This window comes from Manis javanica, chromosome 2 (genome assembly GCF_040802235.1).
Source record: "Manis javanica isolate MJ-LG chromosome 2, MJ_LKY, whole genome shotgun sequence".
In the NCBI taxonomy this organism is placed as follows: domain Eukaryota; kingdom Metazoa; phylum Chordata; class Mammalia; order Pholidota; family Manidae; genus Manis; species Manis javanica.
Window position 1 is genome coordinate 12,111,070 of NC_133157.1, and position 50,769 is coordinate 12,161,838.

The following is a 50,769-nucleotide window of genomic DNA, read 5'->3' on the forward strand; positions in this document are numbered from 1 at the left end:
GCCAGATATGTCTTGGACTCCTTTCTTCTCGGGCACAATTCCAAGTTCAAACTTTTCTTAGACATGATTCTAGCTGGTACTCACACTATTTTTTGACTTAATTTTTAAATGACTTCATACTTACAAAAAAGTTGTAAGGATAATAGTATGAAATCCTGTATCCCCTCTTCCTCACTGCATGACAGCTAACGTTTTACCATATTTGCTTTAGTGTGTGTGTGTGTGTGTGTGTGTGTGTGTGCGTGAATTCTAGATTCAGACTATACATCTCAGTAGGCACACCACCGCGCACATTATCAGAAGGCACATGATTTAGTTCACATGTCAGAAGCTCTTCATGCTTCAGCAGGGAGAGAAGTTAGGAGAATGTTTATTACTCACACAAAGGACACCTCGGGGAGAGCTGGGTGGTCTGAGTTGGGTTCATAAAAGCAGAGGGATTGGCTTTTGGAGTTTGTAGTGCTTAAAAGGTGGGATAGAGTAAAGGTTTCTTCAGGAGAAAGAGACCGTGTGCTGTGCTACCTGAGTGATTTCGCCTTACTGTCTTTCCACGTGTTGCAATAAGGACCTGTAAGGAGACAAAAGCCCCCTTGGCCAGCCAGCAGATAACCTAAGGCTAGGCGCTATCAGCAGCCATGGCTGCCAGGGAGCATTGCCCGTCATTCAGGGCTCTGAGGGTTGTGGCAACTTGGATATTATTGTGCACAATTCCTCATTGACATCAATGATTTCATTTGTCGTGTAATGTTGTGGCCTCCACGGCAGCACCAGTGGCCCCCAACTGGTCAGCAGAATAAGGGCAACTGAGTAATTGGATTGAATGAGGGCCTGCGGGTGAGAATAATGTTGGTGAACTTTGTTTAGGGGCAAGAACTCAAAATGCAGAGTATAAATCAAATTATGAGAAAAAGCCTGAGTTGGAAGAATAAATTAGCGTAGGAGTGAGGGATACTTAGCCAAAAAAAAAAAATCCTTCATGGACTAAAAGCTCACACTTAGCATTTCGCCTGGGCAGTCAAGAGCCAATATGCTGCCAGGGAGCATTTGGATGAGGACGAAGTACGGGGCTGCTCCGGACAGCTGGGGTTAGTGTCTAAGGGCAAGGCCGGGAGACCCTCCAGGGTTTAGGTTCAGAAATGAGGCCCACCAGAGAGGGAGAGAGGGTGGGCTGTGTTAATCTGAAGGCTTCTTTGAGACCAGTTGGATAGGCTCAACATGGCCTGGCAGTTGAGGGGGTTCTCTAAGGCACACCCCAAGATTCCTATGCTCTAAAACATGGCTTTCACTCAGGATGGCTTACATAAAATTATTGTGTAATGCATCCTTCGATAACAGCGGTATTATCAGAGAGCCGGGCTAGAAGTGCAGAGTCCGGGGGAGGAGCTTGAGGTGCAGAGGTGGAAGGAGAGGGGAAAGTAGCCTGTGATGGTTGGGGTGGGGGTGGGGGTGGTGAAGAAGGGAGAGAAGAGCAGGAGGGCTTAGAGGGTGAAGGGAGCTCTGACAGAGACGCGCAGAGGGCTGCAGATCACAGAGACCTCCACCTGGGTGAGTCCAGTGGGTGGATCAAGGTCAGCATCACAGGTGAGGGCAGCTGGGGGTCTGACCTCATTTTAAGGGATGGATCCAGCTAAAGGGCTGACATCATCATACTGCACGGGCCCAACTGTGGGTCAGCTGCTACATGCAGGGATGAATTCAGCTGAGTCTGATGTCATCAATAGTGTTAAGTCCAGACGTAGGTGTGATGACAGCCTCAGGCAGGGCCCAGCTGCAGATCTCATTAATGTCATATGATGTCATCTGGAGGCCCTTCAGGCTGTCATGATGTTGGCTGAGGTTATGGATCTCACTGAGTGTGTAACAATCTTTGAGGCATAAAGTCTCACTGCTCAGGGAGGTGCAGAAATGTATAAAAGCAGCTGGAAAATGACACACCCCTTGATACAGGAAAGTTGCTGCTATATTGGCATGATGTTGGAGATAAAATAGTTCTAAAGGCGCTTGTTGTTTGCATCCCAACCTTAGGTTTCCCATTCCCCTTTCAATTATGCTTTGACATGTGTTTTGAAAGATGAGGTCTGGACATAGGGACATTAAATCAAGAGACTTAACACTGCGGCATGAATAAGCATCCTGTGTGATGTGGCTGCCTTGTGAGTTTAGAATGACCAATAGGAACTGCTTTCAACTCTGTAGAAAATTTACCAGCAACATGGAACTGCAATTATGGCATCAGCTAATGACTGGGTATGGCTGTGGTGCTGAACAGCCCAAATAATTGTGGGAGGCAGCATGGCTGAAATATAACCCAGAGGCTGTCATATTGCTAGGTGGGGTCCACCCAACAGCTTGCAGTGTTCTAGTCCAAAGCTATTATCCAAAGTGGTTGTTCCCAGGCTATTAAAATCATGAAGTCTAAGTAACAGCATCTGTACTATGTGGTGCTATGACCTTTGACACTTGGGGATGCTGGCTAAAAGGGGGTAGTCTGGACTAGTTGATACCCCCTTTCCAGATGTCTTTGGCTGAGGGGAGCATGCCTTTATTAAAGGAAGTTGCATTTGGATAAGACCAATTTTACTATTTCTTGGCCTCTCTGTGATCCACACTGTTGCAGGTGTAGGTTGGAACAGTGAACTCCACTTTCTGAGTGAGGTTATGATTGGCATTATTAATGAAATAAGAATGAAATAAGCGAGCCTGAAAATTTTGGCAGAGCTTGCAACCTAAGCATATTATCAGAGTGGCAGAACAGCTATAGCGTCTCGCCATGGACATATGTGAGTGGTTCATAACTCACAGTCTGTCCTCAGTCTGGCTTCCATCCCAATTGTAATGGGGATAGAATGAGAAAGGGGAGTTAATGGGGGAATGCCTTGTTCAAAACTGTCTTCACAAATTCTGCCATGCTAGATATCACTACAGAGAGCAAGGATAGGTGATTAGAGTGTTTTATTTCATTTTGATATAAAGTAGAGAGGCTCAAGGGTCAGAACTTAGTATAAAGAGGGCCATTAACACCAGGCATACCCATTTAGAAGCCTATATATTATTTTGTAATTGTTAGTAAGCAGGTCATTGTGGTGTTTTCTGAAACCGGCAGCCAGAGGCCAGTAGGGAAGGAGAAGTCCATTGAATGCCTTGTTCAAGAGCCCAGTGTGGTGCAGTTTGAGTCCAGTTAGTGTCTTGGTCATTATCAGCATTGTTTGGAACTGCAGAAGGAGTGCTTTAGGGATGCCCTATACAGTAGGTTGTGCTGTCAATGTCTGGGGGGCTGGGTAAGATGCCAGGGTAGAAATCTATCAAGTCAAGGCATTATAAGTTGGCACTAGCAGTTTGGTGCCAGTGGCCCAATAAAATCTACTTCCCAGTACACTGTGGAATCTGCAGGGATGTCCCTCCAGTGGTTGTATAGCTGGTGATGGGTCTTTTCACACAGGCGCATGTGTTTGTTGCTGTTGGAGCCACGACAGAGGAAAAGGATTTCTCTTTGCCATGCAGCCCAAGACTGAAGTCCAGAGGCTCCTCTGTGACCTGGCGTTTCAGAGGCCCATTGAAAGGAAAGAAATGGAAAGAAATGGAAGGAAAGAAACAGAAAGAAATGGAAAGGAAAGAAATGGAATCCAGACTGTCATTTGAGAAAGTTTGGCCTTGGGCTCTAAAATTTGTGCATATCTATCAGCTTAGTGTCGTATTGGTCCTCAGTCGTCTGAGTCTAGGTGTGTGCAGAGACAGGTGTGATCTTAATTTGTTCCTTTGATATTTGAAAGGCAAGGAATTCCCAGAGTTCTTTACCAAAAAAGGGCAACCCTGAATAAGAAATTATTGTTCCCACTGGCTAGACCCAATGACCAGACTAGAGGCAATGACCAGCTGCTGCAGATGTGTAACCGGGGCCGGTTGTCTCAGAGCAACCTCTAATTCCAAGATGGCTGCCTGGGTTTTTGCCGCTTGTACTGACCCTTGGGTCCCATCCTTGCTCCGGGATATGCCAGTTGAGGAGTGACATGGCATCCCTCATGCAGCTCCATCCTGTGTGGTTATGGCACTACCGCTCAGACATATATGAACTTCCTTTGTTGTTTATTTAGTTGAGTCCGAGGGGCTCCTCTGGTGGCCAGAGGATCCAGGAGACATGTGACCTCCTCTGGCATGACACCTGGCAAGGGACTTAGGACAACAGAGGTGACCTCTTATTGGTGGAATATGCCGGAAGGCTCAGGTTGGCTGGATCATAGGCGGTTCTATGTTTATCTAACAGAGGAAGAACCAAACCGTTTGCCACTGTGGCCGCACCACTTGCATTCTCACCCGCATGGTATGAGGGTTCCAACTTCTCCATGCTGCCAATACCTCATATTTTCCATTGAAAAAAAATCATGTCCATCCTAGTGGATATGTAATGTAGTTTTGATTTGCATTTTCCTAAAGGCTCTTATTGGGCATCTTTTCTATTTTAGTAAAATGTCTATTCAACTTATATCAGGTTCATTTGTCTTGTAATTCTGTCAAGTTTTGCTTCATATATTTCAAGGTCTGTTATTAGATGCATATGTTGATAATGTTACATCTTTATGGTTAACATTTTAATCAATATAAAATAGTCTTCTTGGTCTTTTGCAATGGTTTTTGACTTAAAGTCCATTTTGTCTGATATTAGCATAGCTTCCCTAGTTATTTTTCAGTTACGATTTGATGGAGTATCTATTTCCATCTTTTAATTTTCAACTCCTTTGTATCTTTGTATTTAACATGAGTGCCTCATAAACAGTATATAGATGGATCACCCTTTTTTTAAAAATCCATTTTGCCTTTTAATCTCTGCCTTTTAATCAGGATTATAATCCATTTCCATTTTAGATAATTATCATTTACCTTATCAATAAGGAAGTCCTCACTTCTGCCATTTTCCTATTTGGTTTTCTCATGCTATTTATATTTTTAATTGGTAAACTTTCTAATAGTGCCTCCTTTGTTGTTTAATGTAGTGTATATTTTAGTTTGTGTATATATTTTAAATATTTTTCTCAGTGGTTACTTTGGAGATTCTAATTGTCATCTTAAACTTAAAACAATGTAGTTTGAGTTAGTACCACATACACTTCAATATCTATTGCACTGCTCTTATCTATTGCCATCCCTCCCTTTTTGTATTGTATTGTCACAAATGACATCTTTATAGATTGTGTGTCCACTAACATAGATTTATGGTTACTGTTTTATAAAATTGTTTTTTAATCATATTGAAAACAAAGAGGACTTACAAACCAAAAATGCAATAATACTGGCTTTTATATTTAACTATGTAGTTATGTTCATCAGTGAGGTTTATCTTCATATGGCTTTGAATTACTGTCTATTATCTCTCATTTCAGCCTAAAGGACTTCCTTTAGCATTTCTATAGGGCAGGACTGCTTAAAGAAACACCCTAACCTTTTTCTTATTTGAAAATTTCTTAATTTCTCCTTCATCTTTGAAATTTATTTGTTTGTTTGTTTGTTTGTTTATGTCAGCTAGAGAATTCGTGGTTGACATTTTTTTCTCTAAGAATTTTAGCTTTATCATCCCATTGCCTTATGGACTCCATGTTTTCTGATGAAAAATCAGCTGTTATTCTTATTAAAGCCCATTTGTACATGACGGCCAGCTTCTCTCTCGCTGCCTTCAAGACTCTTCGTATTCAACAGTTTGATTGTAATCGGTCTCAGTGTGGGTCTCTAAACATTTACCCACCTGGAGATCTTTGAGATTTTTGAATGTGTAGATTTATGACTTTTATCAAATTTGGGGAGTTTTTAAAATCATTACGTTTCCAACTACTCTTTCTACCTATTTTTCTCTCTTCTCTCCTTCTTAGACTCCTAACATGCATATGCTGGTATGTTTTGTGGTGTCCTACGGGTCTCTCCAGCTCTTTTCATTTGTTTTTCACTCTTTTCTCTTTCTGTTCCTCAGACTGGATGATTTCATTTGACCTCTCTTCAAGTTTGCTGATTTTTTTCTTCTGCCTGCTTAAGTCCTGTTGAACCCTTTTAGTGTATTTATTATCTATCATCTCAAATGTTGGGCTTTTCATCCCCAGCCTTTCTATTTAGTTCCTTTTTAAACTCTATCAGATTTTAGATATTCTCTATTTGTTGACATATTACTTCCCTGCATTCCTTGAGTTCTTCAAATATATTGAAAGACAGTTGATTTAAGCTCTTTATCTAGTAACACCAACGTTTATACTTTACTTAGGGATAGTTTCTATTAATTAGTTTTTTCCTGTGAATGCATTTTTGTTTCCTTGCATGCATTTTAAATTATTGGTCCTCTGGTTTCATACTCTGTGTTGTGTTACTTCTTGTTTGGCTTTTGAGATAGTTGCATTATTATCCTGTACATTCACATTCCCCAAGGAGTATTGGGTATTCTTTCTGGCAATGTGCAGATGGAATGGATAAAAATCCCTGTCAATCCTGGGAATTTAAGAAGGTAGGAGGAGCCCTAAGAGGGAAAGCTGCCTTTATCACGAACAACAGTTATTTTCTCCTGTTTTTTAGCATTCCATTTACCAACATTTTCTGACATATCTTTACCTTCAAACCACAAGGATAAAACAGAAATGATTTGAAAGAAGTCTCCTTATAGTAATACTTAAACCCTGGGTATTCGGTGGGGAGATTGAAGAGGGAATGACTTAGACTAGTCACTCAACATCTACTTTCCTCAATTTCATTATCCCGAAGGACTTTGGTGTAGAAGTCTAAACTTCTGTCAACCATTCATACATCAGGGGAAGAGTGTAATTACCCAAGCAGAGTCAGAGGGAGGCAAGAGCAGACTTGAATTTATCTTTTTCCCAATATCCTTTCATAGAAAAGCAATAGAACTCCTCCATAATCAAAGTCTCAACCTAGCTTTCTGCTGCCACATCACTTCCATCTCATTATGTTCTTTCTTATCCCCATGAGTTTCTCCTGTTTGGATATTCTTGTGATTTCCTAATTTTTTTTTTTTTTGCTCAACTGTTTCTCAAAGATTATTTTGGTAGATGGAAGCTAGCAGTTCAAGCTAATCACCCTCTTAGCAAGAATTTGAAATCCCTAAAGCTCATCCAAGTCAAACAATCCACCCCAAGGTAGCAGAGCCAGGAAATCATGTGGCCAGATTTGGAATCAGAGTGTGTTGTGCTCCAGTTCCTGTTCTAACTCCCTTCTGCCACAGTTTCCAGCTTTCCCAGGAGATACCCCAGAGCAACCACTGCACTAAGAATAGAAATCCACAAACATCCCTGGGGACAAAACTTATCAAATGCGAAGCCACCAGCTGTGCTCTGCATTCCCTCCTCCCCTGCTCCTCGGGAGCCAAAGCATGAAGCTAGAGCAATTACTTCATGTTTGTCTCTGAGGACCAGCCAGGAAAGTCATACTCCAGAGGCCCAGAACCTGGAAACCCTTCTGTGACAACATGCACAAAGCACATCTAATACTGTCACTCAACCTGGGTGGCTGCTCTCAGCTGGCGCAGTGCAGCCTGCAGCCCCGGGTCCCCTCACCCTTCTCATTTACCAGAAGCCAAGAAGAGCCTGAAGCATGGTCCTGTGAGATCAAGAGGGAGAGCCCGGGAGCAGGGTGGGCTCCTCCAGTGGTAAATGTTATTTGGGCCAGATGAATATGGGGAGAGCTGCAAGGGGAGGGGTATATTTTCTCTCCGAAAACGCCTGTGTCCTGTCTCTCAGCTCATCCGGAGTTAAGCAGCGGGAGCTACTTCCTTGGAGAGTGAGTCACCTGTCTGCCACCTACAGAAGAAAAGGTTAAACTCGGAGGTGGTCGTGATGCAGGGTGTTCAAGGGCATGGGAATGGGCCTCAGAATCCCAACTGTATTTACTGTTTTCTTTGTGACTTTCTGAAATTGACTTTGTATCACTGAGCCTTGTATTATCCTTTTGTGATACGCAGGTAAGAAAGCATGCTCCTCGCAGAGCCTTCAGTTAGGTGTTGCAGTGCACAGTGCTTTGGGTTCAACGAATGGCAGCTCTTAATGTCTATGTGCTGCATAGCAAGGTGGAAGGAACCTGGAGCTTACCTCCCCAACCAGTACCTGTCACTCTGCTTTCGTGTTCTAATACCATTGTCTGCTTGCTTTCCCTCCCTAAGTGGATCAAGGAGTAGGGAAGAGTTAGGGGTGATCCAGGAGGGAGGGTATAGGGACCTGATATAGTCATGTCTACTGAGTAGAAGATGACTATCACTGAGGGCCACAAGTATACCTGTTTCTACAAATTTCCTATACCTCTTTTTTGCCCTTTCTAGAACGAGTGGTGTCATGGACCAAAGCAACCAGTCCAGTATCACTGAATTTCTCCTCTTGGGTCTTTCTGAGAGGCCAGAGCAGCAGCCTTTCCTACTTGGCACCTTCTTGGGCATGTACCTGGTCACCGTGTTGGGGAACCTGCTCATCATTCTGGCCATCGGCTCTGACCCTCACCTCCACACCCCCATGTACTTCTTCCTGGCGAACCTCTCTTTTGCTGATGCCTGTTTCTCTTCCACCACAGTCCCCAAGATGCTGGTGAACATGCAGACACATAGTCAGACCATACCATATGGGGGGTGTTTGGCCCAGATGCACTTTTTCATGACGTTTGGGGCACTGGATGACTTCCTCTTGGGGGTGATGGCCTATGACCGCTATGTGGCCATCTGCAGGCCTCTTCACTACTCCACACTCATGAGTCCTGTTGTGTGCGTGCTCCTTCTCGTGACGTGCTGGGTCCTCACCAACCTCGCTGCCCTCTTACACACTCTGCTTATGGCAAGGCTTTCTTTCTGTGCAGGCAACACCATCCGGCACTTCTTCTGTGATGTGGTCCCTCTGCTGCAGCTCTCCTGCTCAGACACCAGCACCAACCAGGTAGCCCTGTTCACTGTGGGCTCTCTGATACTCACTGCCCCACTCTCCCTGATCATCTTGTCCTATGCACACATCATCTCCACCATCCTCAGGGTCCCAGCTGCTTCTGGCAGGCAAAAGGCCTTCTCCACTTGTGGGTCCCACCTCACTGTTGTGTTCCTGTTTTATGGCGCAGCCATCGGTGTCTATCTGTGTCCTCCTTCATCACACTCAGCGGGTAAGGACAGGGTTGCAGCTGTATTTTACACTGTGGTGACTCCAATGCTGAACCCCTTCATTTACAGCCTCAGGAACAATGACATGAAGACAGCACTGAGGAAGCTTTTTGTAATTCATACATTGCCTTCTCAAGGGCTTTAATCCCATACCCATATTTTGAAGCTATTCTCTAGCCAATCCATGTGTTTATGAAGTAGTATCATCCCCTATCATATTTGCTTAGGTTTTATTGGAAAAGTGATCCAGACTCATTCACTTAAACCTCAAAAGCTGATATTGTGTGTGGTCAGTGTATTTCATAAAGGACTTGTACTGTCTTGTAAATATAAATATCTCACTCGTGTTAGGGTGATCCTAGCTAAACAGGTGCAAGCTCAATTAGAACTTCTTTTGCTTTCTGTTATTCTAAGCTGTGAATACTTTTAACAGACAATCAATCAGAATTTTTTCATTGCTCCCATTTGCCAGGTACAGTGTCAGCCACACCTTTCCATGTGATACATAGTTGCACATATATTAACCATAGTGCAGGTCCAATCATGATGGCTTGTCCTTAAGTCATACTATTTATTTCATTCCATGTTTTTAACTCTCTAAATATATTATGCCATTTAGTTCCCCAATTATAACTATCTTGGGTTAGGTACTATGATTATCACGTTGTACAGATGGGAACTAGAGCTAGTAAATGGGAAGGGAAAGTTGAGATTTGTTTCTTGTCCGACTCTGGAGTCCAAACTCTCACAGGTTGTAGAATCCTGCCTCTCAGTGCTAATGTTTGTACTGAAAGACATTCGTATTAAGTTAATACACATGTGCTGATGCTTATACATGTTCAATTTAGTGTTAATGAAGTCAGATGGTCATAGTTGCCATAATAAATTTTGGAGCACAGAAGAAAGGAAAATAATCTGCCCGAATGTGCTCAGGTGCAGTTTTACCCACAAAGTGACATTTTATTGAGCCTTAAAATCTGAACTCACTTAAACTGGTGCAGAAAGAGTGAAGGTTCCATAGGGAAAGGCATTCACCATGAGAGGTCATGCTAGTGTTTGGAGCCATCCCAGCCCAATCCTGGAAATGTTTCATTTCCTAGTGGTTATCTCTCTGAATGTGGATCTTACCTTTTCTTTCCCAGTTCCATTTCCATAAAGCATTTTAATCAATACTGTTCTTTGTGGCTCTCTCTCCCAATTTTCTGTTGCCAGTGCTTTTGGATTCTGGCTGCAGATTAATGCTTTTGAATCTTGGAGTTCCAGAACTCTTTAGAGAAAAGACTCTAGCATCTTTCATAAGAACAGAAAAAAGCAGGTTGTCCTAGTACAACCAAATGTGAGAATACTGATAAAGGATTTCCTTCCTGGCAGCCAAAGGACAGATGAAATAGGTATGATGATATCTAGCTCATTATTTATGCTATTGAGACAAAAATCAGTGTAGGATAGAGCATGTTGGCAGCATCAAGAAATCCCTAAGTACTTAATCATGGTTTAATCCTTTTATACCTAATTCAATGTTTTATTCTTGCTCTGCTGTAATACTCTACCTCTCCGTAAAAGTCCTTCAGGACCTGCTGCATACTATGCACAGTTCTATCCCTGGATAATGTTTAGTTCACATTTAGGCATTATTTTAAATTATACTAACACCGTTATCAGAGTGAGGCATTCATCACTTCCAAAGAGTCGGTTTATATTCTTATTTTTTGCTTCTACCCACATTCAAAAAAGATAAGCAAGTGGATTGCTTAACACTCTGCCCCCTGGAAGGATTTCCCATCACCGCTGCCCTTTGAGTCACCCTTGGGTGGGATTGTGCATGGCAGAATATATTCTTGGCAGTATCCATCCATCCATTTTCAGCTCAGCACAACGGGTCATGATTTAATCCGTAACCCAGGTTCAGGTGTGTTTCACCCCAACAAGCCAACAGTGTGAGCTGAATGAAAGGAAGATGAAACCGAGGTGGAGAACATGCGGATCTGGGCTGCCCATCCCTTTCATTCCTTGGACCTGCTCCAGCCTAGTCCCAAACAGAGCATTTCCGTTGTTTAATGGCTTGCTCTGTACCTTACATCTGGCTGAAGCTGAGTGACGGATTATGATTTTTTATTGTAAAAGCAACCATCAGCTTTCTGTATACTATTTTAAAATTTTTTGTTATATAATTAAAGCAGTTCCCTCTGTGACTTCCCATTTATCTCAGCCCTAGAAACATGGTCTATTAGCCATTTCAACAGGTCCCTTTAGGAGATCTGGCTTGTTGCACAATTCAGTATTAAGTATTTTCATTCACATGACTTCTGTTGGCTAAATGCTGCCACCTGGGTCTCTGATACCCCAGAATAATCTTATCCCTGTTGATTCCAGGCAGTCAAGCTCTATGTTAACATTTTCTATCAATTCTGCCCCAGGGAGGAGGACCCCATAGTCCACTTTTCAGTGATTCTGTGGTCCTCTTCACTAATGTCCTTTGTCACTGGAGTGAAGGGAGTGTCTTCTGCCCCTTGCTGGGGATCATAGTTAGCCGCAGTCTCTCTAGAGTCAGATAATAAATGCATAAATGCATGCTACTACAGCAACATCCCTGATATTCTGACCCCTTTCTCAGTGCCTTGCCAACGTGTTCTAGCATCTGCATGCCCCTGACCCTAGGCCACCATTATTTCCACCCCTATCACTGATCGCAGCAGTGTACGAGAACTCACACTGGGGTTCCTGTCTCCCAAGTCACATGAGAGAGCTCCCGTGTCAAACATCCCAGCCTGACCTTCAAGACGTCCTTGTCCAGCACCTGAGGGTACACCTCCATTTGTGTTCCTGCACCCCGTCGGAACATGAACCACATCCTGCGCCCCTCTGATGATTAGTGTAGCCAGGCCTGCTACTGCCTGTTGGGTCTATGCTGAAATCTGCTCCAGGTTATTGGTCTAGAGAGAATGAGGGAGGCAGGCATTTTTAAGGCCAACACATTGTGTGCGTCATCCACCTTAGAGGAGAGCTTTATCAGTTTTCAAGTGGGTCACAACAAGTCTCCCTAAACTTAGTGTTTAGGAAACAACAACCATTTACTTAGTTTACATTTCTATGGGTTAGCATTTTAGATTCCAGTCGGCTGGGCAATTGGTTTAGCCGATTTTTGGGTAGGCTCACCGACGTGTCTGCAATCAACAGGCCATCAACCTCGGAGCTCTACTGGAGATTGAGGAGCACTAGGCACGAGACAGGCTGGCCTATGCTTGTTCACATGTTGCCAGAGTTCTAAGAACAACAAGAACACAAGCATTTTTCAAGTTCTTCCTTGTGTCCGATTTGTTGTTTCCCTACCGCCAAAAGCAAGACTGAAAGCCAATGCATATTCTACGGGTGCAAATTGCACTTCTTGATGGGAGGAGTTACAAACTCACATTGCAAGGATGTGGAATCAGAGAGAGAAGGAAGTTGTAGCCAAATGCTAAATCTACCATAAAACTATTTCGTGGTAATCAGGCAGTGGGTCCTTGCTCTTCTCTGTCAAGGGGATGCGGAATGCTTCCAACCACCCTCAGGACTTAAATGATTCTAAAGATCAAAGCACTCTATCCACGTGTCCCAGTAACATCTCATTTCCACCCTTCCCCTGTCAGAACACCAAATTCAGAATAGGAGACCTACTAGGGCTTTGCTCCCCAAACTCATATGGTCAAAATCTGGACCTTGTCAAGATGTGCCATGCTTCGGCTGTTTCTTTAAATGCGTATGTGAAGCCAGCCATTTAGATGGCTTCAGTGGACAGCTGGCTGACCTGAGTCTGCCATTGTCCTTCAGTCTAGGAAAGGGAACAAAATCGAACTAAATTCAAACTGCCTCTTTTTTCAAGTGGCAGAGGCACTGCTTAATGTGATGCTTTTCCTTCCATCTCTACCTATTTCCAATCCACCACAATGGGGAGTCTTACTGATAATGAAGGTACACACACTAGGTGTTAACCCTGCCCCACTCACCAACACCAGTATGGTCCTCATTACCATCTTAACAGCAACGAATCAATGTCTCGTCAGTGTATTTAAAGTGATAAATTTCCCTTTAAGCATTGGCTCAACTGAAGCATATTAACTTCAAAGTGCTGTCTTTTCAATATCTTGCTGTCAAAGCATTGTTTTAATTCCCTTGTGATTTATTCTTCGACTCATACTCATACGGTTTTGAGAAGAGTGGTGGTTAATCTTAAGATATTTGTCACTTTCCCACATATTTTATAGGTATTGATTTCTTTATTTCTTCCTTTTCTTTTCTTTTACATTTGTGTGTTATGAACTCATTTTAGGCTTGCAAATTTTGCAAAAAATGGTAAAAAGCATTTTCATATACCTTATAACCAGCCTCCTCCATTACCACAGTGCAGTTACTCAAATTGAGGAGCTAGTATTGATAAAATTCTATTAAATAATCAGCAGATTTCATTTAAATTTTGTCACTTGTCCCAGCAATGTCCCTTTTCAGGATCTAATCTGGGATTTCCCATTGCGTTTCTCTTACGATTTTCTTCAATTGTGCATAATTCCTCTGTCTGTCTCCTTCATGACTTTGACACTTGGAAGAACACTGGACAGCTACTTCATAGAAAATTCTTCTGTTTGCTGTTAGGTGTTTCCTCAGGATTGAACTCCGCTTATGCCATCTTGACATATCACAAAAGTGAAATCTTATCCTTCCTACTAAGTCATGTTAGGAAGTAAATAGTGTTGGTGTGTTTTATTACTGGTGATGTGTGTTTTTGCTTTGGTTAAAATGTTATTTGCCTTTATTTCTGACACACATTGCAAATATCTTCCTCCAGTTTTTCAGTTATCTTTTACTTGGTTTATAGTGTTTCACTGCCAGGAAAAGTTTTAAATTTTTGAAAGTCATCCATTTTTATGGCTACTTGATTTTGAATGAAAGCTGTTCTCACCACTGAAGCTAGAGATTTATTTTGTTGCCTTCTAATACTTGGAGGCCAGATGGCTACCCATTTGTCCCAGTACACTTATTAAACAGTGTCTCTTTGTACCAGCCATTTAAGTTCTATCTTCATCATGCACTAAGTTAACATTTCTGGATATTTTGTTCTATTCTAGTCACTTGTCTATTTGTTTATTCATTCACCAGTCCCTCACTTTTTTAATCACAGTATTTAAAGACACACTTTCCATCTTCAAGCAGATAACATATGGTCCTGAACAGATAAATATTAATGAATTTTACAGGAGAGTGAGATAAATGCTTTACAGAGAAGTTTGCAAAGGTCTGTAGGGTACATACAGGAAAGAATAATTAACTCCCTCTGGGTAGATGAATCCAGGAGGACCTCCCTCAGAAGGTAACATTTGTGATGGGTCTTAAATGAGGGTAGGCGGCTGCAAAACAAAAAACAGGAGAAGTTTTTCAAGGCAGGAGGAACACATAGATTTATATCAAGAAAGGAAAATGGGAAGCTACTGCTCTGTAGGCAAGGGAAATGGGGATCTAATGTTCCTGATCTCAAGAGTCCCCAGTCATTTCCTTAACATAGTTTACATTGTATGCAGACTGGGAACTGCCACTTACAATGGTCCCTGGTCATTAATTCCTTAGTCAGTGTTTGCTTATGATTCAGTTGATCCTCAAACACTAGAGAGCAAGTAGGGGCAGTGAAGTCTATGTTTGGCTAGACTTTAGGCAGCAGGAAAAGTCAAGGATTTTCTGCTGTTATTGTCGCCCTGGCTGGACCCACTGACGGGCACAAGGAGTAGCAGAAAATTGCAGTTGCACACCCCGTGAAAGGGGAAGATGGTCGGAGCCATGACATAGCCTCAGTATTGAGACATTTCCCCAATAACTTTTCAGAGCTGGAGGCTGATTTCCTGTTGGCGAAGTTTCATTCACTAGCACAAAAGTTAGGATAGACATGTCACCTTGTGTATTTCAAATGGCAAAACTCAAGCTTCTCTGAGAGGTCATGGAAGGGAAGAGAAGGGCAGAATAAGGAAGGGAAAAGAAGTGAGAAGAAAAGAGAAGAGCAGAGAAAATAGAGTGTGATTTGTGTTTTAAGCAGAACTTAAAGATTGCAGCATTATGTGTCAGACTCTGTGCTAAGCACTTCACATGTAATCTTTTTGATTTCTCACAACCTTAGATGATAGTTACTGTAGTTCCTATTACTTTTCACTTGTTTATATTTGGAAACTGATACCCAGAGAGGTTGATAAATTGCTGAAAGTCACAGGGAATAAAATGGTAGAACCGGTATATTAACCTAGGTATTTCTGGCTCCAATGTAAGTATTATTTTCACTTTAAAAAGTATTTTAGAATTCCGAGTTTGTCATTGACATCTCAGGGTCACAATTATATAGGGAAGAAATCGACAGAGTGTAGCCCAAGTCCCAAAATTTCTCCTGTAGGTCATTGAAAAATCCTCTGCTGGTCGTTAGGCTATCCCTTCAGCAGCATCCCTGGGGAAGATGCCGTGATGAAATTGACACAATTGTATTTTAAAATAGATCTAAACACAGACCGTTGTCATTGTGCTGAAGAATGATGGTTCAGCAAAAGAAACTCGGTGAGAATCCCAAATAACGTGGTGCAAGTGCCCTCATCTCTGACCACGTGGCTTGAGTCACAGGTCATTTCAGAATATCTAACTGGAGACGTCAGCTCAGGCAGAGGGAGTGTTCCCTTGGGGAAGCATCAGAGTCTCTGAGGCTGTTCACGTGTCCATCCTCGAGCTTATTTGCCTCCCTGATCTTCAAATCTGCTCATATTGAGAGTTGTGGATTGGAACTATGCATGCGAACAATGTGGAGGAAGCACGAAAGAGAAAACTGGTGCTTGAGAGGAATGCATGGGTTCCTGTCTGTAGGCATGGTGTGACCCTTAAGGCTCCGCTTTTTGGAATGAGCCATCTGGGTTCGAAGTCTGGCTCTGCCTCTTGTTAGCTGTGTCCTTCGAGCAAATAATTTAGCCTCTTTTGAGTCTGTATTTTCTCTTCTGTAAATGAAAATATTTACCTCAAGGTGATGAGAAAATACTCTGAAAGTTCTCAAATCCCTCCCCCTCTTAGCAGGTGTGGTGAGAAGCCAAGAAAGCCAAGGAAGCAGGGTTTCTGTTGTGGCTTCAAGAATGTAAAGAAACCACAAGGTGCTTGGGTGCCTGGGATTGAAATAATGTAACAATGTATTCCCCCCCACCAGGACTCAGTGGTATGGAACGGCTTGTTAATCATAGTCAGGGAAGCCCATTAGTTTATAATACGGTATCTGGCTAACTTTTACAGGAAAATTAAATTATAACTAATATCCTGAATACATCTATAGTGACCAAATAGCTCCTACTGCAACAGTTTCTGGGTGCCGACTCCCCCCTAGCTTTGTAGTAAATGTAGAAAAGTAACAGCCCTGCTCAACTCAGGGCTCAGACCTTTGGAGCACTCTGCTCTGTGCCCGCCAGCGTAAAATAAACCTCTGCCTTCCAAGACCTCCAAGTGCCGCTTGGTTCTTCCTCAGGGATCCAGTCCAGGTTTTCCAGTTTTCCGTAACAAAGGAAATACGTTGAATATTGCTGAAGACAATGAAGATCGAAGAATAAGTGGAACAAGTGAATTTACATATACATATGTATTTTTCTCTTCTTCTAATCCTTCCAGAAACATCATGGTAGAGAATATTGTAATACCTCCTTTTAGGAGTCAGGAAACTGTGCCTCAACGAGGCTACTTTATTTGTCACAGATTGGAAAGTTAGCAAGTGTCAGATGCAAGATTTGGATGTAGGCACAGAAGCTGATTTCCCCTGAGTTCCCGGAGTGATACCCTTGGTGTCACGGGCACGGCAGTGCCCTTCCACTCAGGAGCCTCCCCAAGGCGCTCTTCACGTCTTTGTTCCTCAGGCTGTAGATGAAAGGGTTCAGCATGGGGGTGACCACTGCATACATCACGGCTGCAATCCTGTCCTTGCCGGCCGAGTCGGCAGCAGAGGGAATGAAGTACACCCCGATAGCAGACACAGAGAACAAGCAAACTGCTGAGAGGTGGGAGCCACAGGTGGAGAAGGCCTTCCACCTCCCACTCGCTGATGGGACTCTCACAATGGCAGCCACAATGCAGATGTAGGAAATGATGATCAGCAAGGGGATCAAGATGGTTAAAGCCCCTCCCCAGAATCTCAGCACACAGCGGTTGGCATAAGTACTGGAACAAGAGAGCTTCAACAGGGGGAGAAGTTCACAAAAGAAGTGGGGGATGATGTTCTGAGTGCAGAAGGATAACCGAGCCAGGAGGAGGGTGTGGGTCAGAGAGTAGGAATGAGCGAGAATCAGGGGCATGGCCACCAGCAGCACACAGCGTCTGGGCCTCATGACCAAGGTGTAGTGAAGCGGGTGGCAGACGGCCACAAACCGGTCGTATGCCATCACTGCCAGGAGGAAAACGTCCAGACCAATGAACCCCAGGAAGAAGTAGATCTGAGACAGGCATCCAGTGTAGGAGACCGTGTGCCTGTGGGCCTGGATGTTCAGCAGCATCCTGGGGACCGTGGCAGATGACAAGCACAGGTCGGTGAGGGAGAAGTTGGCCAGGAAGAAGTACATGGGGGTGTGGAGGCGTGGGTCAGAGCCGATGGCCAGGATGATGGCAACATTCCCTACCACGGTGGTCAGGTACATGCTTAGGAAGGTGCCAAAGAGGAGGGGCTGCTGTTTCTGCTGCTCAGACAGGCCCAGGAGGAGGAATTCAGAGACACCGAGGCTGTGATTTGCTGGTTTCATGTCTCTGGTGTAACTAACAAATAAAATGGAGGGTGATGCTTCCAAACCTTTTCTGGCCGTAACGTTGTCTAGATGGAAAAACAAAGGCACAAAATAAAGATGGAATCAGAATATTAATAGCTGTGCGTTATCTCACTGAAACCTGAAAGAGCTCTATGAGACAGTTATTACTATGACCGTTTTATTAAGGAACAGAGCTGCCTAGAAAGAGAGAGAGGAAAAGTTTAAATCCGACAACTCTGAATTTAGAGTCTGTGATCTTAACCTCTTTTACCTATATGGCTCTCATTCATTTATTCACACCATATTCAGTGAGCACGTGCTGGGTGTCAGTCCCCGTCTAAGCCCCCAAGAAACAATGGTAACAAACGCAACAAGGTTCCTGACCTCGTGTAGATCATATTATAGTCAGAGGAGTCGTGTAACAGACAAATGAACAAGAAAATAGGTGCTAAAATGAAAACAAAGTATAGTGATGACTAGCAGATTACTTTAAACTTTGCAGTCAGCAAAGAATTTGCTATGGAGGAATGCGTATGAAGGTGCCAGCCAAGGGAAGAATTGGGTGGAAGCGTGTTTCAGACACAGGGAACAGTAAGTGCAAAATGGGGATGAGCACACGTATTTGGAGAGATAGAAGGAGGGCAAGTGTGGCTCAAGTATGACTAGCAAAGGAGAGTGGCGCAGAGGAGCTGAGGAGGTGTGGGGATCAGGTGTGGCTGTGGGGTACAGATTCCCAGTAGGGTCAGAGACCTGGAGGCCTGGGGGTGTGGGTGTTGAAACAGAGAAGGCCCTGATCTACAGGCAGAAAGTCATTCAGCTTCTGTGGGAAGGAGAAGTATAAGTGCGACAGCGCAAACAGGGAGGCCAGTAAGGAAACACTTGGCGTCCCAGGGCGGTAGCTGAGGGAGAGAGTGAAGTGGATGGGTTGGAACTATGTTCCAGAGAGTTTAGTATCTTGCTTAAGGAACCATAGGGGTGGATCTGGGCTCTAGAGAAAAAGGCTTTTCATTCCTCTGTCTGCACCCTTAAAGGTACAAATAGAAAAATTCTCTGAAATAAATGGGAAAAAATTAAAGTAATTTCCTTTCTCAAGGGGGGCTGTTTAAAAATCATATAGCTAGATTTTATTGTATGTACCTGTGGGTAAAATTGTAATATTTCCAGAATATCTCTCCTGGCTTTGGTACATCTGCATATAAACAGGCGCTCAGAGGTGTAAAGGAGTAGGCTTTAGTGCATTGGCATCTTTCATCTCCATATCAGTGGGTAATTACGTGGGCAACAGAGGGCTTATCTGTACCAGAGAGGTGAGGGGGAGGGCCGGTGGTTGCTGCTGGAGCAAGGAGAGAGGGATGGGGCGGACGGCAGTTTTGTAAGACCCTTTTTTACCCCAAAGAGCGTTTTGCGGTCAACTTCTTTGGTCACACTGAATCCATAGTGAACTTGCCCAGGCTGAAACCCATTATCAAGACAGTACCTCAATATAAAAAAATTTAAAAATTTTAAAAATTACATAGTTAAAAGAAACGGTGAAATGATCTCTAGACTATTTCTCAAATGGCAGAATCCCTGAAATGTCCTTGAAATAGAAGAAGACTGAGGGGAGAGGTGCCAGAGATATGGGTAACTCTTGAGTTATTCCCAGAAGGGGAGAGAATGAAAAAGGCAAAGTCTTCAAGGGCCATTTGCAGAAGTGTAGATAGAAAAACCATTTACTGTGCTTACTATGTGCCAATGACTTCTACCCTTGAATCCATGTAATTTGTATACTAAGTATACTTCCCTTATATTTTCAGATCAGGCAGCAGAGAGCTCAGACAGGCTAAGTGACAAGCCTAAGATCACATAGCTAATAAGAGGACAGATCGATATTCAGATTATGATCTCTCCTCTACCAAACCTAGAAATTAGTCCGTTATGCAGCAACACTTTCTAAGATAGGCAGACCTCTATTTTCGCATGGGTGCTAACGATACTTGTCAACTACTTTAGGAATATAACCAGGTGGAGTAGATCCATCCTGTAGAATGCCTCCACAGTGGGTGTAGGGAGCCATGCATGCTTCCATTTTTATCTATTTAAATATTTATTGACTTCCTATCTTATTCTAGGAATGCCTATGGGTACTAGGTATTAAGGTTATTCTAAACAGACACAGCCCCTGTACTTACAGGCTAACTGGGGAGACTGACAAACAATTAACAGAGTAAGTTAAATATACTTGGGGGCCAGAAGTAGTAATTAACTATATCAGGAGTAGGCGGAAGAAGAGTAAGGGTATTAACCTTCTAGCATCTGTGAGGATGCCAAGGTGGTAAAGGGTCTAGCAGGCACAGGAAGACCGGTGTGGCTGGAGAATAGTGGGCAAGATGAGGACTTGCTTAAAATATGACCCAGGTGGTTGAACCACAGAATCAGCTGAATGAACTGAGCCAATCGGGCTGTTTTTCCATAGCTTTCATGACCAGTGATATAGAGAGGTTAGCCTGTTACTTTGGGGCTCTGAAGCTATAACTGGTGTAGAAATTGATGTTCCTGTGGTTGAGGAAAGAGGCAGCATTCCGGCCACCACAGCCTTATGTAAAGCTTTGTTACAGAGCAACAGAAACTGAGATTTACCTGCAGAGAGGACACTGGAGGGAACATGGAGAAAACTGCAGAAAGACCTTTTGGTCTTCCAGTTTCGTTTCATTCTCTTGAGTCTTTTTTGACCCCAGAACAAGAGGCAGAGTGACTAGTGCTCAAGAGAGTCAACTCTGGGGTAGGACAGACCTGGGCGTCAATCTGTCTCTCTGACATCTCCTAGCTCTGGGTAATCACAAAACAGCTCGGTGGTCACAAGGGCTGAAGATAGCAAGTACTGACTCTTAGCAGCCTGCCAGCCCCGGGCTAACGGTGTTTTGCTTACCTGATTATGTTTTCACCATCTTACAAGATGAACTCTGTTTCTCAGGTAAAGAAGCTGGACTGTAAGAAGGTGAAGCAATCTGTCCCAAACGAGGCTGCTGGTAAGTAGTAAAGCTCAGACTTGAACTCTGGCTTGTCTGATTCAGCACTTACCCAAGTGATCTCAACCAATCTCAGGTGATTGCAACCTGAACAATTTCCCCTTGGGCAATGGCAAATTCCCATTGGCTTCTTTGCCCTGTGGAATGGGAATGAAATCTGGTGTCATAGGCCACTGTGGAGTAGATGTCTAGAGTCACAATAAATGGTACTGAGAGGGCCTGGCGGGGCCCATGCTGGGAATATTTACTAAGTTTGGAGGCCCCAATGTTCTCATTAGTGGAAATTTACTACCTCTCTCTGAATCTGTAAAGTTGACGGGAGGGACACTGCTGTTTGCAAGTGGGATCCCTGTTCCCCTTTCAGGCTCTCAGTGAGTGCTCCCCTCTTCCCTCACCTTGGGAGGCACTGCTCTGAGCTTGCTACTGCCACCCTATTTGCGTCAATTAGTGACTCAAGGAAAAACTTGGGTAAAAGATTCAGGCATCTGTTTCCTCATCTGAGCTTGACATTGTTTCAGCCCAAGTATCTTGGCCACAGTCTAATCCTTCTGCGTGTTATTTTCAGAAAGTGCAACTAGGGTGTGTTTTATAGAACAGGAATTCTTAAATATATCTGTTTTGTCTGATTTGTTTTATTTGTGAGATTCACTAATATTTAGTGTATATTTGGTTTATACATTCTCATTCTGTTTAGAATTCCATTATATAAACTGACTGCAATCTTAATCCACTTTAATGTAGATGGGCACTCATTTTTTTCCAGTTTGGGACTATTATAAATAAGGCTTCTGGGGCTATTCTTGTAAATACATTTTGATAAGCATGTATATGTAGTTCTCTGGAGCACATACCTGGAAACAGAAATACCGGGCCAAGGGGAATACCTTAAATGGCTATCCAGGGGGCTTATACCAATAGACACCTATTTATAGCATAAGGGGGTTTTAGTTGCTTTATATCCTCAGCAAAACTCAGATTGATTTCAAATGTTGGCCATCCTGGTGGCTGTATCTCATTGTATCTCATTGTGGTTTTAAATTGTATTCTTTGCCATCAACTGAATTTGAACACCTTTTAATATGTTTATTGTTCATTTGGATATCATCTAGTGTGGAGTATCTACTCAAATCACTTGCTTATTTTTCTATTGCACTTTCTCCATTGTTTCTTATGGATTTGAAGACTCTTCTATGTTCTGGATTTGATTTCTTTGTTGAATATGGATGGATAGATGAGTGGGTGGATGGATGGATGGATGGATGGATGAATAGAATCTTCTACTCTCTGAATTACCTTTTCACTATCTAAATGATATATTTTGATGAACAGATCATAAATTTAATGTAGTCCCATTTATCTATTTATTCCTCTATGATTAGTACTTTTTGTGCTTTGTTTTAACCTGACCAAATGTATCAAGGTATTTTCCTCTGTTATTTCCATAAATTTTTTAGTTTTTTACCTTTTGTATTTAGATCTGTAATCCTCCTGGAGGTAATTTTTGTTTATGGTGTGAATTATAATTAATTTTTCTTCTGTGTAGATATTCAGAGGCCCCAACACCACTTGTTAAAAAGATCAACCTTTCCTCACTACATTACAGTATATATGTCACATATATCTATATATGTGTATAGCTATTTTGTATACAAATCTCTGTGTGAAGTTTTTATTTCTCTTAGGTAAATACCTAGGTGTGGAATTGCTGGGTTAAGTGTTTGGCTAACTTCATGAGGAACTGACAAACTATTTTCCAAAATGGCTCTCTACCCTGTGCATTCCTACCAGCCATGTGTGAGAGTTCCCATTTCTAATATCCTCACTACCATTAGGTAGGTCAGTCATGTGAATTTTAGTCAGTCTGATGGATTTGTCATGGTCTTTCATTGTGGTTTTTGTTTCCATTTATCTAATTGCTGATGATGCTGAGTGTCTTTGTACATGCTGAGTTGCTATATATCTTCTTTGGTACAATATCTTTTAATTCTTTTGCACATACTTTTAAAAATCATTGGGTTGCTTGTCTTCTGTATGTATTCTGAATTCAAGTCTTTATTAGAGATATGTTTTACAAATATTTTCTGCCAGTTGGAGGCTTGCCTTTCTATTTTATTAAGAGTTTCTTTTGAAGAACAGGTACATTTTATTTTTATGAAGTCCAAATTATACACTTTCCTAGCCTTTTATGTTCTTCTTAAGAAATTTTTGCCTATGCTATGTTTATCAAGATTTTGTCCAATGTTTTCTTCTGATTGCTTTACAGTTATAGTGATGACACATATGACCCATTTCAAATTAGATTTTACATGTGGTACAGTATAAGAGTCTATGATCCTTTGCCCATTGAATTGCCTGGTGCATTTGTAAAATGTTAATTGACTGTATGTGCATTGGTCTATTTCAGGATTATGCATTCTGTTCCATTGAGCTGTCTTCCTATCCTCATGCAATTATTAATTATCTTCATTTGTATGGATTTATAAAAAGTTTTTAAATTAGAATAAATCTGCCAGTTTTGTTTTCCATTTTTAAGTTGTTTTGTCTCTTCTGATTCCTTTTCATGTCTATGTAAAATTAAGAAATAGCTTCTACAAGTAGTCTGTTGATATTTTGTCTTTGATTGCATTGAATCTATGATCAATATGGGGAGAACAGGCACCTTTATAATATTGAGTCATCCAATTCATGATCAAGGTATATCTATTTTACTTAGGTCCTTTTAATTTCACTCATGGATGTTTTGCAGTTTTTAATGTACTTGGATTGCATGTATTTTGTCATATTTACCCATACATATTTCTCTGTTTTTATACTGTTATAAGCTATGTAATAATATATCCATTAGCAGTCAGTCCTTATTCTCTGGGCTTGGGAGAACCACCAATTTATCTTCTCTCCCTGTGGATTTTCCAATTCTGGACATTTCACATAAATGGAATAATTTAACATGAAGTTCTTTTGTACTGACTTTAATTTTGTTTAATGTCTTCAAGATCTATCCATGTTGTAGTGTGAATTAGAACTTCATTCCTTTTTATTGCTCAATAATATTCCATTGCGTGAAGGTACCACAATTTGTTTATTTATTCATCAGTTGACAGACATTTGAATTGTTTCTACTTTTTGGCTGTTGTGAATAATGCTGCTATGAACATGATTGTGCAAGTTTATATGTGGACATAGGTTTTCAGTTCTTTTGGATATATACCTAAGAGTGGAATTGCTGGGTCATATGGTAAACCTATGTTTAATCTCTGAGAAACTGCAAACTGTTTTCTGAAGTTCCTGTACCATTTCACATTTCCACCAGCAATGGGTTGGGGTTCTAATTTCTCCACATTCTCACCAACCCTTGTTATTGTCTGTCTTTTTTTGTTATTTTCGTCATCCTAATGGATACAGAATGATATCTCCTGGTGGCTTTGATTTGCATTTCCTTAATGACTAATGGATGCTGAGTATCTATTCATATGCTTATTATCAGCACACTTAGAACATGATCATTAGCTTGGCCATGGAAACCTTTACCCTTTTTCTGGGAATTACTTTCACGTATTTTCCTTGAGCTCTCTTGGCATTTTATGATATTCAGCATCAATCGCTTTGCCCTGAACCATCCAGATTGTACTCAGTATCTTAGCGCTGGTGTTCTTCTGCCTTGACCCTAGGCAAATTTAAATCACTGTATATCAGACATATCAACTTAGAGGAAGAGAAAAGTTATTATTCAGTGGTTTTATTGACAAATGCTTGAGAAATAATCAGTTGGCATCCCGCATCCATCCTGACCTCATTCTAGGGTATCTTCCTATACTCCAGAGGAAAGAGAAAGGAATACTTTTCCCAGACTCCTTTGCAGTTCAGGTCCTCAATATGAATTAGGTACTGTTGAATAAATGCACTTCAGTGAAATTTGGAATGGTTAAATGAGATGGAGGGCATCCTGGCTTTTTTGCCTTTTCTACTGTCCGATGTATTCATGGAGCGTTTTTTCTGCAGCAGAATTTCCGTGTCTGGTCAGTAGGTACATAGATGCTGAGAGGCAGTTGCATTGGGAGTAGCTGCCAGGGCCCCTTTTCTGTATCCAGTCATCAGGTTAGTGGGAATTAAGAGGTAATTTTGATGTTGATCGCTGACCCTAGGTTACAGCCGCGCTGATATGCTGTTGAATTCAATAGCCTCAATACAACCTCCTGACTCTCTTCCTTCCAACTGCGTAAGAGAAAGAAGTACTCCATGTTGGTCAGATTATTATTGTTCTTAAAGTTAATTCTTGGAGACTCACACCAGAGCCTGTGATTGTACAACACTTTCAATGACTTTGTAAGCACCCAATTCCCTGAATTAACTTCATTTCTTCTTAAAATATCAATGGTGGTTCAATTTTCCTTACCTAGAACCTTGATTAATACAATAGGTAATGAAATGTAGACTCAGTCCTGGAATAACTATGACACTAGGCCCATTATGCTCATGTGAACAAAAACTCCGTCCAGTCCCAAATGAAAACAACACAACTAATGTGTAATACCAAAAGAAGAACCTTTTATTCTGGAATATTTGTCTTTAAGAAGTCCTCTGCCTCTCTCTCATAGCAGAATACAGACTGTTAGCGATTTATGATGATGCAACCTATGATGGTTTGACCTATGACGGTTTGACTTATGATTTTTGACTTTACCATAATGTGAAAACATTCTGTAGAAGCTGTGCCTTGAGTTTTGAATTTTAATCTTTTCCCAGGCTAGGAGTACTCTTTCATGATGCTGGGAGGTGGCAGCAAGCTGCAGCTGCCAATCAGCCACATGATCACGGGTGTAAACAACTAAACAACTGATATGCTTACACTTACTCTGTAGCCACATTTTTCACTTTCAGTATGTTATTCAATACATTCCATGGGATATAATAAAGAAAACTTTATTATAAAATAGGCTTTGTGTTGGATGATTTTACCAAATGTTAGGCTAATGTAACTGTTCTGAGCAGCTGTGATGTTCAGTATTAGGTGTATTAAATACACATTTTACTTAGTGTATTTTCAGCTTAGAATAGTTTTATCAGGATATAACCCCCTTGTATGTTGATAAGATCATAAGTCGAAGAGCCTCATCAAGTATCTATTTGTTGATAGCATGAAATACTCTAGCAATTCTCTCTTAAATAAAAAGATTGACTTTATTTCCAAGCAAACTCCAGATAACCAAAGTATAGGTATTGGCTAAAGAAAGTTGATATAAAACTTTTAAATATATTTAAATTTTTGATTCTCAAAGTAATATTTTAATGTAGAAAATGTGGAAAACACAAGTTGAAAATGGGTGTTGAAGTAATAAAATAACAATCATACATAATTCCACCATCTTGGTTAGCCACTGTTCCTATTTTGGTATATTTCACTCAAATTTTTTAGCTAAGTGTTAAGAATGATGACCAATGAATTCAGTAATAATGAATTTCTGGTTAACATTACTTTGTGTTAAAAGTACATTACAAATGATTGGAAAGCCCACACAATAGTCCATCATAGCAACAGCATAATTTAATTAACCAAGCCCCAGTGACTGTAAGTTGGGTGGTTTCTGTTTCTCTTAAGAGTAGTATCATTTTACATAAGTTCTTGACAATATGTTTTTTAATATTTCCTTGATCAAACTCCTGGAAATGAAAGCATAGGCATAAGATGCAAATATTTTTAAGGTTCATAATATATATTATCAACTTCCTGGAAATCTATGACAATTTCAATTCCCAGGAGCAGTAGCATTTGAAAATATCTGCCTTACCTGCCTCTCTACAGCATCAATTATTGTCATTAAAAAACCCAATTATATCTAACAGTATTTTAAAATATAGATTTGAATGGTATTATTTCCAAAAAGTCTTTACATTGTGATTTTGTAATATGTAAGGACTGTTTGTATTCTCAGGATTTTACTAGTTGTAATTAGTTAGCTATATCCCACAGAATATAGTCGGATTCTTAGATATTACATAAAGCCTCTGAATTTTCATTTACAAAGAAATAATTTCCCCAGTTAAAACATATAAAAGTTTGATTATTGATTTTTGAATGTCAAATGAAGCGCATATTACTTCTGAAAAAAATAGTGCACCAGTGACCTTTTTATTTAAGGGTTTCTTATTTAGAATGCTCTTCTTTTCCAACTCATTCCCTCTTCCTAAATAATGTATCCCTTTTCCTCCCTAAGTCTTACAAGGGGCAAACATGGTTGAGAACATGAGAAAAGGGGAAACGAATGAGGTATGACCTACTATATTCAGCTATATTCCTGCACCTAAGATGCTCCAGAAATAGCTCCAGAAATATTCTATCCATTTGAGATTCATTTGATTAAAAAAATTTACCTTTGAAAGTGCAAATGTCCTGTGGAAGAATTCACAAAACCAGGGCATGTTTTTTAAGGGATACAATCACATTTAGCCAAGTGGTCCATGAATGGGAGTTTTGATTGGTATCCCTAGGATAGTCTATTGATAGAGTGCAGAGAACAGAATAAATAGACAACAAAAGTATGGTTTACCTGGGTACATGGGGGATAAAATGGTGATAACAAGACATAAGAAATTAGTTCAGAAAGAGAGGGATATAACTGCAAACACAAAACTCGCTTTTCTTGGCCTTTGCCTTGGTCCTAGAAATTGCAGTCGTAGATTACTGTGGTCAAGGTCACGTCAACTGATTCAAGGCCAGGATGGTCTAGTCTGGTTTCCCTCATTGTCCCATTATTCCCTCTCCTTCTATCCAAGAAGAAGGGAAGAAGGGACAAAGAAGAAAGGGCAGAATGGCCCAAGGGAAATGCATGCTTGCAATCTCCTTCCTTTAAAATCTTTCTTTGCAAACCAGATCTGTTGGACAATACACCGCACGCCATGTCCTCCTTTTTTAAAAGTTTGATCCATAATGAACTTACCTTAAAACTCTGAAGAGCTCTATTTACATGAGTCTCTATCTCTCCGGAGTGACTTGCTAGCCATTGGAACATTTTTTGTGCCAACCCCCAAATTTCATTTCCTGGTTCAAAAAATATCTAAATGTTTCAAGACACGTAGATATAAAAAAAGAAAATAACCTGTAATCCCACTGCAAAAAGATAACCACTATTTGGCTTTATGATGTCTTAGAAAACCAATTTCAAGCAGACTACTCTATTCATCAAATTATTGCCCTAAAACCTCTAGCACACTTGATTTAGCATTTTGTATTTTAGGGACTATTTTATGAAGGAACCCAGAGAATTAATCATGTATTTAGTACACACAGTAGGCACACATAAATATGACTCTATTTCACCTACCCATTACAATAATAGGAGTGTTTTAAGTTAAAGAAATGAAATATTAAGGAAATAACCTAAAATATATGTTCATTTAATTCCTATCTTCTATCCTATCATTCAAATTGTGTCATGTTCTCTACAATGCAGTATAGTAGTAACACAATTGGTATTGGAATCAAATCTACCCGGCTTGGGGAAGTTATTAAGTATTCTGAATCATTATTTCACAGTTCTACCTCAAAGAACCAATATGAAGAACAATAAGGAACATCATAGGTGCTCAATAAATGTTCATATTCTCATCCCTTCCCCTTGTCCCACTGCCCCCAAATTACTTGGCTCCAGAACATACATCTGGGGTTCACTTAGTTCATTCTAATGATTCCTAATGGCTAATATTCTGGTTTCACACATGGGGGGGGTGGGGATTGGTGGCCTGCTCTTAATACGGTTGCTTCACTGGGATCAGGAGAGGGACTGAGGCAGAACATCTCATTCTACAGCTGAGCAAAGGAGTGAAGATACCGTTTTTGTTATACCCCTAAGTGAGAGTCACCAGGTAACCTTCCTTTAGCATCATCCTGAGAGTGGTGGAATCTGAGACAGGCAGGAGAGCAGGGGTTGATCAGGATACCAGAGCCAGGCACCCCTGTCATGGTAAGGAGAATGTTTTCCCACAGCCCAAGAGTTTACCCAAGGCCAGCTTCATGTCTCTGTTCCTCAAGCTGTAGATGAATGGGTTCAGCATTGGAATAACCACCATATAGAGAACGGCAGCCCTACTTTCCCTCTCTGCAGAATGAGTCGATGGGGGAAGTAAATACACGCCCATAAGAGACCCATAGAAGAGCACGACCGCTGTGAGGTGGGAACCACAGGTAGAGAAGGCCTTCCACCGCCCTCCAGGAGAGGAGATGCCAAGCACAGCCCAGGAAATGCGGATGTAGGAGAGGATGATCATCATGAAGGGGGCGGTGAGGAACGTCAGGCCCATGGCGATGATCATCAGCTCGTTCATGCGGGTGTCTGAGCAGGCAAGCTTCAGCAGAGCCCTGGGATCGCAGTAGAAGTGGGGGATGGCCTTGCGGGCACAGAAGGCCACACGGGTCAGCAGCAGTGTGTGCATCAGGGCGGGACAGTTGGTTAGCAGCCAGCAAGTGCCCAGCATTTGTGCACAGAGTTGGGGACTCATGGCTGTGCTGTAATGGAGTGGCTGGCAGATGGCCACATAGCGGTCATATGCCATCACAGCCAGGAGGAAGTTGTCAAGGCCACCAAACATAAGGAGGAAATACAGCTGTGCAAGGCACGCGGGATAGGAGATGGTCTGGCTCCGCGTATGAATGTTGGCCAGCATTTTGGGGATTGAGGCAGAGGTGAAACAGGCATCAGTTAATGATAAGTTGGCCAGGAAGAAGTACATGGGGGTGTGGAGGTGGGGGTCAGAGCTGATGACCAGGATGATGAGCAGGTTCCCCAACACGGTGACCAGGTACATGCCCAGGAAGGTGCCAAATAGGAAAGGCTGCTGCTCTGGCTGCTCAGAGAGGCCCAGGAGGAGGAAGTCTGAAACGGCAGTTTGGTTCCCTCTCCTTGGTTTTCCCATTCCTTATAGTTCTTGTTATCTGTACAGAAACCTCCCCACCCCCCATGTGTCAGTATCTAATCATTAGATCAATTCACAGACACGTATCTGTGTGGCCAGAACTGTACTGGGGAAAAAAAGGGAGAATAAATGGAGAATGTAAGAATGTAATGAATGGGGAAATGTAAGAAAATATCCATGGGACAGTCAGAGACAGGCAAGATAATAGCCATTCAAATATGAATTGTGCTTCCTATGCTAGAGCAGGGTTCGGAGACAAAAGATCCACTTGACCAGAGGAGTCACGTGCAGGGCTATTGGAGAAGGTGGAAACTGAGCATATCCCTGAAAGCATGATTGGAAAAGTCATTTATGCTTACCAGTAGAAAAGGAGATGCATGATCTCCATTACGCCCTTTACCTGGTCACGTGCACACATGCGCGCGCGCGCACACACACACACACACACAACAGGACAAGATAGCTTCCCCAGTCCCTAGAACTTCACCACACCCATTCAGCTCCAGTCCCTATGCTCTTCCCTAAGGGATAGAATGTGTGGGCTGAGGCCAGCAAGTGTCTGTGATGTCCCGTTCTCTCCACCCATTATTAGGACCTCTGGTTCACAAACAAGAGAAGGGCCACCCCCACCCCTCCATCACCCTCTCCTGTATTCTGCCCTCTTCCCCTTTGCTCCTCTGCACCTGTATTCACTCTGCAAACTGACATTTCAGTCGTCCTGGCCTCCCGGACATCATCACGATCAGTACCTATTTGTAGAGGCTTGCTGAACGCCAGACACCTTGATGGCATTGTTTTGTTCATCACGAGCCTCTGATGAAGGCATTATTATCCTCATCCACTTTGCAGATCTTAAAACTGAGTCTCAGGATATTTGATGTACTCAAGGTCAGATAGCTAGTAGATGGGATTCCCCTGCAGGCGTCAGACTCCAGAGCCTGGGCCTTCGCCCCTGCACCTGTGCTTTGTCTCTCTGATAGTTATGTTTTGTCAGAGGAAGGAAAAATGAAAGGTATTGGGCTCTGGTTCTCTGGGCTTGAAAGTAGCCTCTCTGTTCTTCTAGGATTTAGAGCCAACTTGTGTGAGATTATTTCATACTGGCCTTGTAGAAAGCATCATCTGAGAAGCTTCTGTAAATATTTTACTGCTCCAATTGCTCCTTGGTTCACAAAGAGGCTTTTGATCAGAGGCAGAGACCCAGATCATCATTCCCAGAAACTTTTGCCTAGTTGTTGGGCCAGGAAGGGAGGTGTGTGTGTGTGTGTGTGTGTGTGTGTGTGTGTGTGTGTCCTACCCCTTCCAGATTCTCACCTGTCAGAATATGGATCAGTGTTAGGCATCTTCCAATTCTCCAGTTCTCTCCTCTGGATGGAGAGTTTCCCGTGAGGAGCTGTCTGGGACCTTCCTGATCCAATCTGTACAGTTGGGGTCTAGTGAGTCCAGGTTCATTAGAACACTTGGAGTGTAAGACACATTTTCAGAGTCATAAAAGGCTTGAGTCAGGAGCCTTTCTTAGGGTTTTAAAAGTTCTCAGAACACCATGTCCCAAAGTGCTCATTAGAGCCAACCTTACTGTCTGTATGCAGCCTGTTCTCCAGCCACTCTGGCTGGGTCCTGGGGGAACCAAGGGCATCTCTTTCCCAGGGCTGACGCTCTCAGGTGTGGGTCTCAGGAGTGATTCTGAAGCCTCTTGCTGGGATGGAGGGCCCTTGGTTTGACCAGCAGGCCTTCTGGGAATGGCTGCCTACACACTGGACAATTTAATGCTTTTTCTGCACCCTAGGTGAAACTGCATTGTGGAAGACACTAAAACTATAAATTGTAATATGACCATTTCTGCAGCTGGTGTCTCTAAACAGAGTAATCCTAATAAGAAGGAATGCCATCAAGTTCTGAAGTCTCAGATGAGGCACCTGCATAAAGCACACTGGCCATACTGCCAGATACACAGCAGCTGCTAAAAATGCTATATTTTCTGTATCTTATCACTACTAGCTAGTACTCATTGAACATTTTCATCACATGACTTCAAGAAATATTTACAAAAAGCTTAAGATATAGGAACTATTATTATCCCCATTTTACAGATGAGAAAGCTGAAGCCCAGTGAGGAGAATGATTTGACCAAGATCGGAACAACTGCTAAATGGAGGGGGTGGAATTCCAAGCTATGTGAGCATGACCCTAGGTCCCAGCTCTTCACCACTATACATTGTCCCAGTGTCATTGCTGGTTTTAATCACTAATGATTTCATAGGTATAAAATAATCTCATTGTTCTAACTTGTATATCTTACTAGTAAGATTGATTATTTATTTCATCTGATTTTTAACCACAGGTACTATTCCTCAAATTATCCTGTTAGCGTATTTGTCCTTTTTTCTATTGACTGTGCTTTTTTCAATGGACAATAAAGGCAATAAAATTAAATGAAAACATTTTATTGTGGGGTTTTCCTGTCCTTGCCATTCCAATATGTAAAGAAGTTTTAAAAAATTATTTTTGTAGTCAAAATTGACAGATAAGTGGCTCTGTGATTTTTTCCATTACTTTCATCCTGAAACGTCCTTTCCATGTCATAGGTCATGGAAATGCCATTTGGTTATTTAAAGAATCTATCTTTTAATTTTACTTTACTTTTGATTTTTCACATAGCTAGTCTTATTGGTACCATTTTTTAATAACTCATGCCTCTTCCATTTGTTTGTTAGGTCCTAGCACCTAAACCTGGCCTTTCCACATCATCTGGACTGCTCACAGCATGGCAGCAGGGCGCTAAAAGGGATTTCTCGGCATTCCCCAGAGTAAACATTCTGAGAGGTCGAGGAGGAGGCTGCATGGTGTTCATAAACCTAGCTCTGGTGATCCTAGAATCTCACTTTCTCTGACTTCTGTAGGTCAGCAAGTCTCTCAGGCCAGGCCGGGGACTAAGGGGAGGAAGTTGAGCTCCATCCCTCCATAGAACAGCAAAGAATTTTTGGTTGTTTTTAATTTACCTTAGCTTGCAATGAACTCTTCTCACATTGAAAATAGACTCACTCCTTCCCCAAAGCCTCAGAAGCTCATCCTATTGCAACCTCAAGTCACTGTCCAAGATTCTCATCATCTAAATGAGGTCCAGGTGAGAATGTGTTTCCTTAGCTGCACTTCCCTGGGTATTTTTCCTGTCAATCGGTAGACCTGGGAATGTAAAAGACCAGTTATTCCCTTCCCTGTTCCACACACATACCCGAAGTGGTGGTGATACAGACATGCAATAACTGTCTCTGGCGGGGAGGGTAGGACAGGGGGTGGGTAGAAAACACATCATTGTGTTTCATTTATTCTCGTTGCTGTTAATATCCACTGAAGGATATGCAATCATTCATCTATTTTGCCGATGGCCATTTAGATGATTTCCAGTTTGGTATTTTACAAAGAGTGATGATATAAACATTAGTATACATGTCTCTGAGAGGACATATATACATATTTTAGTGGAATATATGCTTAGTGGTAGGATTTGGGGGTGCTAGGCTTTCTATGGGTTCAGCTTTAGTTTTGAATGATGACTGACAGCCACAGAAGATGTGAGAATTCTGGTTGTTCCTATTCCATTAACCCTTGGTAGAGTGTCTTTCATTTTAGCTATTCTGGTAGATGTGTATGGTAACACATTGTAGTCTAAATTTATATTGTCCTGATGACTAATGAAGTTGAAAACATTTTCATATGCTGACTAAAATATATATTTTATGATACATTTTTTCAAGTCTATTAGGTTTTTCTTGATTTGAAAAAGGTCTTATATATATATACTTTATAAGTATTTTTGATGTGTATATGTGGCAAGTATCTCCTCCCTGGATATTCGGAAGGTTAACTTTTCTCTCTCTTATTGGTGTCTTTTGATAAATGGAAGTTCTTAATTTTAATATAGTCCAATTTATTTTTCCCCTACGGCTGTGCTGTTTAAGCCCAAAGAGGTATTTACATGCTTCTTAATTATGAAAAGATATTCTCTTATGTTAATCTGAATTTTTATTTTTTTATTTTTTATTTATATATAAATCTGATTAGAATTGATTTCTTATATACAGCATAAAGTCAGGGTCAATTTATGTATTTTTTCCATTTGGATATCCAGTTAGCTCAGATGATTTATTGAAAAGATTATTTGTTCTTTGCAGTACTGACATGTCACATTTATAATTCAGGTGATCATTTATCTGTGAGTGTATTTCTAGACTTTATTCTGTTCCACTATATAATTTGTCTGCCTGTGCCTAATACCACACTGTTTTTTTATTTACTATAATTTTATAGTAAGTCTTGATAATCTGGCTGCATAAGTCCTCTAAATTTGTTATTTCCTTCAAGGGTGACTTGCCTATGCTTGGTATTTGTGTTTTTATAATGAACTTTAGAATTTGCTTTTCTATTTCCACAAACACACACACACACACAAAACCTGCTGGGACTCTGAATGTGATCTCATTAACAGATAGGCAAGAATATCAATGGTGTTGGGAAAATTGTACAGCTACATGCAAAGGAATGAAACTGGATCACTGTCTTATGCTATTCACAAAAATGAACTGAAAATGAAATAAAGATCTTAAAATAAGACCTGAAATCATAAAACTAATAGAAGAAAATATTGGTAGTAAATTCTTAAACATTAGCAATAGTAATTTTTTTCTGGGTATGTCTCCCCAGGCAGGGGAAACAAAAGCAAAAATAAACAAGTGGGACTACATCAAACTAGAAAGCTTCTGTACAGCAAAGGAAATCAAAACAAAAAGGCAACCTACTGAATGGGAGAAGAAATTTTCAAATGATGTATCTGGTAAGGGGGTAATATTCAAAATAGATAAAGAATTCTTTATGGAAGCAACCTGGGTGTCCATTTATAGGTAATAGATAAAGAAGAGTGGCATATATACATACATACATACACACCATGGAATATTACTCAGCCATAACAAAAGAATGAAACCTTGCCATTTGCAACAGCATGGATGAACCTAGAGGGTATCAAGCTAAGTGAAATAAGTTAATGATTTCACTTATATGTGGAATCTAAAAAACAAAAGGAACAAATAAAACATAAATAGACTCTTAAACACGGAGAACAGACTGCTGGTTACCATACGGGAGGGCGATAGGAAAATGGGTGAAGTAGTGAAGGGGATAAAGAGGTACAAATTTTCAATTATAAATAACTAAGTCATGAGGATGAAAGTACAACATAGAGAACATAGCCAATAATGTGATTTATTTGAATGGTGACAATAACTACACTTACTATGGTGAGCATTTAGTAATGCATATAAATTGTCAAATATGAGGATAAGATTAAAGATGGAAGTGTGAGAGATGAGACAAAGACCTCCTCCCAAAACCACATATAATATGAAAATATAATTAAAACAACTAATCCTGAAAGAGCAACCAGAAAGAAGGCTGCGTCAGACTGCATACACCTGGAGAAAAGAACAGACTTCACGGAACAGTATTAACATGCCAAAGCTATGATCTGGCGGGACCCAAGCCCTTCCCCCACCCCAGCTCACCAGCTGAGGGAAGAGAAATGGAGCGGGCAGGGAGTGGAGGCCTAGGACTGCTGAAAACCTAGCCCTGGAGATCTGATCTGGGAGCATGAACCTACATTGCATGGTGCTCTGGAGATTAGTGGGGTTGGAAAGCTAACACAAGCGGAATACTTGAAGAGACTGAGATTCTACCCACTTGTGGGAAACAGAGATCCACATCTGGCTGCTCTGGGACAAAAGAAAGGTGGGCAGTCTGAGAGACTTCCTAACAGCAAGAGGGTTGCTAAAGAAGCAAGGATTGCACAGAGCTTACCACAGAGGAGAAAGGACATGTGGGCAAAATTGTCTGGGCACACTCTGCCCAGCAGGGTGGGAACTTTCAGGAGCTTCAGGCGCTCCATCCCCCTGGGTGGCTACACAGCTCCAAGGTCCCCCACCATGATACACAGCCTGCTGCACCTTCCTTTCGGCCAGCCCGCACCAGCTCACAAACTGGTAGCCCCTGCCCTGGAGTCAAGCCAACCAAAGGGAAGCCCTGCCTACAATAGGTATAAATGGAAAACATAGAGGCTTACATCTGTGTGTTCAGCCCACTGGTTCTGGCAGTAGAGAGAGGCATAGCAGCCAGGAAGCAGGAAACAGCACTTGACTCCCCCAAGGCACCAGCGCCGCTCCCCTGTGATCCCTGACATCACTCCAGGGGCTGAGCAGCTCTAGAGAGTAGAGCTTCTGGGCACTAGAGGGTGCCACATACAAATATGAAATGTCAAAGAACCTAGTTGAAACCAAAATCCCACAAACACCAGAACAAGGGTCAAGTGAAACTGAACTCATCAATCTTCCTGAAAGAGATCTCCAAATAAAAATAATAAATATGCTCATGGAGGTACAGAAAAATATTCAAGAGCTCAGGAAAGAATTCTGGATAGAGATTCAGTGATTACAGAATACAATATCAGAAATGAAACATGCAATGGAGGGATTCAAAAGCAGATTGGATATAGTGGAGGAGACGGTAAATGTAATTGAAATTAGAGAAGAGGAATACAAAGAAACTGAGGCGCAGAGAGAAAAAAGGATCTCTAGGAATGAAAGAATATTGAGATAACTGTGCAACAAATCCAAATAGAACAATATTCGCATTATAGGGGTACCAGAAGAAGAAGAGAGAGATAAAGGGATAGAAAGTGTCTTTGAGGAGGTAATTGCTGAAAACTTCCCCAATCTGGGGAAGGAGACTCCCAGGCCATGGAGGCACACAAATCTTCCAACACAAGGGACCCAAGGAAGACAACACCAAGATATATAATAATTAAAATGGCAAAGATCAAGGACAAGGACAGAGTATTAAAGGCAGCCAGAGAGAGAAAAAAGATCACATACAAAGGACAACCCACCAAGCTATCACCAGACTTCTCAATAGAAACCTTACAGGCCAGAAGAGAATGGCATGATATATTTAATGCAATGAAACAGGAGGGCCTCTAACCAAGAATACTGTACCCGGTAAGATTACCATTTAAATTTGAAGGAGGGATTACACAATTTCCAGGTAAGCAAAAGCTGAGAGAATTTGCCTCCCACAAACCAACTCTACATTATATTTTGGAGGGACTGCTATAGATGGAAGTGTTCCTAGGGCTAAATAGCTGCCACCATGGGAAATAAAACCACAGTAAAGAAAGTAGAATAATTAATTATTAAGCAGATGCAAAATGAAATCATCTACCCCCAAAGTCAGTTAAGGGATAGACAAAAAGTACATAATATGATACCTAATACGTAAAGAATGGAGGAGGAAGAAAAAGGAGGGGAAAAAAGGAGCCTTTAAATTGTGTTTGTAATACCATACTAAGTGAGTTACGTTAGACTCTTAGATAGTAAGGAAATTAACCTTGAACTGTTGGTAACCATGAATCTAAAGCCTGCAATGGCAATAAGCACATACCTATGGATAATCACCCTAAATGTAAGTGGTCTGAATGCACCAAGCAAAAGGTATAGAGTCACTGAATGGAAAAAAAAAAAGACTCGTCTATATGCCACCTACAAGAGACTCACTTCAAACCCAAAGACATACACAGAGTAAAAGTGAAGGGATGGAAAAAGATATTTCATGCAACTAATAGGGGGAAACAAGCAGGAGTTGCACTACTTGTATCAGACAAAATAGACTTCAAAACAAAGAAAGTAACAAGAAACAAAGAAGGACATTACATAATGATAAAGGGTTCAGGCCAACAAGAGGATATAACCATTATAAATATCTATGCACCCAACACAGGAGCACCAACATATATGAAACAAATACTAACAGAATTAAAGGGTGAAATAAAATACAGTGCATTCATTTCAGGAGACTTCAACACTCCACTCACTCCAAAGGACATATCAGCCACACAGAAAATAAGAAAGGGGACAGAGGTACTGAACAACACATTAGAACAGATGGACCTAATAGACATTGACAGAACAGTCCACCCAAAAGCAGCAGAATACAGATTCTTCTCAAGTGCACATGGAACATTTTCAAGAATAGATCATATACTAGGCCACAGAAAGAGCCTCAGTAAATTCAAAAAGATTGAAATTGTACCAACCAGCTTCTCAGACAACAAGGGTATGAAACTAGAAATAAATTACACAAAGAAAATGAAAAATCCCACAAACACATAGAGGCTTCACAACATGCTCTTAAATAACCAATGGATCAATGACCAAATAAAAACAGAGATCAAGCAATATATGGAGACAAATGACAACAATAATTCAACACCGCAAAATTTGTGGGTTGCAGCAAAGGCGGTGCTAAGAGGGAATATATTGCAATACAGGCCTACCTCAAGAAAGAAGAACAATCCCATATGAACAGTCTAAACTCACAATTAATGAAACTACAAAAAGAAGAATAAATGAGGCCCAAAGTCAATAAAATGAGAGATATAATAAAGATTAGAGCAGGAATAAATAAAATCAAGAAGAATAAAACAATAAAAGAATCTATGAAAGCAGGAGCTAGTTCTTTGAGAAAATAAAGAAAATAGATAAACCCCTAGACAGACTTAAAAGAAAAAGAGAGTCTAAACACATAAACAAAATCATAAATGAGAAAGGGCAAACCACAGAAATACAAAGAACTATTGGAGAATACTATGATAAAGTCTATGCTGACAAACTGGATAACCTAGAATAAAAGGACAACTTTCTAAAAAAATACAACCTTTCAAAACTGACCCAGGAAGAAACAGAAAATCTGAACAGAAAAATTACCAGCACAAAATTGAACTGATAATCAAGAAACTACCTAAGACAAAATCCCTAAACCAGATGGCTTCACCACTGAATTTATCAAACATTAAGTGAAGACCTAATCCCATCCTCCTTAAAGTTTTCCAAAAAGTAGAATAGGAGGGAATACTTCCAAATGCATTCTATGAGGCCATCATCACTCTAATACCAAAACTAGGCAAAGACACCACAAAAAAAAGAAAATTACAGACCAATATCCCTGATGAACAGAGATGCAAAAATACTCAACAAAATATTAGCAAACCAAAGTCAAAAATACATCAAAAAGATCATCCATCATGATCAAGTAGGATTTATTCCAGGGATGCAAGGATGGTACAACATTTGAAAATCCATCAGCATCATCTACAACATCAACAAAAAGAAGGATGAAAACCACATGATCATCTCCATAGATGCTGAAAAAGCATTCAACAAAATTCAGCATGCATTCATGATAAAAACTCTCAACAAAATGGGCATAGAGGGCAAGTACCTCAACATAATAAAGGCCATATATGACAATGCCACAGCAAACATCATACTTAACAGTGAGAAGCTGAAAGTTTTTCCTTTAAGATCGGGAACAAGACAAAGTTGCCCACTTTCACCACTGTTATTCAACATAGTACTGGAGGTCCTAGCCACAGCAATCAGACAACACAAAGAAATAAAAGGCATCCAGATTGGTAAGGAAGAAGTCAAACTGTCACTGTTTGCAGATGACATGACATTGTACATAAAAAACCCTAAAGAATCCACTCCAAAACTACTAGAACTAATATCTGAATACAGCAAAGTTGCAGGATACAAAATTAATATACAGTAAGCCATGAAACCCATAAAACTCTTAGAAAAAAACATAGGCAAAAATCTCTTGGACATAAACATGAGTGACTTCTTCATGAACATATCTTCCCAGGCAAGGGAAACAAAAGCAAAAATGAACAACTGGGACTATATCAAACTGAAAAGCTTCTGTACAGCAAAAGACACCATCAATAGAACAAAAAGGCATCCTACAGTTTGGGAGAATATATTCATAAATGACATATCTGATAAGTGGTTGACATCCAAAATATATAAAGAGCTCATGCACCTCAACAAACAAAAAGCAAATAATCCAATCAAAAAATGTCAGAGGAACTGGACAGTTCTCCAAAGAAGAAATTCAGATGACCAACAGACACATGAAAAGATGCTCGACATCACTAGTCATCAGAGAAATGCGAATTAAAACCACAATGAGATATCACCTCACAACAGTAAGGATTGCCACCATCCAAAAGACAAACAACAACAAATGTTGGCGAGGATGTGGAGAAAGGGGAACCCTTCTACACTGATGGTGGGAATATAAATTAGTTCAACCACTGTGGAAAGCTGTATGGAGATTTCTCAAAAAATTCAAAATAGAAATACCATTTGACCCAGGAATTCCACTCTGAGGAATTTACCCTAAGAATGCAGCATCCCAGTTTGAAAAAGACATATGCACCCCTATCGCAGCACTATTTACAACAGCCAAGAAATGGAAGCAACCTAAGTGTCCGTCAGTAGATGAATGGATAAAGAAGAGGTGGTACATATACACAATGGAATATTATTCAGCCATAAGAAGAAAATAAATCCTACCAGTTGCAACAACATGGATGAAGCTAAAGGGTATTATGCTCAGTGAAATAAGCCAGGCAGAGAAAGACAAGTATCAAATGATTTCACTCATCAATGGAGTATAAGAGCAAAGAAAAAAACTGAAGGAGCAAAACAGCAGCAGAATCACAGAACCCAAGAATGGACTAAGGGAGGGATAAGGGGTGGGGAAGAAATGGGGCATTATGATTAGCATGCATAATTTGGGGGGTAGCACGCAGAAGGCTGTACAGCATGGAGAGGACAGGTAGTGATTCTGCAGCATCTTACTACGCTGATGGACAGTGACTGCAGTGGAGTATGTGAGGGGAACTTGGTGATGGGGGGAGTCCAGCAAACATAATGTTCCTCATGTAATTGTAGATTAATGATACCAAAACAAATTAATACACAGAAATCTGTTGCATTCCTGTATACTAATAATGAACTAGTAGAAAGAGAAATCAGGAAAACACTTCCATTCACAACTGCATCAAAAAGAATAAAATACTTAGGAATAAACCTAACCAAGGAAGTGAAAGACCTATACCCTGAAAACTACAAGGCACTAATGAGAGAAATTAAAGATGATACCAATAAATGGAAATACATCCTATGCTCATGGATAGGAATAATTAATATTGTCAAAATGGCCATCCAGCCTAAAGCAATCTACAGATTCACTGCAATCCCTATCAAAATACCAAAAGCATTCTTCAATAAACTACAGCAAATAGTACGAAAATTCATATGGAACCGCAAAAGACCCCAAATAGTCAAAGCAATCCTGAGAAGGAAGAATAAAGCAGGCAGGATCAAGCTCCCTGACTTCAAACTCTACTACAAAGCCACTGTAACCAAGACAATTTGGTACTGGCACAAGAACAAACCCAATAACCAATAGAACAGAGACTAAAGAGCCCAGATATAAACCCAAGCATGGGTAGTCAATTAATAATATATGATAAAGGAGCCATGGATATGCAATGGGGAAATGACAGCCTCTTCCACAACTGGTGTTGGCAAAACTGGACAGCTACATGCAAGAGAATGAAACTGGATTACTGTCTAACCCCATACACAAAAGTGAACTCCAAATGGATCAAAGACCTGAATGTAAGTCATAGAACCATAAAACTCTTAGAAAAGAACCTAGGCAAAAGTCTCTTGAATATAAACATGAGCAACTTTTTCCTGAACGCATCTCCTCGGGCAAGGGAAACAAAAGCAAAAATGAACAATGGGACTCCATCAAGCTAAAAAGCTTCTGTACAGCAAAGGACACCATCAGCAGAAGAAAACAGCATCCTACAGTATGCGAGAATATATTTGTAAACAACATATCCAACAAGGGGTTAACATCCAAAATATATAAAGAACTCACACACCTCAACACACAAAAAGCAAATAACCCAAGTAAAAAATGGGCAGAGGATATAAAGAGACAATTCTCCAAAGAATAAATTCAGATGGCCAACAGGCACATGAAAAGATGCTCCACATTGCTTGTCATCAGAGAAATGCAAATTAAAACCACAATGAGATATCATCTCACACCAGTTAGGATGGCCAGCATTGAAAAGACTAAAAACAACAAATGCTGCCGAGGATGTGGAGAAAGGGGAACCCTTCAACACTGCTGGTGGAAATGTAAACTAGTTCAACCATTGTGGAAAGCAATATGGAGGTTCCTCAAAAAACTCAAAATAGAAATACCATTTGACCCAGGAATTCCACTTCTAGGAATTTACCCCAAGAATACAACTTCTCAGATTCAAAAAGACATATGCACCCCTATGTTTGTTGCAGCACTATTTATAGTAGCCAAGATATGGAAGCAACCTAAGTGTCCATCAGTAGATGAATGGTTAAAGAATATGTGGTACATAGACACAATGGGATACTATTCAGCCATAAGAAGAAAATAAATCCTACCATTTGCAACAACATGGATGGATCTGGAGGTTATTACGCTCAGTGAAATAAGCCAGGCAGAGAAAGACAAGTACCAAATGATTTCCCTCATTTGTGGAGTATAACAATGAAGCAAAACTGAAGGAACAAAACAGCAGCAGGTCCACAGATTCCAAGAGGGAACTAGCAGTTACCAAAGGGGAGGAGTTGGGGAGGGTGGATGGGGAGGGAGGGAGAAGGGTTTTGAAGGGTATTATGATTAGTGCACATGGTGTTGGGGGGATCATGGGGAAGACAGTGTAGCACAGAGAAGACAGGTAGTGACTCTGTGGCATCTTACTACACTCATGGACAGTGACTGCAGTGGGGTATGGGAGGGGACTCAATGTTATGGGTGAATGTAGTGACCATATTGTTTTTCATGTGAAACCTTCATAAGAGTGTATATCAATAATACCTTAATAAAAAAATGTTTTTAATTGTCAAATCACTATTTTGTACTTATACAACCCATATATGTGTGTGTATATATATATGAAGCCAATATAATATTGTGCATCAACTATATTTCAATAACATTTTTAAAAGATGCGATACATATATACAAAGGAATACTATTCAGTCATAATAATGAAATCCTGCCTCTTACACCTTGAAGGCATTATGTCCATTGAAATAAGTCATACAGAAAATGGCAAGTACTGTATGATCTCACTTATATGTGGAATTGAAAAAAAATACCCAAACTCATAGACAAAGAGGTTAGATTTATGGTTACCAGAAGCAGGGGATGGGAGTGGGGAAATTGGATAAAGGTGGTCAAAACATGCAAACTTCCAGTTGTAAGATAAACAAGTACTGGGGGTGTAATGTACAGCATAATGACTATTGTTAACACTGCTATATAGTGTATTTGAAAGTTGTTGAGAGTAGATCCTAACTGTAAACCCTAACTGTTTTCATCACAAGAAAAAAATCATTTGGGACTAATTGTATGACATGACGGATGTTAACTAAATTTACTATGTAGTTATTTCACAAAATATGTAAGTCATGTCATTATGCTGTATACCTCAAATGTCTTAAACAGTGCCATATGCCAATTCTATCTCAATAAAACTGGGGGGAAATATTACTGAATTAAGGAAGAAAGATCAGACTCAACTTTGCTGAAACAAAAGGCAGGGGGAATTGAGTGCTGGGATGAGCCAGCAGAAAAGCTTGGGGGACGTTAGGGAGGCTGCTCACCATGATCAGGTCATCCGCCTCTGCTAGGTGGCACCCAGTGGAGTCAGGCTCCTGCCCTCGCATGGAGAGGGGGACATAGGTGATGATTATATTGCAAAGGGGTGGCTCCCAAATCCGTGGAAGGACAGTCCAAGGATGTAAAATGGGCAAGAGCTGGAGAGACTTTTATCTCACAGAGGCCGAGAAAAAAATTACCATTATAAGTTTTCTAAAGTAAAGCCCCAAGAAATTATAGGTCAGGGGGCCCATAGCAAGAAGTTATCTAAACGTTAGTCAACTTGAGGACAATATTAAGAACACCTTGATCTCCACTCCCTCATCCATGATTCCAAATACCAAAATTGTGTTACTATCGTTTGCTCTCTATTCTTTTTCCTTGCAGATTTTATGTTTGTTTTAATCACTCTAGTTTTAGTGGGAATTTAGGAGGGAGTGAAACTAGATACATGACTTTCATATAATATCTTTACTCAGAAGCAAGAAAATTCTTTAAGAAAGATACAGTCATATACCTCTAAATTATTTGTAGGTGTGAGTATTAGCAGCTTCCAGATTTCTTTAAAGGAGGAACTTAGGGACAGGAATCTTGCTGCAAGGAGACAGATTTATTTACATAGAAGGTGCATTTTTGCCATGGACTGTGGTTACAAATTGATACAAGTAACATAACCCCTTAATGCTACCACTTAACACAGCGAAGGAAGTAAAGCTCCCAAGTTGTTTTAACAAAGCTACTACCATGCTAATTTGGTATCTTACAAGAGATACAGAGAGGAAATTGGGCAATTGTGAGTGTTAGCTCTAACAAGCCTCCAGGGAACTCTGTCCCATGACTCCCTATCTATAAATGCCCAAAGTAGGCCCTGTTCAGCCCCCTCCTGGTATTATTAGCCTGATGAACCAGCTTCCTGTTTCTGTGTCTCTCAGTTCAGTTTTCAAAACACAGATATAAAATAATTCCAAATTCCCAAAGACCTAGTTCAGTGGGATCAGAGTACCCAGAGCATCTTGAATTCTCAGTGTAGACCCTCTTCTTTCTGGTCTCTGTTTCATCTGATGACAGCTCCAACCTACCCTTCATATCTGGCCTTACCTCGGCTTTTCGATCCCCTGTTGCTCTCTTGGGCTCCTCATCTGGAACCCTAGTCTTCCTCTCTCCCCTTTCTGCCCTAAACTTGTTTTTAACGTCAGTATAGCAGTTTGACTTTTGCTTCTGGCTATCTGCCATCTGCATCCATTATTCTTGATCTTGAACCCTGATTCTAGATAATTCCATCACAAAGGTTGTCAGGAAGAATCTGAGCCCTTCCCTCCTTCCTCCCAAATTAGGGACACCTACAGTGCCTTCTTCTCAGGGTAGCAGTAAGAAGAGAAACTTGAGACAGTTGCAGGCTAGCAGGTCCTGCTTCTGGAATACTCTCTGCATCATGTCCAAGCCAGCTCTGACCTTTTGACAGACGCAGTAGATGGAGACGCACTGGAGGTAAGCAAGGGGACCTCATTGCCCTGGGATGCTGGAGGTTGCCCCAAGATTCTGGAAGCACTCGTTGTTTTTAGGGTCTGCAGAGTTTTCTGAGGCTGTAGACAGGATGAAGAATGAGAAACCCCAGAAAGGACAAATCAAAGGATAGGACAAGAGATATTGGCACAATGCCCTTGGGTAGAGAAGAAGAGGACAAAAAATAAGAAGCTGGGCTTGCAATGAAGAGCTCTGGGCCATTTACGGAGGACTTGGGGGACTTTTGGATGTTAACTGGTGGGTGCCGTAGACTGGGGAGCCTTTATAGGAATAGTCTGGTCAAGGCATTATAGGCCCACAGAGATAATGAACGAGATGCAGCTCTGCCCTACAGCACGTGCAGTCTCTGGAAGCCTCAGCGGGAACAGACTTACTTACTAAAGGCAGGAACCGGATGTCAGGGGGACCCAGAGTTGTCTGCCAGCTCTGCATTACCCTCCTCGTGACGAGATACACAATTGGTTGACTCTTAAGAGATTCTCTTACCTCCAGGATGTGGTTATTAGAATGTCAGAGGAGTCTAATCTTTGTGAGGCCTCGTATTTCCCATCAAGCGATGGAGAAGGGGAGAAAATCCCAGCTGTCGGAAGAAGTGATACAGCCCTGAGACACACTCACGTGAGTGTAGAGTTCAGGGGCAGATAAACACGCAGTAGCTCTCAGACATCACTCCTGTTTAGGTCTGAAGTATTAACTTCAAAATGTGAACAGCGCTTCAGTAAATCGTTTATTGATTTAGAGGTAAGTTTTTCTTTAGGTGTGGACTTTGAATAGACATGGGGAATAGGAACATATTTAGGATCTGTAAGAGATTGATAACAAAAAGTAATGAAAAGGGGAAGGATAGCTGAGCTCACACACAGGGCACTGGCCTGAGGGCCTGGACGCTGTGCCGCCTCTTCATCCATATCTCGTTCTAACCCACCCTGTCCACTTTGTGAGCCTTAGCTTGTTCATCTGTGAATCAGGTGGAGATGAACTCATCGAATTTTTCTTAATCCCTATTGAGACTGAGCATCAAAATACCTGAGGAGAGTGTATTTTTAGTCTTAGTTTTTAAACACAGACACCCAGACTATATTCTAGAGAATTTAACTCAGTAGGTCTGAGGATTCTGTGTTTCTAACAAGTGTCTCCCTTGTTTGTGATGTTTGGGGACCTCGGGCCAGAAGACGCTCTGCTTCTGTCTAGTGCTTAAACTTCTTGGTTCTTCTATAAAAGACAAGTATGCAAGATAGGAAGGGCAAGTGAGGCCGAAGATATCAAACTGGGAATACTGAGAATATAAATGTGGTGATAGAAAACCTTTGTGTGTTGATTGGTGATACAGTCTCAGGTGTCCAGTGCTATGGGTTTGAATCCTGTCTCAAATATTTATGAGCTGTAGGTCCTTGTGCAAATGACTCAAAACATCTTTGGCCTCCGTTTTCTTCTCTGTACAATGGGAAGAGTAATGACCTCTGCTTCCAAGTGTTGTTTAAGGATTAAAGGAGACAACTTGAATGAAGGGCTTAGCAGAGAGCCTGACACATAACCCATGGCTAGTAAATGTAGCTACAGGATGATGATGAGGTCAAGGACAAAAACTCAAACACAGGGAAAAAATGCAGAACTCTGTATTTCATGTTTCAGAAGAAATGATAAGGAAATAAAGACTCATGAGTTTTTCATAGGCCCTTTGCTCTGTATGAGATACTGTGAGAGTTTTAAAAAGAATTTTGTATGGATTCAGAGACTACCAAGAGAACGTAAGAATCAGCCCTCCTCAGCCTATTCCCCTGTCCTTGCTACTGCAGTTATGAACCTGATACGGGTCTGTAGCCCTGGTAAGGCTCGGTCATGCCAGCACTAAACATGCCCAGAGCCTCCTTGGAAGAGTGTCTTTGGCATAAAGATTGGCCAGAGGGAAAGAGAGAGGAAAAGAAAAATCCGTAAGATTCCTAAGAAGAAGAAAGAGGAAGGAAATGGGATCAGATTAGAGGAAAAGCCAGGATTGGGGATGGTAATTTAAAGGGAGATTTGGGAGCTGGAAGATTTGGGGGTCAGCACATGTAAAGTTCTAGGAGAAATCTAGCATTCTACCTGTGCTTACAGCTCCCAGATGCTGCAGAGTCATGGAAAACCAATCCAGCATCTCTGAATTTTTCCTCCGAGGAGTATCTGCATTACCAGAGCAACAACAGTTGTTCTTCAGAATTTTCCTGTGTATGTACCTTGTCACCTTGACTGGGAACCTGCTCATCATCCTGGCCATCAGCTCTGACCCACAGCTCCACACCCCCATGTACTTCTTTTTGGCCAACCTTTCTTTCGTTGACATGGGTTTAATATCCTCCACAGTTCCCAAGATGCTGGTAAACGTGCACACTGAGCATCACACCATCTCCTACGCTGGGTGCCTTGCACAGATGTATTTCTTTCTGATGTTTGGTGATCTGGACAGCTTCTTCCTAGCTGTGATGGCCTATGACCGCTACGTGGCCATTTGCCACCCTCTCCACTACCCCACAGTCATGAGCCCCCGCGTCTGCATCCTGCTGCTTGCCCTGTGCTGGGCCCTCACCCATATTGTTGCCCTGACTCACACGCTACTCGTGGCTCGGTTATCCTTCTGTGTTGTCGGGGAAATTGCTCACTTCTTCTGTGACATAACGCCTGTCCTAAAGCTGTCATGCTCTGACACCCACGTCAACGAGCTGATTGTGTTTGCCTTAGGAGGCACTGTCCTCATCGTCCCCTTTATTTGCATTGTCGTCTCCTACTTCCACATTGTAGGGGCCATCCTGAGGGTCCAAACTCCTGGCGGTAGGGGCAAGGCCTTTTCCACCTGCAGTTCTCACGTCTGTGTTGTCTGTGTGTTCTACGGGACCCTCTTCAGTGCCTACCTGTGTCCCCCCTCTGCTGCCTCTGCAGAGAAGGACATTGTGGCAGCTGTGATGTACACCGTGGTCACCCCCATGTTGAACCCCTTTATCTACAGCCTCAGGAACAAGGACATGAAGGGGGCCATTAATAGGCTCCTCAGCAGCAGAACTTTGTTCCTCTTAGATAGAGTGATAGCAACTTCTAATGAAAAGACATAGGCATGTGTCAGACAAACATACCTTCAGCTTCGGGTCTGCCACACACTAGCCATGAGATTGTAGTCCTGTTACCTAACCTCTCCAAACCTTAGCCTTCTCATCTATAAAAAAAGATGTTTTGGAGGATTAACTGAGATAAACCAAAATGCATCTGGTAGAGTGGCTAGTCATGCTAGGTTTGCAATAAATGACTGCTATTATTATTATTATTATTGTTGGTGTCACTTTCATCCCTCCCCAACTCAAAAAGTCTAAAAAATCTTTTCTCTGAGATTCATTCATTCAACAAATATATATCAGACATGTACTATGTTCTACGAGCTGTAAAAGTGCTGGGGATGTAGCAGTGAGCAACACAAAGTCCCAGCTTTTGTGACCCTTTCATTCTAGGTTATTAATTTGCCAACCACAAAACGTTGGGGGGCATCGGTCCTGTTTAGAGTGATAAATAGAGGTTAAGACAAAAGAAATGGAGGACGGAGCCTACATTTCAGGAAATGCAGAGTAAGCAGAGAGGTCCCCATCAGGAGATTGAAATTCAGCGTTTAGATTTGCATGTGGTTGCCTCGCTTCCCATGGATTGCCAAGATTTCTCCAGGAAGGATATGAGAGCACCTTGTGCTGCCTCTTCTCCCGTTAGGAATGTTCAGTCCTCATTGTTACTGCAACCCTCTTTCCTTATTCACCTTCAGATCTAAAAGGGGCACCCACAGCTTTAATTAGTTGCAGAAATAGGGAAAAAATTATGCTTATAGGCATATATGTTATCTTCTGCCTCCAAAAATCTTAGCTCTATTAAAAATATTATTCTTAAAATAAAAGGGCTATAGAATTTTGATTCCTTTCATCTTGTGTGACAAAGTGTCCACTGCTGCCTAGATGCCCCTCCCCATCGCATTTGTTTCTCATGCCCAATCTGCCTTAAAATGTTTCATTATCCCTATGATTACGGAGCATCTTTCATGGGATCGAACTGTCCCAGGCTTCAGCAGTTGTTGAGGACAGATGTGGATCATTTTGAGTGGCACGCCTCGAGTTAGTACTCAAGAGTTCATTGTTTTAATGACCTGGGGTGGGACTTCTGTGCTTCTCTCTAAATGTCCTCTCCAGATGCACTCTCTGAGTCCCTGGATGGGGTGAAGAGGGCCTGCTCATAGAATCGGAGCTGGAGCTGGAGCTGGTGCACCCCTGGGATCTGTCCACCCTCCCCTCACCCTGTTGACATGTTATTCCACAGACTATGGGCCACACACAGTGTCCTCTGAGCCACTGGCCTCTAGCTTTCTTTTGTCCTTTGAACTGGTGAGAAAATACCCTCAAACTCTCATGATCAGCTTTTTCAGGAGAGGATGCCCTGGCAAAGTTCTGAGGCCCCTGATGACACAGCTGATGAGATGTGACACCTCTGGAGACACCCTCACACTCTCCCTGCAGCCCATGTCCCCTCTGAGATCCTCAACCTGCCACTCAAACTGGCCCAGCCAACCCCACCTTCTTTACATGGCAGCTTCCCTAGTTTCTCCATCCTGACACTTAGGGAATCTTAATCCATTAAGAGCATGGGTCGTGTCTGAACCCTGTTTAGGGCTGGATTGAAGTTCTTTCCCACAGCCATCGAGCAAACTAGGTGAGCCTGGGTGTCCATTTTGGTTTCCCCCAGCTTGGCTGTGCGGCGGTCAGCAATTAGTCACCGGGCACACACAGGGACACTGTTGCCTATCACAGTTGAGTAGGTAGCCAACATTCTTAGGTCCCACCTGGCCAAAATAGCTATCACTATATTGAAAGCTCCAAACTAGCTCCTCCCTTGATACATGCTAGTACACCCATTCCCAGGCCCTATACTCAAACTTCTATTCCTGTAAGGTGACCCATTTCAGATAGGGTTAATGTGATGTTGACATTCAAATGATTCATACTGGAGCACAAATTATTTATAAGTCTTTGCATTTTGATAGGGTGATGTGACTAGGATGTGCTTTTAATTGGGATTGGTTGGGGTGGGTGATGACGATTGCTGGTGCCCCTTGCCCTCTTAGGGTGTTTGCCTTCCTCTTGTTTGGAACACTTTTTTAAAAAGCAGGTGATCATAAATTTGTTTCCTCAGTTCCTCAAGATTTTTAGAAATTGTAATGCAGCTAATACACAATATTATATTGGTTTCAGGTATACAGCATAGTGATTTGACCATTATATACATTACTAAATGCTCACCACAATAAGCATAGTTAGCATCTGACAGCATACAAAGACATTACAATATTATTGACTATATTCCCTGTGCTGTACTTTCATCCCCCTGACTAGTTATTTTTTAACTAGAAGTTTGCACCTCCTTATCTTCTTCAGCCATCATCTCACCCATCCCCTCTCCCTCGCCCCTATGGCAACCCCAAGTTTGTTCTGTATTTATGAATCTATTTCTGTTTTGTTTGCTTGTTCATTGTTTTATTTATTTTTTAGATTCCACATGTAAATCAAATCATCTGACTTATTTCACCAAGCATAATACCTCCTAGGTCCATCCGTGTTGTTGAAAATGACAGAATTGCAAATTAAGTCTTCTCCCCACACACACAAAAATCATATAAAACGTTAACTGTTTGAAGGTGATGGATATATTAACTAGCTTGACTATTGTGGTCATTTCACAGTATCAACATATCAAAACATCAAGTTGTTCACTCTAAGTATATACAATGTTTATACACCAATTATGCCTCAATAAAGCTGTTCAATAAAAAGAACTAAAA

General features: G+C 41.4%; 4 protein-coding genes across 4 annotated transcripts; 2 read left to right on the forward strand and 2 right to left on the reverse strand.

Moving 5' to 3' along the window:
• Nucleotides 1-8,297: 8,297 nt before the first annotated feature.
• LOC108387416 (olfactory receptor 1N2-like) lies at nt 8,298-9,260 on the forward strand. The gene has a single exon (XM_017645673.3). It carries the CDS (start codon nt 8,313-8,315, stop codon nt 9,258-9,260), a length of 948 nt encoding a protein of 315 aa, XP_017501162.3. The 5' UTR covers nt 8,298-8,312.
• Nucleotides 9,261-16,935: 7,675 nt separating this feature from the next.
• Nucleotides 16,936-17,880, reverse strand: LOC140844958 (olfactory receptor 1f45-like). Its single transcript, XM_073218138.1, has one exon. It carries the CDS (start codon nt 17,878-17,880, stop codon nt 16,936-16,938), a length of 945 nt encoding a protein of 314 aa, XP_073074239.1.
• A 10,964-nt stretch (nt 17,881-28,844) lies between these two features.
• LOC108387418 (olfactory receptor 1N2) lies at nt 28,845-29,804 on the reverse strand. Its single transcript, XM_017645675.3, has one exon. The coding sequence runs from the start codon at nt 29,796-29,798 to the stop codon at nt 28,845-28,847; it is 954 nt and encodes a 317-aa protein (XP_017501164.3). The 5' UTR covers nt 29,799-29,804.
• A 17,243-nt stretch (nt 29,805-47,047) lies between these two features.
• On the forward strand, nt 47,048-48,016 carry LOC108405087 (olfactory receptor 1N1). The gene has a single exon (XM_017673042.3). The coding sequence runs from the start codon at nt 47,048-47,050 to the stop codon at nt 48,014-48,016; it is 969 nt and encodes a 322-aa protein (XP_017528531.3).
• Nucleotides 48,017-50,769: the final 2,753 nt, after the last annotated feature.

What these genes read in the sequence shown, in the direction of transcription:
- LOC108387416 (XM_017645673.3), top strand. Translation starts at nt 8,313, where the DNA reads ATGGACCAAAGCAACCAGTCCAGTATCACTGAATTTCTCCTCTTGGGT.
- LOC140844958 (XM_073218138.1), bottom strand. Translation starts at nt 17,880, where the DNA reads ATGAAACCAGCAAATCACAGCCTCGGTGTCTCTGAATTCCTCCTCCTG.
- LOC108387418 (XM_017645675.3), bottom strand. Translation starts at nt 29,798, where the DNA reads ATGGGAAAACCAAGGAGAGGGAACCAAACTGCCGTTTCAGACTTCCTC.
- LOC108405087 (XM_017673042.3), top strand. Translation starts at nt 47,048, where the DNA reads ATGGAAAACCAATCCAGCATCTCTGAATTTTTCCTCCGAGGAGTATCT.